Here is a 72,089-nt window from a genome sequence, read left to right as displayed (position 1 = left end):
GGGACCTATGTTAAAGATTAACAAACTTTGAGATGACCCTCTAAACAAACCATGTGGTAAATGTCTTATTTTTTAATCTTAAAATAACAATTATATCAGTAGAAATTCATGTAAAAAAATATCTCCCAAAATCTAGGGCAGAACAAATTAGACCCGGCCTCGTTAAAATCAAGAAAAGAGATACTATAAACTGTGACTTATAACTTTTATTTCACAAACATTATTTATCAAACATGTTTATAAATGCATTTATTTTGAAATATTGAATCAAACACACGGTGCAGGGGTCTCATTTACATTTCTACTACAGTTACTTCCGAGATCAAAAAAGAGATGCCGCGGACATTATTCTCCAGTATACCACGAACTGTAACGTGCAAGGGGGTCACTGCCTGGATCCCCGCGGGCCCGTACCCGAGATAGAATCGGATAGCCCTGATTGCTCCCAATATTTACAAGTGCAGACTTTAATCACCGCTCCTGCACATATATAGGTACTCAACGTTACGCAGGCAGGGATGACCGCACACCTACGCAACTGAACAGGTACCAACGTTAACGCAAGCAGGGATGACCGCACACTTGCGCCAACAACCCTAACGCAAGCAGGGAGTGCCGCACACTTGCGCTAGAAAGGCCAGAACATCAGCAGGGATAACCACACACTAGTGCTCCGCCGCAACCACCACCAATACAAGCAGGGATGACCGCACACTTGTATTAGTGCGATACAGAGCAGGGATGACCGCACACTCTGTATCGTAGGTTAGAAAACACGAAGATTAGATAGAGCAGGGATGTCCACACACTCAATCTAGCCGTACCTTTTCAAGTTTAACATCAAACAGTCGTTCGTCTTAACGCAATAGACACTGTCCCTATATATGTGCCGGCCTAAAATAATTCATAGTATCTAAAAACAGGAAATCAAAAATAAACAAACTAATCCAACCTTATCTAAAACTATTTAAGTAAAACACCTTATTTACATTATACTATTTATTATTGTATAAAAATAATCATCACAATATTTGGTAATTATTGGAAACCTTAATTAAAATAATCATGAATCAATAAATCAAAGGGGAATAACTCTAACCAAAAATACAGTAAAGAGATGCCCGCTTCAGAACGTCATCAGTAAATTATCAGATCAGAAATACCTATTTGTTTCGCACTGATCATGAAAGTACAACTTCAAACCGTAAAAAGTTTTAAAACCATGTCAATTTCACGTGTTAGTTCCAGTCAAAACGATGTATATTGCCTCAAATGTTTATTTTTAAGAGATCAATGCGGCTGTTCCTAGGACCTCCCTAGCACATTTTCACTGCGTGTGTTTACATTATATATAACGTGTAAGAGTAATAATCGTAATAAATTGCCCTTCAGATATTAGGAATATAACTCAAAGATATTAATTTTTATAAATAAGTGAAAAGTATTAAAAATCCCAACAAAAAAGTCTGTCGTCTGCATGTGATTTCTTTGATCGATACATATGTAAATAGTAGTAACATAACCGCTGGCGTTACACGAAACAGCCTTCAAAATGACCTAGATCGTCTCTCTATAGGAGAAACGATCTGTAAAAATACTGGGTTGTTAGTAAAATAGAAAAAAAAGTTCTTGTTTTCGTGAATGTTGCAGGATAACCTCCTCGGTCTCTAAATGTTGTTTAAAATATAAAAGCCTCGGCTAACTCCTAGGCTTTTATATTTCAAAATAAACATTTCCCAACCTCGGAGGTTATTCTGCAACATTCACGATAACTCGTACTTTATTTCTTAAATAGTTGACACTATAAATATCTATCGCAGTAGATTCAGATTGAGCCTTTTGCTCAAGTGAGCTAAAATTGAAAAAAAAATTATCTGTAATTGTTGATTATGTTCAATTTTTTAAAATGGTATCAGAACATTTTTAAAGGGTATGAATACATGTGCAATGAAAACTTTAGTTGGCCACCAAAATTGTAACGTCATGAAGAATAATACAAGTTGACGTCAGTCTAATTGTGATGAATACAGCTTTTACGTTTTACGGCATTCAAGTAGGCATATCTTTTAAGAATAGTTATTTTATTTAATTCACGGAAAATTCTGGTCATAAATAGACAAGTTGTTACAATATTGATTTTAATTGATAGATAAAAATTAGTGGTGTGTGAGAAAAAGATGTTTATGTTCCTATGTTATTTAACGTCAAGACAACTGCACTTAGTTTTTTTATGTAAACCATAGAGAAAACAAAACAGAAATAGCAATGAACACATTTCATTTATTGAAGTAAATGACGAAAAATAAAATATATATACATATAAACCATCAAGGGGGTCAGCATAGACTAGAAAACAACTGACTACTGTGTAAAGTCTTTGTCAGTATATTATACAATATATCAAAAATCAAGGCGATGAAAAGCCAAAGATCAAAAAGGAGTGAAAAATAACAAGATACACGCAATAACAAGATACATAGTATACCGACACATGAAAAAAGAAATAAAGTGAAAATTATAATAATTATGGCGAAAGAAAGGGAAGAATGGAGAGTTTTCCCAAAATATCTTTTTAAAGTAAAGCGTGGCGTTCTCTTCTAGTAAATAGATCAAGAACGGTCACGTGGTATCGAGGAGCCACGCTGATTGGTTTCAACATTATCGTGCCAAGATGGTATTAGATTTAGAATCTTGACTCAGAGATAGCACCAATTAATTTCATAATTGTCATATGCCGAAATAGGAGACCTAATAAATGTTAACAAAATTAATATCATATGTGGTAAAACAAGAAGAAAACACATGTCACATAAAAGGTATTAACATTAAACACAATAATAACTACTTTTTACAAAACACTGATATATTTATTCATATTTATTCTTTGCTTTTTTAATCATTTTAGCTTCCATTAACTTTTAAAGACACCCACTACAAAGGCTTTAAAATGAAACACTTTTCATTGTTATTGAATTCAAAATAACATTTTTGATTACTTTTCAAAACCACATAAACACATGAAAACAAATTTATAACACAGACACAGTTGAATCAATGTGAAACATATTAAAAAGCGCATGCTATTAAATTGGATTTATAAATAAATTAAACATATTTTCTCTCCTCAAAAAGACACAAGAACCATCTTCGTTCACAAACTGAATTTAAGAAATGATGTGCGCAGTCTTCAAATTTACATAGTTAGAAGTGATGCAACTGATATCGATCAGTGTAACAATGTCCATTATAATCAATTATTTTGCAAGGTAAACAGCCCAGAAAACAAGATTGAATACAGCATAGCAGAGAGGAAATACAATTCTGGACACTCTATCAACACGTCGAGCTCGGTCCATGAAATCTGTCTTCGCCTGCGGTTCTGCAATCTGCATGCTTTCCTCATCGTCCTATAATTATTCAAAAATCAATAAATCTTTAATGAACGAACCTGTTGTTGATGTGGTTTTTATATACTAAGTATGTGTTTTGACTTTAGTTGCTATGATATTTGTTTTTCCAAGTTTACTGTAAACGTATCTTTCAATCTACTCTGCATTTATTTCGACATTTTTTGAGCTAACTCAAGATAAGGCCATTGCTAAATGTTCTGCAAATATGAAATTATGCTATTACATTGAAGAATCCGTTTAAAATTTACTTGTTAAAATCAATATCTGCCCAATATCGTAAACGCCTAATTTACGTTAAGGGTATTATCATGTTGTGAGTTATCATTAGAATAAATTATTGGAATTAGAGTAAGGTACCTTAGCTTGTTTGCGATGTTTTCTTGTTTGTACGTTTACATAAGCGAATTCCAATAAAGCGGCAACCACAAACAAAAGTCCAGCAGCCAACCAGACATCAATGGCCTTTATGTAAGACAAAACCGGAAGAGAAGACCGTATGCCGGAACTCTGCGTTGTCATGGTGAGCACACAGATGACTCCTAGCGAAGCCCTCGCGGGTAAATAGTCTACGTGAATCCAAAACGAGATCCAGGAAAGGATGACAATCAGCATGCTTGGAATAAACACTTGTGCAATGTAGAATCCCAAATTTCTTTGAATAAAAAGTTTGGCTCTGAGACAGGAAAACTCTATTTCTGGAATTGAAACATAAAAATTTCTTGATTTCATTAATTTCATTAAATAAATGTGTTGACATACCGAAATGCCCTTTTTATTTTAAAACGGTAACATTGCCAATTAATCAGATATATTGATGCAGTAATTTTTAAAAAAGTACATCTAATGTTTTTGTTAATTGAAATTGTTCAGGTTTTATTTCTATCCAATCGGTTCAACAAACCCGAAAGAAATTAGAATGAATATGATTGTAAACTGGCAAAAATGACATCAACGACAACCATGAAGAGACTTTCTGAGCAATACTGAGTATGTATGATGGGCGGTCAACTTGTAATAGCTACAAGATAAATTATCCTCTACAGCTAGAAATCCTAATTAGTTGTGCTTTACCCAAATAGATAAGTTACGTGACTGGTTCTATATTGATTATGAACTTTGTAAATGTGTCATTGTAATTTTATCTAATATACAGTCATAAATGCTCTGTAGATCGGTTACTATTGATATGCTCTGCTGTGATATGAAAAGAACGAACATCTACATCTATTTTAAGCGTTTTGTTTAATCAAATTTTAACGAAGATTTGTCAAGTCAAATGGCAAACTTTTCAAATTGTTTTCTTTCTTATATATAGTCATATTAATATGTCAAATAACGACACTTACGGAAGCCCATTTAGGACCTATAAAAAAAATATATTTGAATTTGATATAACGAATTCTTGAATTTGTTAAAACGAATTTAAATCGTTATAACGAATTGTTGAATCCGTTATAACGAATTAAATTTGTTATAACAAATTTTAGGAATTCGTTTTAACGAATTTAATCTGTTATAACAAATCCGCTGAATTCGTTATTCCAAATTTAAATTTGAAATAACGAATTCTTGAATTCGTTATTTCAAAGTTTTAATTCGTAATTTCGTTTTTTTAAAATCGGTTATAACCTATTTCATCCAATTTGGGGTAACAAATTTCATGTTTTGGGGAACAAATTAACGGGCGGACTTCATTTGTTCCATATCGGCGTACGACGAAATTTGCCGATCAATTGATCGGCGTTAAACGGCGAAATGGTAAATGAAGTTAACTGGAGTAAAAACGAAAGTGGAGGAACATACATGTATTGTCAGAGCTTTTGCTGTAACCGTGGTAACAAATGTAACAATTCCAAAAGACACCTTACTTTTTCGGCTTTGCTAGAATTCCTACATAGATAGAAACAAAATATTTAAGAACTGCTATATATGTAGCAACGGATTTTCACCAAAAATACCATGAAGGATATACATATTTGTTTCGACTGGTTTCTGCGCAAAATCCCAAAAACTGTTTAGTCAATGTTATTAATCAATGATCATGCTGATTTATTAAATGGCACTTGCAGCCCAGCCAATGTCAAACTTAGGTCATAGAATTTATTTACCAGAATTTAATGCTAAACTGCACCGAAATCGATGCAAAAATAATGAAGTTACGCCTCTTCAAAGTGCCTATTTTTACCTGCTTTTAGAAATCTCATCAAGAGAAAATGAAATTAGGCGATAACGAGGCTTCAGTGACGTCACGAGGTCAACACGAGGGAAATTACCTTACAAAGCTATACAAAATACAAAATAAATTCGATTTTACAGCAAAAATGATTGATATAGGTCTGATGTTTTGACGTATCTAGTTATTCTAAGTATCGTAGATTTAGAAAGTTGTATCCGTAATTAGTTTGTTACGGATTTCTTTTTAAACGATTTTGAAATTTGCTATTCTAATCGTCTTTTACCGATGAATACGATATCTTTAAACGCTTGCATGGGCAGATTTGTGTTCATTATTCATATTTATTTTGGTCGGTGCATGTTCAAATCAAATAAAGCTTGAAGGGCTTTATGATAGATTTGATATGCACGCTCCTACCGAAATTATCACCTAATAATATTCAATGAATGATGCCTTTTTGCTTATATTTATATTATTTCCAATTTCTACACTTCAAAAAACACATTTTAAAGCCACTGGGTTTTTTTCATGCATAGCACATGTTATGTATTATTGCAGCAAATACCGTTTCTTGGTTATGCTGTAGGACACGCCCATTTTGTTTCGCTCATTTTTTTTAAATTATTGGGCTATAGGTTTCAAAATTGCTTTGTAATGCACGCTCCGACCAAAATTATCACCTAATAATATTCAAAGAATGATGCCTTTTTGCTTATATTTATATTATTTTCAATTTCTACACTTCAAAAAAACATTTTAAAACTACTAGTTTTTTTTTCATACATAGCACATGTTATGTATTATTGCAGCAGATACCGTTTCTCGGTTATGCTGTAGGACACGCCCATTTTGTTTCGCTCATTTTTTTCAAGGTCAGTATGACCTGACTTAATGATTATCGGTAATTTGAAAACTCCAATTTTAATATTTGTTAAGTGCCATAAAATGTCTGCTTATGCAGTTTGCCTTTGAAGTTTGCATTTGTCTTCATTTTTTGGCAATATCATTTATTTTTACTACAGTGTTCAGCTGTATCCACGAGATTGAAATATTAACCTATATCTGCTAGGTTCAACTGACCTAGATATATATTTTAGATTACTTGACTTGTATATTATCATTCGCAGTTGACCACACTATGCGAGCTTTAATTAACAACGATCATTTCCGTCGTTTTTTTTCAAAGCCAGTGCATGTTTATTCATGTACGTTTACTGCCTTTTACTAGTTAGTAATCAGTTGAGCACAGTGATTAGATTGTCCTTGTTTTTTACCTCTAGTGATAAAGGAATATATTTGTGAAAGTTCAATAACAACGAAATAAAGTACTCCTAGTAAAATCTTATTTCCTAAAGTTTATTTTATTTCATGTTTTGTGAAGATAAAATGGTTGATAGCGAATCATTTTTGTCATTGGGTTCGGTTAACAAAATCAGAGACAATAGCCAAGTCATTACAACATATCAACACGGTTTTGGACATTGTGTAATAATAACTATTTGGCAAATATAAAAAAAAAATGTAAAAAATAATAATCATATCTTATATTCAATACAAATAAAAAAATGTATCTTTAATGTAAGTCTTTCTTTAACGGAAAATTGAGCATTTAACCCCAAATTCTTAATTCCTTAATGTTTGGGAGTTCTAGAATGGGTTCACTCTGACCATAAAATTGTCCATGCGAAATAAAAAAAAGAAATGGTCATAGTTTTTTTTTATATATTTGCCAAATTCATCTTTCATAATATTCAGGGTAGTGTTACACTCTTGTCATTTTTGTTCACACTGCTGTCGAGAGGAAAGGCCGGTCAAGCCATGTATACCTCATAACACTTGCTGATATTACAAATATCCATGCCTTTATTATCCTGATTATATTCTACATGTAACTGACACATCCAAATCTGGGGTCTCTGTATTGGGTAAGCCTTTTTTCGGCATTATTTGCACTGCATTTCGATGATTTGTCTCCCAGCATCGACATTCACTATTAAACATGCTTTGTGACGTATTCAATAAATATTGACAAGTGTATAAAACAAGTATTCTAATAGCGGCAATTCAAACTGTTACAGAACAGCTGCTTTGAGAAAGGATAGCTCTTTAAGGTTTGTGTTTAAGTAAACCTACATGTTCTGAAAGTAAACAAAAATGACTTGTACTTTGATATGTTTTTTAGTCATCAGAGATATTTCAGCAAAAAAGGAAGCATTCTTATTGATGACACTTGAAAAGAGTGTAGTCAAATACCGTCACTGAGAATATTTCCCTACGTATAACATAGCGGCCCTGTCATTCTTCAGACAACTGATAATGTTATGCAAGGGGAACTGTTACTCATTGGTCTTGTCATCATTCGGGAAGAGCTTGTTAAGCCAAAGGAAGTTATAAAAATATGTCCTTTTTTGGGAAGTAAATGTTTAGCCAAAGGAAGTTATACAATTTTGTCATTCTTCGGGAAGTAAATGTTAAGCCTTATGTTTGCTGATTAAGTGCATGCAAAAACAAGTAACAAAAATTCAAATACTTTACTATATTTTTATTTTTTGTTATTCTACCGAGGGGCCATATGGTATAATATCCTTTGAACGCCCATATAAAGTTATTGTTGCTCAGGTGAACGATGTAGCCACATGGGCCCCTTGTTTAAGTGTTAACCAAAGGTACATACCATTCCTTTAATTTCTAATTACTATATGATATAAAAGTCGCGGTCTTTTGTTTGTTTGTTTTGTTTTTTGTTTTTTTTAGCACCTATCATCAGTTCGAAGTTCCTCCAAGAAGCTATCGAATCTCCTCCCAAACGTTTACCAATCCTGATGGAAAGTTGGTTCACGCATGCGCACATCCTGGTTATAATGCCTGGCTTTGTCATATAAAATATCATATTTTTATTTTTCAAATGTCCTTTACTGTGATAAAATTACAAAGCAATTTTGAAACCTATAGCCCAATAATTTAAAAAAAATGAGCGAAACAAAATGGGCGTGTCCTACAGCATAACCAAGAAACGGTATTTGCTGCAATAATACATAACATGTGCTATGCATGAAAAAAACCCAGTGGCTTTAAAATGTGTTTTTTGAAGTGTAGAAATTGGAAATAATATAAATATAAGCAAAAAGGCATCATTCTTTGAATATTATTAGGTGATAATTTCGGTAGGAGCGTGCATATCAAATCTATCATAAAGCCCTTCAAGCTTTATTTTATTGAACATGCACCGACCAAAATAAATATGAATAATGAACACAAATCTGCCCTTGCAAGCGTTTAAAGATATCGTATTCATCGGTAAAAGACGATTAGAATAGCAAATTTCAAAATCGTTTAAAAAGAAATCTGTAACAAAATAATTACGGATACAACTTTCTAAATCTACGATACTTAGAATAACTAGATTCGCCAAAACATCAGGCCTATATCAATCATTTTTGTGTAAAATCGAATTTATTTTGTATTTTGTATAGCTTTGTAAGGTAATTTCCCTCGTGTTGACCTCGTGACGTCACTGAAGCCTCGTTATCGCCTAATTTCATTTTCTCTTGATGAGATTTCTAAAAGCAGGTAAAAATAGGCACTTTGAAGAGGCGTAACTTCATTATTTTTGCATCGATTTCGGTGCAGTTTAGCATTAAATTCTGGTAAATAAATTCTATGACCTAAGTTTGACATTGGCTGGGCTGCAAGTGTCATTTAATAAATCAGCATGATCATTGATGAATAACATTGATTAAACAATTTTTGGAATTTTGCGCAGAAACCTGTCGAAACAAATCTGTATATCCTTCATGGTATTTTTGGTGAAAATGCGTTGCTACATATATAGCAGTTCTTAAATATTTTGTTTCTATCTATGTAGGAATTCTAGCAAAGCCGAAAAAGTAAGGTGTCTTTTGGTGTTACATCTGTTACCATGGTTACAGCAACAGCCGTGACAATATGTTCCTCCACTTTCGTTTTTTCTCCAGTTTACTTCATTTACCATTTCGCCGATTAACGCCGATCAATTGATCGGCGCATTTCGTCGTACGCCGATATGGAACAAATGAAGTCGGCCCCGTTTAATCTGTTCACCGAAACATGAAATTTGTTACCACTAATTGAATGAAAATATGTTATAACCGATTTTATAAAACCGAAATTACGAATTAAAACTTTGAAATAACGAATTCAAGAATTCGTTATTTCAAATTTAATTTGTTCAAACAGATTTTAAAATTTGAAATAACGAATTCAGCGAATTTGTTATAACAGATTAAATTCGTTATAACGAATTCCTAAAATTTGTTTTAACAAATTTGATTCGTTATAACGGATTCAAAAATTCGTTATAACGATTTAAATTCGTTTTAACAAATTTAAGAATTCAAAAATATTTTCGATAGGTCCTAAATGGGCTTCCGTAGAAACTCCTAACATTTTAATTTATTTTGCAACTATTTATTTTCCGGATGAATTAATTGATACAGAATGATTTGATAGCTTTTCGATAGATCAAATGCTTTGATTAAAGAGTACTGTACCCAAATACACATTATTATGCTTTTGACAAAAGTCAAGCGTAATCTAAATAACACGTCACAAATTAACTAAGAGGAGAACAGAAAACTTACTAAACGAGTCGAAGCTGAAACAGCCCTCGGTCTCCAGTGGTTTGTAGAAATAGAACTGCGGTAGGCTCTGTTCGTCGTTATCGTCAAGTCCAAAGATAACTGGTTCTTTGGAATTCCACTTCAAGGCAACGTTCTCCTTAGAGTAACCAACTGCAACTCAAAAATTGTTCATCATCATAGTGTTCTTTTTTTTTCATAAAAATAAACATGCCAGCATAACTCATTTAATAATAGTTTGAAATTATCATTACTTAAACTCGCGACCGTTGTGCAGTTTTATTCTTCAAGTAAAAACCACTTTCTCTGTACTTAACAATTATTTTAAAATAAATATTTTTAAATCATTCTTATAAATTATATTTAGGATTTTTTAATGATTACCCTCTCCTAAATTCAGAATTGTTTATTTCAACAAATAAATGATGGATACTGCCTGAACTTATTCAATCTCCTTCTTAAGAATAAAAACTGTCGACATGTTTTGTCTTAAATTTTCTCTGCTTCTTAACCGCTTTAAACGAAAAAACAGCCATCGAAGTCATGCAAGATTAAATAGGTTCATAAATCGTCGTTGCGGAAATGTTCTCTTTGTTAATTAGTAACTAACTTACTTATATAAAATATGAAAAGCACTGCGTAATTAAAGCTTGAGATTATTGAATTTCTGGTACTTTTTTTTGTTCGTTATTTTCACGCAAAAAATCCACATAGCTAATGGACGTATTGTGCCTAATGACTCAATCAGGGTTTGTTTCATATAATAAACCTACTTCCAAAAATGAAAAGAACAGCAATATTTTGTTTTCCCCGAAATCTTATTCAACAGCGTTTTGAAATGCTTAAACGTCATCTTTTGATCTGTAGGACCGTTGTTACAACAGTAAAAGTAGTGTTTTTCTTAAAATACTTCCCTAGAAATCACTGCATCAGAAATATCAATATTTATAACAAGAGTTATATTTACTAGTATAGTAAAAATTCTAAATTGAAAGTTCAATATAGAAATAATGCTACGATTAGTGTATCTACTATGCAATCATCTTCAAATAAAATAGTTTTTAAATTTTAAAAACCGTGACCACCGGATTTACTTTGGGACCAAAAGAGGGTTAGAAGTTTTACACGAAAACATTTAATTCTCACACTGTTATAATTTGTGGGTTAACTTTGCACGTATTCTAATATAGTGTAGATTTTGAACTGTGCAAACTTTGATCCCTGTTCACAACGGTGGCCCCCAAAATGTTCAGAGTTCATCATTGAAATATATAGGGAAATTGTTCGAAAATTCAATTTTACATTTGGGACATTACAATGCGATGCAAGCAACTTAATATTCTCATAAAGTCCTCATATTAAGATCAAATCAAAAGTGACCATGTTTTACTTTTTATAAGAATCATTGTCAAATATTTAGCTTAATACGATCCATAAATATACAAAAAAATCATTATGTGCCATACAATGTTTGTGGATAGCTCGGATCTGAACGTTGACTACGGATCACTACATTGACACAATATTATCTCATTTTATTCTAAGCAGTTTTTAAACTACTATTTAAACACGATCTGACGTCGTTGTTGCTTATTTTGCTTTCAACACTTACAACTTTCCATGAGAATTAAACAGGTCTGGTCGTCCATCGGAAAATATCGAAGATCCATCATACAAGACAGAGTTAATGATAATCTGTAAATAAGAATTACCAAAAAGTTTAATTGTTGTATTGTTTAATCTAAAATATTCTTTAGATAGACATATTATTGTTTGCATTTATGATTTTTCTGTAAAGCAATCTTGTTCATCAAAAGGTATGGATATTTCAAATCATTAAACAACATTCTCTTGTTTTGAAAAAGGTGGTCGGTATAACCAAACTTTCACACTAAATTATTAATGCAATTACATACAATAAGAATAGTTGTAACACCAACAGAAAAGAAAACTCTTGATCATTTTATTGAGTGTCTTATAAAGGGTGAAAGGTTTAGAACAATGCTTTGGCTTCAACGTGTCTCGCCTCGCCTGAAATGGCAGCAAAACAGACGAAATGTGAGAATCATCGTGCCTAGCACACACCACTTCAAAGAAACATTCAACGCTAGACCGACACTTGTTATGGAATCATACTTGATAGTAATAAACACTTTCTTACTTTAACTACCCTCAAAAATGTTGAATGCAATAATGTTTGTATGAAGTGTGAGGAGGCACATTTTTAGTAATGTTATTCATTTTAATTTAGACGCTGTGACCACCGGACTAATATTGGGGCCCCAAGACGGGTTATAAGTTTAACATAGAAATGTTTATTATGGAAAATGTTTAAAACTTTTCTTTTCGAGAACTACAAAGCTACAGTTTGTGAGATTACTGTGCAAGCATCGAAAGATAGTGTAGATTCGAAATTGTTAAAGCCAACGATAATCCACGGACCAATACTGGGGCCCCAGAAAGGGGTTCCAGAATTAAAACAGCATATACTACGAAATAGAATGTTGCAAGGAACTGTTGTTCAAGTTAGCGATGTGGCCTATGGGCCTTTTTGTTTTTCTAACAATTCTGTAGATGCATTCACTGTACAGCAAATGCTTGCAAAGTTATCTCACAAATTGAAGCATTGTACTTCTTAAGAAAAAGATTTTGAAGCATATTTTCTATATATTTTAAACTTTGAACCCCACCTCGTACCCCATTTCTGTTTGGGGGCAATCCATATTTCATTATATATACTAGCCCTTGGTTAAATATTGGCATTTCTAGTGCTATGGTTCTCGAGCAATTTTATCCCTACGTGTTTCTATGTTAAATTTGAACCCTGCCTGGGGTCCCCAGTTTTGGTCCGATGGTCACGATTTTTACAATTTTGAATTTTTACTATAAATTCAAGCTTTGGTGTAAATATTGGCATTTCTGGTTCAGTGGTTCTTGAGAGGAAGATTTTTAAAAACACACTTTATACTCACTGCTTCGAAATTATCTCCATCTTAAATTATTTTATTTTGAATCCCCTTACTATAAGGATGCTTTATACTAAGTTTGGTTTTAGAGAAGAAATAAAAAATGTGAAAAGATTACAGACAGACAACAGGTGAGCAGAAAAGCTCACTTGAACCTTCACTTCAGATGAGCTAATAACACTTATTAATTAACGGTAAAAATGGGAGTTGGAGTGATTATCCACTTGGTGTTGAATTCAGAAAGGATCATAGACAGAGGCATGTTCTACCTCATACTGTAGAGGACGGAACCGTCGTTGTTGATATGGAGAAGTTTGTTTGGGACTGTGACGGTGTGGAGGCTGCCGCTCTTCTCATTCTTGAAGAAGATGTCAGGGGCCCACACGTCACCAATACGCCTCTGGTCCAGTTCTAGGACACTGATGTTGCTGATATGAGAGAAGTTGAGCCGAGGGTCTCTCCATGTCTGTTGCAAAAACACGTTCATTGAGTATTCCTGTAACAGAATGGTGTAGATTGAAAAACCAGAAAGATGAATTGTGACGGTAATTGTGTTGGTGTTAATCCTTATTATTTCTTAAATAACATATATAGGGTGAATTATCTTTATGGGACTAAAAAAAATTGTTATAATAATAGATTTTACATGTGGTACAACTTTACACAATTGTGCCGTTTTAAAAGAAATCATTTTATTAACGTTTTAAATGGGCCAATCATAGCCTTAATCAACCTAACAACTCTAATTAAACTGCCATGCAGTTTATCAAGGTTTAAAATCAAATCCTGATCAAGTTCGACAAACCAAATATAATTTATTAGATCCCCAACAACTTTTTTTCCGAATGTCAAAAAGAGACAAACAAAAAACAAAAAACAAAACAAAATGAAAACGAAACAAAAACAAATTTACCAAAAAAAAAATCAAAAAACAAAAAAAACAAACCATAACATAAAAAACCAGCAAACCAAACAAAAACTCAGTTTTAATGTACTGATTTAAGTATGTTGCAAACGTTTAGTCTGATTGCTAGTACTATTATGATAAACATTTGATTGAATGCAATATTATATGCCTTCTTTTTATTTTTCAAATGCCTGAACAATGTAAAATACCCAATCAATCTTAGTACTTATTCAATAGATGCCAATATTTTTTTCGGGGGTTGTTGGGGTTGAATGAAATGCTTGAATTTTCGTGAACACGGCTGTTCTTCTTTAAAATTACGATTTTGAATCATTATTAGCGTTAATTAACACGAGTAACAGGACACAACTGTGCTATTGTAGTTGAGAATTTTGCAACGGTTGTTAAATATTAATGAAAATAACATATAAATAAAAATACTTGTATCTATCTAATGCTATATTTAAAAGGTAGAAATGACACGTTATTTGTCGTATTTTAATTAATAAATGCCACAACGCCGGCTTCAATGTTTGTTTATAATTAAGATAAAATAAAATCTTCCAAATAAAGACAACCAAAAAGGATCCTACAGTTATTGCTCAAAAAAGTATTTAACGTATTTTGGATATTAATTGCAATTTTGTGTTAGTATACAACCGAATTATTCACACTTTCATACCATGGATATGGCACTAATGGAGTCGATACTTGTTATTTCAAGCTGAACTTCAACTTCCGTAGCCACATCTACAAACAATATAATAACATCCTTGTTACATGATTGTGCACATCAACTAATTTAAAAAAAAAAACACTTCCCTATCGCAATATTGAAGGTTTTATTAAATGTTGACAAAGGGCCTCCTTTGACTAACACACACCAATAAATAAAGCTACCTTCTTCGTAGTCAGGTGCAATTCCAGGGTCATATGTTGAGCTGTTCAGTAGATAATTCAAAATATCCCTTCTGAAATGTACCACAGTAATATGATTTTTTTTTGTAAACAGCTTCATTATAAATATGGACCTCTAAACCTGCTTATCAAACAAATATTTAATATACTTTATCTTAAGAAATGTTGAATAAAATGCAGCAGTGAACTCAATCCTAAAGTTCTTCCTGACATGTGGCAATTCTAGGACAGGTCAAGGTTGGCCCAATTGTATTGTTAAATATGTACATGTAACACTTTTACTAACGTGTAGATTCTCAACTAAGAATAATATATGTTAAGAGAGCTATTATAAAGAATATCAGGAGTTGAACGATTTCAAATAAATAGTCAATGCACTTTAGTTACAATCAATCATCAATCAATTAGCAATTTTTATTTGATATCGTTCACCCAGGACATGAAATTGACAATTTTGAAAAGCCAGGATAAACAAAAGGAGAGTAACAATGTAAGCTACGTCAAAAAAATATTTGGCAGACAAAGCTTGTTGCGTGTATTGCTGCGACAAAATGGTTGACTTTGGTCATAAAAAAATATTTGTCCCACATAGTTAAGTTGATGTAAACTTACAGAATGCTAGTTTGTATTTTTAATTATGAAACCTTGAGTAACTAAATCAACATTGACTCTATGATAAAACAAAAATAAAATACGACTAGATACATCGATTTTATTAAGCACAGGGTGAGTGTCCTCCATGCAATGCAAGAACAAGAAGTTCGTCTATTGCTCGTACACGTTCATCATTTCACGTACGTAATAAATGAAACGTTTACATAATTTATAGAAAACGATTCTAGTCATGTTGTAAGGCGTAATTGTAATCCATTATTTTTATTCAGCTTTAAACGTGTAAAGAAAGGTTAATATCAAGACTTTATTATCATCATTATTAAAAAAAAAATAAAAATAGGGTTTTCTTATAAAATCGTTTTCAACTGAACTGACACACCAAAAAAATAACTCCCACATTTAAAGAGAGACATAACATTATCATTTTATTACTTTAGATTCATTGTTATTTATATCATGCATCAAGGAAAAAGACTTTATTTAAAACTGGAATCAAGTAATCATACCTCTGCTGCTGCTGGGACCTGACCAGGGGACCCAGCAAAAGAACAGTCCACAGACAGGTGAAGAGAGTGTTCATCCTTGTTGTAGCTGCTGGTCAGATCGATGTCATTAGGAGCCAGCGCCTAATGTTACAGGATTTTAAAGAGTTTAACAAATTGCTCCAATGGTACGGAGGACGCTGTCAGAGCTACAGCTACAGCGTGTGTTTTTATGTGTGAAGCAAACAAGGAAGCTTAATTAGAAAACAGCATTAATAATATTAATGAAAACCTTTTGCACGCACTTATAGACAACCTCTTAAGTTGTAATGATTGGTAAACCAACAAGTTAACCGACCCATTCTTCTGAAATATTCATTTTATTTCAAATGTTTAGAGTAATTATAATTGTATAGACTATTTGGTGTTGAATGTAAAAGCAGAAAACTTTGTTCTGAAGCTGACGGAGAGTTCAGAATAAAGCTTGTGAGATTACAATTTTAATACATTTAATGATCAAAGAAAGAACAGAAGAATACCGCTGTTGTCATTGTCTGATTATGGATGCCTTAGGCCATAACAATACGTTTGCAGTGTAGTTTCACAGTATACAGAAAATATGAAACATTGTCAATGGGCATATGTACAAATGAATTCTAAAACAATGAATATGAAAACCTGAAACCATTACCTGGATGCTACATATCAAATACAATTCATTTTTTGTTTTAACAAGAGGCTATAATGTAAAATATTGTATGTTCAATTAATCATATTGCAATTCAGAAATGTACGGAAATGTTTGTTGTTTTTTGTAGCATGAAATCACAACATGAATGGCAAGTGACACAAATCTATAAAAAACTATCGACGCACTTATAAAACCAGGTTTCGTGCATTCACTTTTTATAATAAAAGCTTTAATAAGATTGGTTTTCCCTGTACATTAATATGGTTTTCCTATATGTTGACAGTAATTTGTCCGTTTCTCAACTTGCTGATTGTTCATTTTTTTTTCGTAAGACTTTCGTCTCCTTGATCTCCTTGAGGTTCAACTCAAACTTAGAAATCACCAAGTCTAATTGTTGTTTATCAAGCAGTTTATTAACAAGCGTGATCGTATAGTTTTGTCAAAATTACAACATCAGTTAGAAGCAGCTCAACAATAAGAATATCTAATTCAAAATCTAAATGAAGATCTCTTATTTCTCATCCAAATAAACTTCTAAGCCCAAAAGTTACAGATCTATCAAAATCCAAAATCAAATAAAATTTCTATCTTACATCATTTTACAGGGGATTATATAACATATTACTTATGATTGACAGTTCTGACTAGTTCGAGCCATCTACGATGACCATGAGTGAACATTTAGATTTCAAATTTTATTGCTTAATAAAGCAACAAAACTGTCAAAACTGTCTATCAAAGAATATGGGTGCAGGTTTTAAGTCTTCGAGTTCCGAGTCTCTGAGTCCCCCACCTGGGTGTGATGTATCGCTTACGCATAATACGTTCATTAATACATGGCTTTAAGTTTACAAAGGTTAAATGGATGGAACAAACATTACATGGTTAACTTGCAGTATCAGGGCCTTAATTGCAGAGACAGGATCGCCAAATATGACAATTTGTTGATAACTTGTTTATTTATTTTCAATTTGGATGTTACTGTGCCCGAATTCCGTACCTGATTATTTAATGTCATTTAAGGCTAAGATTATTGGGATGCAGGCTTCGAGTCTCCGGCTAAGTATGACGCATCGCTTACGTATAATATTAAAAGGTCATATATAAAAGCATACATAACGTCATTGTTTAAAAGGTTACAAAGGTTATATAAAACATTCGATACATTATAAGTACGAAGAGGGTTGTTCGGAAATTATTCAGACAACTCGAATATTTTTTTTTTATAATTGACGAATTTTGGTGAAAATTGGCATAAACACTGAAGAAATGTCAACAAATAATAAAACAAAGTAATATTAAAAGATATAGGTGTTTAAAACACAGGAGCAATAAGAAGCGTTAAAATGACGTTGCGAAAAGTTTGCGGTTGCGCCGGGTCACTGGTCGAAGGCACGTTGGTCAGGTTACCAGGAGTGATTTATTCATGCCATGGACAAGAAACTTTTCACATTGATAATCTCGATCATGATTTACGTTTTGGTAAAATTTCAAGGGTTTATCTTTCTTACTAAAAGATTAAGAGAAAATGTCTCAATAATTTCCGAACAACCCTTGAATAGAGTACCAGAGCTATCGATGCAGACACATAATTGCCAAATATGACAACTTATTTATAAACTCCCAATTTTGATATTTGCGCATGCATTCTACACCTGGTTGCATAAAATCATATAGGAATGCTGCGCAGTGCTACAAGAGCCACAGAGTTCATAATACCCCCCTCCCCCCCCCAAACAAAATTTGGGGGGTATATAGGAATCACCTTCTTGCCCGTCTGTCCGTCCGTCCGTCTGTCCGTCTGTCTGTTCAATTCGTGTCCGGTCCATATCTTTCTTATGGAGAAACATTGGAAGTTCTCACTTCACACAAAGATTGCTTATGACGTAAGGGTGTGCCATGATCTTGACCCAATGTCATTTAGGCAAGGTCAAGGTCACTGGCAGAAAAAGTTCAAAATTCGTGTCCGGTCCATATCGTTTTGATGGAGAAACATTGGAAGTTCTTACTTCAAACAAAGATTGCTTGTTATCTAAGGGTGTGTCATGACCTTGACCCATGGACATTTGGGCAAAGTCAAGGTCACTGGCAGAAAAATACAAAACTTGTGTCCGGTCCATATCTTTCTTATGGAGAAACTTTGGAAGTTCTTACTTCACACAAAGATTGCTTATGACCTAATGGTGTGTCATGACCTTGAACCATGGTGTTTTGGGGAAAATCAAGGTCACTGGCAGAAAAAATTCAAAATTCGTGTCTGGTCCATATCTTTTTTGTGGAGAAACATTGGAAGTTCTAACTTCACACAAAGATTGTTAATGGGTGTGTCATGACCTTGACCCAAGGTCATTTGGAAAAGGCCAAGGCAGAAATGTGCAAAAATTCATGTTCTTAATTCACATCAAGATTGCTTATAACCTGAAGGTGTTTCATGACCTTGACCCAAGGTCAATTGAGGAAGTTCAAGGTCATTGTTTAAAAAAATCGGGCTCAGTATACTTATAATTCCAAATGTTTATATTAAATGGTTGCTAGACATGTGGAATTTTGTTTGATTCGAGTCATGTTTGTTTATATAAGGATGCAAATGTCCTCATGCATTAACAGATAAATTGAACTAAAATGGAATTTAAAGAATAGAAATTGTTTTGTGTACTCATATTAGCATTAACAGTTTTATTAAAAAAAATAGAGCAGTCGTTATTTAAAGAAAATGGACTGTGAAATAGATTCATCCAATATTTTCTATAATAGAAAAAATACATGAGTTATGATTTTCTTAGCGGGGGTATCAATTGTGAGCTTGCTCCCAGTACCTCTAGTTTTAATAGTTAGCATTACCACAATTCATCGCACAAAGTCTAAGTATACATAAGTATTATAGTGACCAATTTGTTATACCAACAATTCAACGTCATAACATGGCTATCTGGTTACACGTCTTTTGCCTTATGAATATTGATTGCTTTTGACTAAAATGACTGTCACTACCTCTTTATCAGACTTTATCAATTAGTTAATGGTGTAAGAGGGGAACGGTCATTTATACCAAATTCTAGATAGAAATATTTCCTTCTCTATCTCAAACTTTTTCTTCTTTTTTTGAATGTTAGGAAATAATTTCGACTAACATAAAATTAATTTTTGAACCCTGAACTGAAACACCTTTTAAAATGCATTTTTAGATATACTAAAATAAAGTTTTAGTACATTTTGCTTGATCTTTTTCCAAAATAAACCCAATATTATATCCTTTGCTTTTTTTTATTTGTGTGGTACATATCATTTAAACTGGTGCAGCACTTTACAATTAATATTTAAACATAAGTGTATGCTGATTATATAACGTAATCTTCATTTCGTCTAAAGGAAAGTTAAGTCATATCAATAACAATTCTCCGCAATTATGAAATGTTAAAGTAATGATCGTTACGTATGAGAACACTGTATCAATCCAATGTAAATAATGCGATGACAACTAGTACATGTATGGTGATGAATGAATTTTCAAATGTTTTTTCTTAATTTCTTAAAGGGAAACTCCATAGATTCAGCTGTTCGATAGCGATGATTCAATCCACTCCTGTTGACTTTGTAGAGCTATATCCTCATATGAGAATAAAATAGCTAAGTCGTTTTTAGTAAGGATTATATTGATAAACCCAAAAATAGCGAAAAAAAATCACGAAGTTTCTTTTAACTTGCTTACTTGCTGACTTCCTATAGATATATTTGTTGCAAATTCAGGCAAACGCGATTTAATTCCAGGAATTTCTACCCTCTACATAACAAAGAAACCATATAGTTTTCTATCAAGAAAATTAAAAAGTGTCTCAGATAAAACTGAAAGAAGTGTCTATAAGAGAAAATCAAACGATTCATGAGGGGAAAAACAAAGCACAATATACAAAATATACAGCGTATGTCAAAAGAGAAAGACAGCCTGACATAAGACGCACTATATAACTGAAGTCGAAACGTGGATTACCGGAAATGTTCAAACTCAGAGGAAAGAAATCAACAGAAAATAAAACGTGCTTTGAAAATTTAGAAGTATTTCTTGTTTTCTAAGGGTGGCAGTAGAAACAGAAATGTCATAAGGAAACGTCAAAACACATTCTAATCTATCCAAACAAGGAAGAGTTTCCCTGTAATAAAGACATATTGCTTGGCGTGTTTTTTAAGAAGCCTATGAAATAATAAAATAAAAAGTAATTCTTAAAAAGATACTTTGTGGGAGGAAAATCTAAATTGAATGTTTTTTGATAATTTCAAGCATTCACACAAATTAGTACATCTTACATATCTACCACGTATTTATCAGACACTGTAATTAGGAATTTCAACAATCGCCCCTTATACAGACACTTAAACAAGAGTTTCACCAATTGCTTGTGGATACAGTTACCATGGCAAAGAATTTCAACAATTGCTAGTGGATCAGACACTAAGACAAGGAATTTCTAAAATTGTTAGTTAATACAGACGCTATGACAAGGAATTTCAACAATTACTCCTTATCAGACACTATGACAAGGAATTTCAACAATTGCTAGTGGATCAAACATTAGACAAGGAATTTAAACAATTGCTAAAGTTACTATGGCAAGGAATTTAAACAACTGCTAGCGGATAAGACACTAAGACAAGGATTGATTTATACAGACACTATGACAAGGAATTTCAACAATTGCTAGTGGATCAAACATTAGACAAGGAATTTAAACAATTGCTACAGTTACCATGGCAAGGAATTTAAACAACTGCTAGTGGATAAGACACTAAGACAAGGATTGATTTATACAGACACTATGACAAGGAATTTCAACAATTGCTAGTGGATCAGACATTAGACAAGGAATTTAAACAATTGCCTTTATACAGACACTATTCTATACTATCTATACTACATAAAAATGATGCATAAAAATGTCCTTGGTGTTTGAAGGAAAGTTCGCGCTTTTGATTGTTCTTTAATACACTGTTTTATCACAAGAATCAGGGGATTACATGCATATTAACTTCGAAGAACAGGGTATCTTTTAATGAACTCGTTTTGTAAAAGATCGTTTTCTTTATTGGTAACTGGGAATCAGACTAGAGTCAATGTCTAAAATGCTGACGCGCGTTACTCAATTTGTATGCACACACCGCTGCCGTTATGAGACTATATCTTTCAAAAAATAATGATTTATGCTTACACTAATATGTAGTGGAACAGTTTCATGAACGACTTGTCTATTACTGTTTAAGACATTTTACGTACGAGTTAATATTCTTTGTTATGTAAACTGCACAGCGTGAACACGCTATTATGTACTCAAACAACTAAACTACAGTCCACCATAGAGTAAGTTAAATTAACATCAGATGTCACTTATCAGTTATTATCACCTTTTAACTTATACACATTTCAACTTTAATGATTTATTTACTATCAGAAAACATATATTGTGGTATACACGTAACTCCCGCCATTTTTGTAATCGTAACTGTGTCGTTTATACATTTAATGTTTGTACCCAGTTTGTGAAGTTCATTTTTTGTTTATTGTAGTATTTTACCTCTTCCGAGAGTCTGTGGAATAAACTATAAAACGCACAAAATAGTTATACATTCCAGTAAAATATCTATGATATACGATGAACACAGCCACAGGCGAGGGAAGGGATTACAAAGACACTGTTAATGCATTTTCAGAGCAATTACGCGAGGATAAGAAAGGTATAGAAGAACAAATGGTGGCATTCACTCAATTTCCATTGCATCCGTGAGAAGGAGGTTGGAGCAATCACTAGATCGCTACGAGGCCTTATCGGACAAGTTTATGCGTTCTTCAGTGACACAAGAACCAAAGAAAGTAAATATGAGCTAGCAGCCCATATAATGGTGAACAAAGCCATCAAGTAGATATGTTTGTTGTACAACTAGAACAGTACAGACAGACTGAAGAAGAGGAGAGATCCTGGACCAAGTAGTGTAGAAGCAGACCATTTAAGAGTAGAGATCAAGCAAAAAATATCATATTACCCTGATGAAGAAACTTCACACCTCAGTAAGGCAAAGACAAAGTTCGAAGCGGCTAGAACAAAGGCCAAATATGCAGAACTAGCAGCCAAAATAATAAAGGAGAAGTCCCAATTAGAAGATGACGAGGCCATTGCAGCAACAAAGATCGCCAGACAGAAAAAGGATTTGGATGTAAGTCTTAACCTGATAACACTACAACAGGAGGCCGAAAAGGCTGAAGTGGAACTCGAAGCCCTTGTAGAGAGTATGAGCATGACAAGACACAGTTCACTCCTTCTGAAAGAAGTAAAACACAAGAGGACCAAAGACTATGTATCTGAACAAAGTGGTGCCATGTCCGATATTTCTTCCATTCGTTCTCCAATCATTACCGAGAAATCCCAAGATGTACATCGAGCAAGGTATCAGGAAGATTTTCCAAACTATGACATATGCGACACTGCTGATAAACATACCTCACAGGACTACGATATGCCTATTAGATCTAAAAAAGAAATCCACAGCATAAGAGACTACGAAGCACCGAAAGAGAGTGAGATATCTACCGGTGATGTGAAAATCAAGGAAAAGACTGGCACACATAATCTTACTGACCACAATCAAAATACATTGCCTTGTGTAGGCACAGAGCTTACGAAGTTTCTTGTGAAAAAAGACCTTCTTTTATCTCCCTAATCTGCATTCAATGATCGCCCTGAAAACTATTTGATGTGGAAAGGCAGTTTATCTATTAAAATGAAAGACTTGAGTGTAACGCCCATGGAGGACCTAGATCTACTCATAAAGTTTCTTGGACTGGAGTCAAGGCAACACGCCAATAGAATTCGAGCACCATATCCTAGTGATCCAGCTAAAGGAGATGATAGAGTTTTGGGGCGACTAGATGAACGTTACGGCTCTCCAGAGCTTGTTGAATCTATTCTCAAAGAGAAAATATCAAAGTTTCCGAGATTGACGGCAAAGGATGCAAGGAAAATATATGAACTCTCTGATGTAGCGGCTGAAGTGGAGTCTGTCAAGGAAAACCAAAGTACAAAACCTTACTGGCATACCATGACTCGTCTTATGGAGTAAACGCATTTGTCTGCAAGCTTCCTGGATTTCGTCATTCAAAGTGGACAGATAGGGCACTGAAGTACAAAGTGGAACACAACGTCCTGTACCCACCGTTTACTGTATTCACCAAATTCTTAAAAGAAATGAGTGTACGTATGAATGCCCCAAGTTTCGCATTTGACAAAGGTTCCCCATCATTATTTGATAACAGAGAGAAAACCACGGCAGTAAGGGGCCAGATAATTACTAATAAAATAAAACTGACTCAATGCAAGCCTGCAAAGTGTCCCTTAAATGAAACAGATAAACACACACTCAGTATTTGCAGGACATTCAATGGTAAACCAATTACAGAACGAAAATCTTTTGTCAGACAGAATGGATTGTGTTTTCAATGTTGTAATGGAAAACACTCACCCCGAGAGTGTTAAAACATGTTTTGTGTAGCATATGTAACTCTAATAAACATTGCACTTAAATGCATGAAGAGAGAAATACTAAATTTGCTCATAGCGGGGAAGATGGAGCACTTCGGTCACTAAAACCAAAACGACGACTTTCTACAAGCAACTTATGTAAGGACCAGTTGTACCCAAGTATGTGGACACGGAAGATTCAGAGGCAAGTCTTGTGCCAAAACAGTTCTAGTGAACAAATATCCGGAACATAACCCAGAACGCAACCTGAAGGCTTATATTCTCATCAATGATCAAAGCAACCGATTAATAGCAAGGTCTGAGTTTTTCGATTACTTTGGGGAGAATACTCAAGAAATAGAGTATATGTTGTCATCATGTCCAGGACACATCTCAACCATTGGGAGACAGACATCGTGGTATGTTATTGAGTCCCTTGATGGAGGCACTAGTCTTCCATTACATACACTGATTGAATGTAACCGAATTCCCAATATGAGAGAAGAGATTCCTACACTACAAGTGGCCAGATATCATTAGCACCTCAAAGATATCGCAGATGAAATACCACCATACGATCCAGATGCCCCCATTTTGCTTCTTATAGGCAGAGACATGATAGCAGCACATCATGTATTGGACCAAAGGATTGGACGCAGCAACTCCCCCTATGCTAAAAAACTAAGCCTTGGTTGGGTCGTCATCGGAAACATGCTTAGGAGCTGCCCATGAACCCGAGATGGTCACCAACAAGGTTGACGTTTTAAGAAGTGGACGTCCTTCCATACTACAACTATGCCCGAATGATTTTGAACTCAAGACTAGCATCGTTTGGGAAGAGTCAGATCACGTCATTGGAAAGGATGTATTCTTACATACCAAAGATAATGACAAACTTGGTACATCAGTTTAGGATAGAGAATTCGTAAAGCTCATGAGTGGCAGCTTTCAGAAGAATTTACATGGAAACTGGAGCGCACCTTTACCGTTCAAGTCCAAGCGACCAGTTTTGCCAGACAACTATGAACAAGTACTACAACGAGCTAAAAAGTTGCAAACCAACTTGAGAATGAACCCAGATAAAGAAAAACAGCTCTGTGCATTTATGGAAAAAATATTTGAAAAGGGCCATGCAGAGCCAGCTCCTCCATTGAAAGCGCATGGGGAACGATGGTATTTACTCATATTTGGGGTATTTCACCCTAAGAAGAATAAGATTGGAGTTTGTGACTCATCAGCAAAGTTCCTTGGTGTTTCATTGAATGACGTATTGCCGACTGGACCTGACCTGACCAATATCACAAGTGAAATCACGTGCTACCGAAGTGATGTCATTCCTTTTCGCTGTTTGATGGTGATAGCAGACAGCAGATCGAGAGGTCGGTAATATTATATTTTACATTATATGCCGTTGGAGGCTTGAGTGAAATTTATGGTCTAAAGATTGTTGGATATCTTTAGAGAATATTTGAGTTAATGTGACTGTTGGATGTCGCAGATTTGAACTGGATTGTATTTGGAATATGGCAGAGCCAGGGGCCATTAAATGATATATGAGACATGCCGTGGAGCGGCGTTTTGTGTGAAATTGGAATATCTAAGCTGGGTTTTCATTCAAATGCATTTCATATATGATGAGAGAGGAATGTGGATATTGACTACAATGTAGGAAGCGTGAAATTTTATTTTATGCCTGTATATTATCTACTTCGTTTATCCGTATTTATCCGGACGGTAAAGTTCGAGTCGAGCATGAATGCTTACGTCATGATTGTTAGCTCACCTGAGCTGAAAGCTCAAGTGAGCTATTCTGATCACATTTTGTCTGTCGTCCGTCTGTCCGTAAACTTTTCACATTTTCAACATCTTCTCAAGAACTACTGGGCCAATTTCAACCAAACTTGGTACAAATCATCCTTAGGCAAAGGGGATTCAAAGTTGTGAAAATTAAGGGCCACACTCGTTTTCAAGGGGAGATAATTAGAAATTAATGAAAAATTTCGAGAAATTTTCAAAAATCTTCTTTCCAGAACCAGAAAGCCAGGAAAGCTGAAACTTGTGTGGAAGCATCCTCAGGTAGTGTAGATTCAAAGCTGTAAAATTCATGACCCCCGGGGGTAGGGTGGGGCCACAATGGGGGGTCGAAGTTTTACATAGGAATATATAGAGTAAATCTTTAAAAATCTTCTTCTCAGAAACTAATCAGCCAGGAAAGCTGAAACTCGTATGGAAGCATCCTTAGGTAGTGTAGATTCAAAGTTGTGAAACTCATGACCCCCAGGGGTAGGGCGGGGCACAATGGGGGGTCGAAGTTTTACATAGGAATATATAGAGTAAATCTTTAAAAATCTTCTTCTCAGAAAGTAATCAGCCAGGAAAGCTGAAACTTTTGTGGAAGCATCCTCAGGTAGTGTAGATTCAAAGTTGTGAAATTCATGACCCCTGGATGTAGGGTGGGGCCACAATGGGGGGTCGAAGTTTTACATAGGAATATATAGAGTAAATCTTTAAAAATCTTCTTCTCAGAAACTAATCAGCCAGGAAAGTTGAAACTTGTGTGGAAGCATCCTGAGGTAGCGTAGATTCAGAGTTGTGAAAATCATGACCCCCAGGGGTAGGGTGGGGCCACAATGGGGGGTCGAAGTTTAACATAGGAATATATAGAGTAAATCTTTGAAAATCTTCTTCTCAAAAACTAATCAGCCAGGAAAGCTGAAACTCGTGTGGAAGCATCCTCAGGTAGTGTAGATTCAAAGTTCTGAAAATCATGATCCCTGGGGGTAGGGTGGGGCACAATGGAGGGTCGAAGTTTTACATAGGAATATATCGAGTAAATCTTTAAAAATCTTCTTCTCAGAAACTAATCAGCCAGGAAAGCTGAAACTTGTGTGGAATCCCTGGGGGTAAGGTGAGGCCATATTGGGGGGTGTTAAAGTTTAACATAGAAATATTGAGTAAATCTTTGAAAATCTTCTTCTCAGAAACTAATCAGCCAGGAAAGCTGAAACTCGTGTGGAAGCATCCTCAGGTAGTGTAGATTCAAAGTTGTGAAAATCATGACCCCCAGGGGTAGGGTGGGGCCACATCTGGGGGGGGGAGCGGGGTGTTAAAGTTTTACAAAGGAATATTTATAGTAAATCTTTGAAAATCCTCTTCTCAAAAATTAATCAGCCAGGAAAGCTGAAACTTGTGTGGAAGTATCCTCAGGTAGTGTAGATTCAAAGTTGTGAAATTCATGACCCCCGGGAGTAGGGTGGGGCCACAATGGGGTGGTCGAAGTTTTACATAGGAATATATAGGGTAAATCTTTAAAAATCTTCTTCTCAGAAACTAATCAGCCAGGAAAGTTGAAACTTGTGTGGAAGCATCCTCAGGTAGTGCAGATTCAAAGTTGTGAAAATCATGATCCCTGGGGGTAGGATGGGGCACAATGGAGGGTCGAAGTTTTACATAGGAATATATAGAGTAAATCTTTAAAAATCTTCTTCTCAGAAACTAATCAGCCAGGAAAGCTGAAACTCGTGTGGAAGCTTCTTCAGGTAGTGTAGATTCAAAGTTGTGAAACTCATGACCCCCAGGGGTAGGGCGGGGCACAATGGGGGGTCGAAGTTTTACATAGGAATGTATAGAGTAAATCTTTGAAAATCTTCTTCTCAGAAACTAATCAGCCAGGAAAGCTGAAACTTTTGTGGAAGCATCCTCAGGTAGTGTAGATTCAAAGTTGTGAAATTCATGACCCCTGGATGTAGGGTGGGGCCACAATGGGGGGTCGAAGTTTTACATAGGAATATATAGAGTAAATCTTTAAAAATCTTCTTCTCAGAAAGTAATCAGCCAGGAAAGCTGAAACTTCTGTGGAAGCATCCTGAGGTAGCGTAGATTCAGAGTTGTGAAAATCATGACCCCCAGGGGTAGGGTGGGGCCACAATGGGGGGTCGAAGTTTTACATAGGAATATATAGAGTAAATCTTTGAAAATCTTCTTCTCAGAAACTAATCAGCCAGGAAAGTTGAAACTTGTGTGGAAGCATCCTGAGGTAGCGTAGATTAAGAGTTGTGAAAATCATGACCCCCAGGGGTAGGGTGGGGCCACAATGGGGGGTCGAAGTTTTACATAGGAATATATAGAGTAAATCTTTGAAAATCTTCTTCTCAAAAACTAATCAGCCAGGAAAGCTGAAACTCGTGTGGAAGCATCCTCAGGTAGTGTAGATTCAAAGTTCTGAAAATCATGATCCCTGGGGGTAGGGTGGGGCACAATGCAGGGGCGAAGTTTTACATAGGAATATATCGAGTAAATCTTTAAAAATCTTCTTCTCAGAAACTAATCAGCCAGGAAAGCTGAAACTTGTGTGGAATCCCTGGGGGTAAGGTGAGGCCATATTGGGGGGTGTTAAAGTTTGACATAGAAATATTGAGTAGATCTTTGAAAATCTTCTTCTCAGAAACTAATCAGCCAGGAAAGCTGAAACTCGTGTGGAAGCATCCTCAGGTAGTGTAGATTCAAAGTTGTGAAAATCATGACCCCCAGGGGTAGGGTGGGGCCACATCTGGGGGGGGGGGAGCGGGGTGTTAAAGTTTTACAAAGGAATATTTATAGTAAATCTTTGAAAATCCTCTTCTCAAAAACTAATCAGCCAGGAAAGCTGAAACTTGTGTGGAAGTATCCTCAGGTAGTTGTGAAATTCATGACCCCCGGGGGTAGGGTGGGGCCACAATGGGGTGGTCGAAGTTTTACATAGGAATATATAGGGTAAATCTTTAAAAATCTTCTTCTCAGAAACTAATCAGCCAGGAAAGTTGAAACTTATGTGGAAGCATCCTCAGGTAGTGCAGATTCAAAGTTGTGAAAATCATGATCCCTGGGGGTAGGGTGGGGCACAATGGAGGGTCGAAGTTTTACATAGGAATATATAGAGTAAATCTTTAAAAACCTTCTTCTCAGAAACTAATCAGCCAGGAAAGCTGAAACTCGTGTGGAAGCTTCCTCAGGTAGTGTAGATTCAAAGTTGTGAAACTCATGACCCCCAGGTGTAGGGCGGGGCACAATGGGGGGTCGAAGTTTTACATAGGAATGTATAGAGTAAACCTTTAAAAATCTTCTTCTCAGAAACTAATCAGCCAGGAAAGCTGAAACTTTTGTGGAAGCATCCTCAGGTAGTGTAGATTCAAAGTTGTGAAATTCATGACCCCTGGATGTAGGGTGGGGCCACAATGGGGGGTCGAAGTTTTACATAGGAATATATAGAGTAAATCTTTAAAAATCTTCTTCTCAGAAAGTAATCAGCCAGGAAAGCTGAAACTTCTGTGGAAGCATCCTGAGGTAGCGTAGATTCAAAGTTGTGAAAATCATGACCCCCAGGGGTAGGGTGGGGCCACAATGGGGGGTCGAAGTTTTACATAGGAATATATAGAGTAAATCTTTGAAAATCTTCTTCTCAGAAACTAATCAGCCAGGAAAGCTGAAACTCGTGTGGAAGCATCCTCAGGTAGTGTAGATTCAAAGCTGTGAAATTCATGACCCCCGGGGGTAGGGTGGGGCCACAAATGGGGGGTCGAATTTTTACATAGGAATATATAGAGTAAATCTTTGAAAATCTTCTTCTCAGAAACTAATCAGCCAGGAAAGCTGAAACTCGTGTGGAAGCATCCTCAGGTAGTGTAGATTCAAAGTTGTGAAACTCATGACCCCCAGGGGTAGGGCGGGGCACAATGGGGGGTCGAAGTTTTACATAGGAATATATAGAGTAAATCTTTAAAAATCTTCTTCTCAGAAAGTAATCAGCCAGGAAAGCTGAAACTTTTGTGGAAGCATCCTCAGGTAGTGTAGATTCAAAGTTGTGAAATTCATGACCCCTGGATGTAGGGTGGGGCCACAATGGGGGGTCGAAGTTTTACATAGGAATATATAGAGTAAATCTTTAAAAATCTTCTTCTCAGAAAGTAATCAGCCAGGAAAGCTGAAACTTGTGTGAAAGCATCCTGAGGTAGCGTAGATTCAGAGTTGTGAAAATCATGACCCCCTGGGGTAGGGTGGGGCCACAATGGGGGGTCGAAGTTTTACATAGGAATATATAGAGTAAATCTTTGAAAATCTTCTTCTCAGAAACTAATCAGCCAGGAAAGCTGAAACTCGTGTGGAAGCATCCTCAGGTAGTGTAGATTCAAAGTTGTGAAAATCATGACCCCCAGGGGTAGGGTGAGGCCACATTGGGGGGAGCGGGGTGTTAAAGTTTGACAAAGGAATATTTATAGTAAATCTTTGAAAATCCTCTTCTCAAAAACTAATCAGCTAGGAAAGCTGAAACTTGTGTGGAAGTATCCTCAGGTAGTGTAGATTCAAAGTTGTGAAATTCATGACCCCCGGGGGTAGGGTGGGGCCACAATGGGGTGGTCGAAGTTTTACAAAGCAATGTATATGGTAAATCTTTAAAAATCTTCTTCTCAGAAACTAATCAGCCAGGAAAGTTGAAACTTATGTGGAAGCATCCTCAGGTAGTGCAGATTCAAAGTTGTGAAAATCATGATCCCTGGGGGTAAGGTGAGGCCACATTGGGGGGTGTTAAAGTTTAACATAGAAATATAGAGTAAATCTTTTAAAATCTTCTTCTCAGAAACTAATCAGCCAGGAAAGCTGAAACTTGTGTGGAAGCATCCTCAGGTAGTGTAGATTCAAAGTTGTCAAAATCATGACCCCCAGGGGTAGGGTGGGGCCACATCTGGGGGGGGGGGGAGCGGGGTGTTGAAGTTTTACAAAGGAATATTTATAGTAAATCTTTGAAAATCCTCTTCTCAAAAACTAATCAGCCAGGAAAGCTGAAACTTGTGTGGAAATATCCTCAGGTAGTGTAGATTCAAAGTTGTGAAATTCATGACCCCCGGGGGTAGGGTGGGGCCACAATGGGGTGGTCGAAGTTTTACATAGGAATATATAGGGTAAATCTTTAAAAATCTTCTTCTCAGAAACTAATCAGCCAGGAAAGTTGAAACTTATGTGGAAGCATCCTCAGGTAGTGCAGATTCAAAGTTCTGAAAATCATGATCCCTGGGGGTAGGGTGGGGCACAATGGAGGGTCGAAGTTTTACATAGGAATATATCGAGTAAATCTTTAAAAATCTTCTTCTCAGAAACTAATCAGCCAGGAAAGCTGAAACTTGTGTGGAATTCCTGGGGGTAAGGTGAGGCCATATTGGGGGGTGTTAAAGTTTAACATAGAAATATTGAGTAAATCTTTGAAAATCTTCTTCTCAGAAACTAATCAGCCAGGAAAGCTGAAACTCGTGTGGAAGCATCCTCAGGTAGTGTAGATTCAAAGTTGTGAAAATCATGACCCCCAGGGGTAGGGTGGGGCCACATCTGGGGGGGGGGAGCGGGGTGTTAAAGTTTTACAAAGGAATATTTATAGTAAATCTTTGAAAATCCTCTTCTCAAAAACTAATCAGCTAGGAAAGCTGAAACTTGTGTGGAAGTATCCTCAGGTAGTGTAGATTCAAAGTTGTGAAATTCATGACCCCCGGGGGTAGGGTGGGGCCACAATGGGGTGGTCGAAGTTTTACAAAGCAATATATATGGTAAATCTTTAAAAATCTTCTTCTCAGAAACTAATCAGCCAGGAAAGTTGAAACTTATGTGGAAGCATCCTCAGGTAGTGCAGATTCAAAGTTGTGAAAATCATGATCCCTGGGGGTAAGGTGAGGCCACATTGGGGGGTGTTAAAGTTTAACATAGAAATATAGAGTAAATCTTTTAAAATCTTCTTCTCAGAAACTAATCAGCCAGGAAAGCTGAAACTTGTGTGGAAGCATCCTCAGGTAGTGTAGATTCAAAGTTGTCAAAATCATGACCCCCAGGGGTAGGGTGGGGCCACATCTGGGGGGGGGGAGCGGGGTGTTGAAGTTTTACAAAGGAATATTTATAGTAAATCTTTGAAAATCCTCTTCTCAAAAACTAATCAGCCAGGAAAGCTGAAACTTGTGTGGAAATATCCTCAGGTAGTGTAGATTCAAAGTTGTGAAATTCATGACCCCCGGGGGTAGGGTGGGGCCACAATGGGGTGGTCGAAGTTTTACATAGGAATATATAGGGTAAATCTTTAAAAATCTTCTTCTCAGAAACTAATCAGCCAGGAAAGTTGAAACTTATGTGGAAGCATCCTCAGGTAGTGCAGATTCAAAGTTCTGAAAATCATGATCCCTGGGGGTAGGGTGGGGCACAATGGAGGGTCGAAGTTTTACATAGGAATATATCGAGTAAATCTTTAAAAATCTTCTTCTCAGAAACTAATCAGCCAGGAAAGCTGAAACTTGTGTGGAATTCCTGGGGGTAAGGTGAGGCCATATTGGGGGGTGTTAAAGTTTAACATAGAAATATTGAGTAAATCTTTGAAAATCTTCTTCTCAGAAACTAATCAGCCAGGAAAGCTGAAACTCGTGTGGAAGCATCCTCAGGTAGTGTAGATTCAAAGTTGTGAAAATCATGACCCCCAGGGGTAGGGTGGGGCCACATCTGGGGGGGGGGGAGCGGGGTGTTAAAGTTTTACAAAGGAATATTTATAGTAAATCTTTGAAAATCCTCTTCTCAAAAACTAATCAGCCAGGAAAGCTGAAACTTGTGTGGAAGTATTCTCAGGTAGTGTAGATTCAAAGTTGTGAAATTCATGACCCCCGGGGGTAGGGTGGGGCCACAATGGGGTGGTCGAAGTTTTACATAGGAATATATAGGGTAAATCTTTAAAAATCTTCTTCTCAGAAACTAATCAGCCAGGAAAGTTGAAACTTATGTGGAAGCATCCTCAGGTAGTGCAGATTCAAAGTTGTGAAAATCATGATCCCTGGGGGTAGGGTGGGGCACAATGGAGGGTCGAAGTTTTACATAGGAATATATAGAGTAAATCTTTAGAAATCTTCTTCTCAGAAACTAATCAGCCAGGAAAGCTGAAACTTGTGTGGAAGCATCCTCAGGTAGTGTAGATTCAAAGTTGTGAAAATCATGATCCCTGGGGGTAAGGTGAGGCCACATTGGGGGGTGTTAAAGTTTAACATAGAAATATAGAGTAAATCTTTGAAAATCTTCTTCTCAGAAGCTAATCAGCCAGATCAGCTGAAACTTGTGTGGAAGCATCCTCAGGTAGTGCAGATTCAAAGTTGTGAAAATCATGATCCCTGGGGGTAGGGTGAGGCCACATTGGGGGGGGGGGTGTTAAAGTTTAACATAGAAATATAGAGTAAATCTTTGAAAATCTTCTTCTCAGAAACTAATCAGCCAGGAAAGCTGACACTTGTGTGGAAGCATCCTCAGGTAGTGTAGATTCAAAGTTGTGAAAATCAAGACCCCCAGGGGTAGGGTGGGGCCACAATGGGGTGGTTGAAGCATTACAAAGGAATATATAGAGTAAATCTTTAAATATCTTCTTCTCAGAAACTAATCAGCCAGGAAAGCTGAAACTCGTGTGGAAGTATCCTCAGGCAGTGTAGATTCAAAGTTGTGAAAATGATGATCCCTGGGGGTAGGGTGGGGCACAATGGAGGTTCGAAGTTTTACATAGGAATATATAGAGGTAATCTTTAAAATTCTTCTTCTCAGAAACTAATCAGCCAGGAAAGCTGAAACTTATGTGGAAACATCCTCAGGTAGTGCAGATTCAAAGTTGTGAAAATCAAGACCCCCAGGGGGTAGGGTGAGGCCACATTGTGGGGGTGTTAAAGTTTTACATAGAAATATAGAGTAAATCTTTGAAAATCTTCTTCTCAGAAACTAATCAGCCAGGAAAGCTGAAACTTATGTGGAAGCATCCTCAGGTAGTGCAGATTCAAAGTTGTGAAAATCATGATCCCTGGGGGTAGGGTGGGGCACAATGGAGGGTCGAAGTTGTACATAGGAATATATAGAGTAAATCTTTAAAAATCTTCTTCTCAGAAACTAATCAGCCAGGAAAGCTGAAACTTGTGTGGAAGCATCCTCAGGTAGTGTAGATTCAAAGTTGTGAAAATCATGACCCCCAGGGGTAGGGTGGGGCCACATTTTGGGGGGGGGTGTTAAAGTTTTACATAGAAATATAGAGTAAATCTTTGAAAATCTTCTTCTCAGAAACTAATTAGCCAGGAAAGCTGAAACTTGTGTGGAAGCATCCTCATGTAGTGTAGATTCAAAGTTGTGAAAATCATGACCCCCAGGGATAGGGTGGGGCCACAATGGGGTGGTCGAAGTTTTACATAGGAATATATAGGGTAAATCTTTAAAAATCTTCTTCTCAGAAACTAATCAGCCAGGAAAGCTGAAACTTATGTGGAAGCATCCTCAGGTAGTGCAGATTCAAAGTTGTGAAAATCATGATCCCTGGGGGTAGGGTGGGGCACAATGGAGGTTCGAAGTTTTACATAGGAATATATAGAGGTAATCTTTAAAATTCTTCTTCTCAGAAACTAATCAGCCAGGAAAGCTGAAACTTATGTGGAAACATCCTCAGGTAGTGCAGATTCAAAGTTGTGAAAATCAAGACCCCCAGGGGGTAGGGTGAGGCCACATTGTGGGGGTGTTAAAGTTTTACATAGAAATATAGAGTAAATCTTTGAAAATCTTCTTCTCAGAAACTAATCAGCCAGGAAAGCTGAAACTTATGTGGAAGCATCCTCAGGTAGTGCAGATTCAAAGTTGTGAAAATCATGATCCCTGGGGGTAAGGTGGGGCACAATGGAGGGTCGAAGTTGTACATAGGAATATATAGAGTAAATCTTTGAAAATCTTCTTCTCAGAAACTAATCAGCCAGGAAAGCTGAAACTTGTGTGGAAGCATCCTCAGGTAGTGTAGAATCAAAGTTGTGAAAATCATGATCCCCAGGGGTAGGGTGAGGCCACATTGGGGGGGGGGGGGTGTTAAAGTTTTACATAGAAATATAGAGTAAATCTTTGAAAATCTTCTTCTCAGAAACTAATTAGCCAGGAAAGCTGAAACTTGTGTGGAAGCATCCTCAGGTAGTGTACATTCAAAGTTGTGAAAATCATGACCCCCAGGGATAGGGTGGGGCCACAATGGGGTGGTCGAAGCTTTACATAGGAATATATAGAGTAAATCTTTAAAAATCTTCTTCTCAGAAACTAATCAGCCAGGAAAGCTGAAACTCGTGTGGAAGCATCCTCAGGCAGTGTACATTCAAAGTTGTGAAAATGATGATCCCTTGGGGTAGGGTGGGGCACAATGGAGGGTCGAAGTTTTACATAGGAATATATTGAGTAAATCTTTAAAATTCTTCTTCTCAGAAACTAAACAGCCAGGAAAGTTGAAACGTGTGTGGAAGCATCCTCAGGCAGTGTAGATTCAAAGTTGTGAAAATCATGACCCCTAGGGGTAGGGTGGGGCCACAATGGGTGGTCGAAGTTTTACATAGGAATATATAGAGTAAATCTTTGAAAATCTTCTTCTCAGAAACTAATCAGCCAGGAAAGCTGAAACTCGTGTGGAAGCATCCTCAGGCAGTGTAGATTCAAAGTTGTGAAATTCATGATCCCTGGGGGTAGGGTGAGGCCACAATGGGGGGTCGAAGTTGTACATAGGAATATATAGAGTAAATCTTTGAAAATCTTCTTCTCAGAAACTAAACAGCCAGGAAAGCTGAAACTTGTGTTGAAGTATCCTCAGGTAGTGTAGATTCAAAGTTGTGAAAATCATGATCCCTTAGGGTAGGGCGAGGCCACATTGGTGGGGGGGGGGGTGTTAAAGTTTTACAAAGGAATATATAGAGTAAATCTTTAAAAATCTTCTTCTCAGAAACTAATCAGCCAGATTATTCTTTATAATTGTTAAGACTTTGGCTCCAGGACAATTCTTCGGCCTCACAAGAAGGTTCAGAGTTTGATGTAGCTTAATATCCCATATATAAACAATTGTAAAGGATCTTTTTGAGGACTGCAATACTCAACATGTGATATGACTATAAAATCATCCTGTTAAAAAAGGTACTAATGATTATAAACATAAGAATATCCAGGGGGGAAAATGGATTTTATTTTTACAGGATCTTCATGTATTATTGTACATTGTCCAGATTGTTTGTATTATGACTTTATTAAGCTGATTTTATCATACCCATTGTTCCTCAGGTGAGCGATGTGGCCCATGGGCCTCTTGTTTATATTTGAGATGGTTCAGCCGGTAGTTTTAAAGAAGAGACATAGTCTGAAGGGGCTTACTATGTTACCTGTAATCAGAAAAGTAAAGGATGGGCGGTTAGAAAATGTTACGGAGTTGGCGAGGATAAGTGTCGGGAAGCGCACGGAGGCGCTGCAGTTGAAGGATATCGCCAAAGCAGTGATGGAGATGACGGGGGAACCCATGGATGAGTTGTTGGAGCTAGCAGGTAAACTGTGTACTTGAATAGATTAGCATGGGCGATATTTAGTCTTGAGCACTTAATCTGGTTTAATGATATTGATGTAATAGTGGTATTATCACTATTATGTGTCTAGTTGATATTGTTACGTGCAAAATATGTTTTGTAGGGAAAGATATTCGATATTATGATGCAGCAAAGTTACTGTTGCACTATTGTTTACTAGCAGCGAATGAAAGGGGACAGCCAAAAGGGCAGGTGTTGCAGGATGATGAAGCGGGTCCGAATACGTCTGGTGCACCTGCAGAGAGACAGAATCAGACTGAAGACAATACTGTGGAGGTACTGTGTCTAATATATTGTATGAGTGTGTGTGAAAAAAAAAATTGAGCAAATCCTGTTTATTTTAGAATGAGGCCACCCCAGTGATAAGGAGAAAGACGATTGATGACATGGAAAGGAGACTCCTGATGCTCGAGAAGTTGGAGAAGGAGGATGTTTCGAAGGTGAAGGAGAGGATTAAAGCTTTAGCTGCTCAGCAGGACCCTAGTGAACCTCTGATATTAATAACTCTTGATGAATTAGCTCGCTTAAGTAGAAAGTTGGGGGATAAAGATATGGAAGTATATGAAGAATTGTATAGGCAGTGTGGTCGTCTGCAAGGGAAAGTGAATATCGCGAATTTATGTCTTACAGTTCTAGGGGGGCAGGGAGCTGATCTGGTGTCAAAAGCAGTTAATAAATGTATTAAAGAAGGACAAAACTTGGGGTCTAAATGGAACAAGATCAATGTCCTAAAGGTTCAAATTCTCCATTAGCTGGACTGTACCCTATGTATTCAACGCCTCTTCTAGGTGCCCCTGGTTTTCAGCCGTATCCATTTCATCCATTTTCAAACTTTGGTACTTATTCAAGGCCGCGGGGTTACAGACCAATGGGAGGTATGGGAAGAAGGAATGCTAGTAGGTTAGCTTGTCATTTTTGTGATTCGACACAACATCTAGTTAAAGATTGTGAGTTGATGAAGGCTGCTAGGAGAAAGTGAGTTGAGAATACATATGTCTGGAAATTTGTGCATTTAATTGTAAGGATACAATTTTGTAACAGGTTTTGTTCATTCAAGGTTCATTTATGAACTTAATTTTGCTTAGATTGATTTATGCAGCTGGAAGAATTGTAAATGGCTGTAGTGAAAAATACACATATATTTTTTGATGAAGATGGTTATTATAGTTAAAGTGACATTAAATGTTTTGATGGAACTGGATTGTTTGTTTTATTATATATCATACATGCATAAGAATTCCTGATCAAGCAACCCGAGGACCCTGATGCCTTAGTGGACCAAGTCCACGTGGGTTGTTGAGTGAAGGAGTTCCACTATGATTGTCACCATATGACCTTTAAATGGATTATGATTTTAATTTGTAGGAGGATAATGGAGCGTCAGTGTTGATTAATGATAATCAGGTTACTGCTGAATTTGATAAGATGGTAGAATTTAATCCCATGAGAATAGTTCCTCGTCAGAAGGGAGAATGGGTGACAATCAGTGGTGGGACTCCTTCACTTGCAACCCACCCAGTTAGTGCAGAATCTGTAATTGAAGGTTCTGATTTTGATATGAACCAATTGCTGGTATATAGTCCAGATTCATTTATTGAAGGACAGTTGGGTAGAAATGTTTCGGCCTGGGAATATGTGTTAGAGAGGAGTGGAGTGAATGAAGATATTGAGGGTGAGAAAGTGGCTGTGAGGGAGTGGATGTGACAGAGTTTTTTACTCGTTTTAAAGGGAAATTTCGTGGAAAGTCATTTGATTCTGAGTTGCCCCCAAGTGCTGTATTCCCTGACTCTGCTTTATGTAAAAAGTATCATGCTTTTATTTGTGATGTTTTGTATGAAAAGATCAGGTCAGGTGCTATAAGAGTGCTCGGTAAAGTCGGTGAGTGTGAGATGCCCCATATTGTGATGCCGTTGACAATTGAACCAAGTAAACCAAGACTATGTCATGATGACAGATTTTTTAACCTCTGGGTGAAGGATCTTCCCTTTCAGCTGGAGACTATGAGTGATGTTCATAGGCTTGTAGGGTGTAATGCATTTCTGATAAAGACAGATGAAAATCTGGATACGATCATGTTAGGTTGTCCAATGATTCTCAGGGATACGTTGGGCTTATTTTTGGTGGTTATGTTATGGTGTATACGGTAATTCCTTTTGGGTTCAAGGAATCGCCTTTTATATACCAGACCATTGGGATGGTTGTTACGTCATACCTTCGGAGTCGGTCTATAAGTACTGTACAATATATTGATGATAGGTTGGCTATCGCTGTGGACCCATATGTAGAAGGTTGTAAGGTCGCATACATATTAGTAGAAGTGTTGACAAGGTTGGGTTACACTTTGGCCTTGGGGAAATGCTCGTTTGTTCCATTGACATGTGTCAAGTTTCTGGGTTTTTAGGTTGATTCCAAAAAACAAGCTTATATTTTACCCGAGTGCAAGAAGTTGAAATTTGCTGATTTGAGAGAAAGTATTCTTGATTCAAAAGAACTTACTGTGAAAACTCTTCAGCGATTTGCTGGTAAATGTATATCAATGGGCCTTGCAGTTCCTGGTTGTAGGCTGTTTAGTAGGGAGGTTAACTTGACAATTTCTAGAGCTGTAAAAAGTAGTAAGCATGTGTGTTTGACTGATGAGCTGAGGGAGGAATTAGAACATTGGCGTTTTCTAGATTCTTGGGAAGGTTGTGGTCAGTGGAGAAGTGAGTGTCATCAGCAGGTTATGTTGTCTTCAGATGCATCCTTGTATAAGTACGGGGCAGTGGTAGGGCAGGGTAGGAATAGGTATGAGATTAGTGATTTTTGGAAAGGGAATGATCAAAGACCTATTCATTTAAAGGAGGCGGATGCTGTTTATAAGGTGTTATTGGCTCTTGGAGAGAATTTAGCTAATTCTAGAGTACATGTGCTAACAGATACCATGGCTGTACTCAGTGTCTGGCAGAACCAGGGGGAAAGGACAGGGCGTTGAACTGTATTACAAAATGTATTTTTTCTTTGACTTTGAAGTTGAATTTTGAGTTAAAGGACTATGTGCGGTATGGTCAAATATCTGCCCCCGATTTCAACCAATTTTTAAATAGTATCGTATGAAAATGAAATCTTCACAAATCATTGTAAAGAGGATGCCTATAACTTTAATCTTGATTTTAGTCATCATTGCTCACTCGCTGTTTATCTATGACGTCACTTAAATGACCTAATTCCCGCAAATTTGCAAACAAATGAAAATATTCTGATTTTTGCTCTATATTTTGCATTCGGAAGTATAGAGCGCAGGTCTGCTCAAGTGCGATTTGAACATATGTTTTACTTCAGATAGTTATACATATTATACTAAAAAATGGTACTTGAGCAAGCCTGCGCTCGATGTTTCCCAGTCGAAAAACCATCGGAAAACACCCATATTTTGCTACAAAACATCAATTTATCAAAATAATGTAATATTCATGACGTCATTTCTACATTATGACCTCACTGGGGTGATAACCTTTTACACCTTTATTTCCAATATGATTTTAACTATCTTTCACCTTATTTTAAAGCTCTTTCTAAAACTTTGATTTTGGGGGGCAAAAATTGCATAAAACCGCACTTAGTCCTTTACAGTTTGTTCCTTCGAAGTTAAATGAGGCTGATGCACCTTCGAGACAGATTAGTTATGCTGACTCAATGTTGGATGGGAGGACTTGGAGTATAGTGGAAAAAGTATTTGGTCCCCACACTGTTGATTTAATGGCAAGTGATTCTAATTCAATGAAGGCCAAGGGGGGTGGGGTATTGCGTCATTTTACACCATGTCCAATGCCATTCACTGCAGGGGTTGATGTGTTCGCACAAAATATTCGAAAGGAGTTGAACCCCTATGTATTTCCTCCATTTGGTATGGTTTTTCCAGTTTTATCATTTTTGAAGGAACAAGAAATTCCTGTATGTACATACATTCTTCCATATAGACAATCAGTGCCTGTATGGCAGCCTCTCGTTGAGGAGCGTAAGATATCTAGTGTGGTGTTAGGCTGGCAGGGGGAAAAGGGGGTTTTTCGGGTCCCTACAAAGAAAGGATATGTTCTTGATAATAAGGGGCTGAAATGGGCATTTATTGCTTACAGGTTGACATTTTCAGAGAATAAACCTGTTTATTCTTTTTCAGGTAGGGAGTGTCGATGTTCAAGTCTTGGATGAGAGGTTAAAGGAGTTATATGCAAAGAGGTCTTCTTCACTGGATTCAAAGAGGCAGAATTGTTTGAAAAAGGAAATTACCGAATTTCTTGTGAGGATGTCTGGTCTAGAATTGACAAGTTGTACACCTGATGACATTAGGCGATTTTTGGTATGGAAGGATCAGTGCGGTAAAAGTCAAGTTCATAAGATAGACTGTCGTTTTTTAGGAAACAAGGGATTGTTTGACTGTAATGGTCCAGTACGTATTGCTTCTGGTACTGTCTCATTAATGATAAATAGATTAGTGAACATTTTTCAGGAGATGGGATGTGAAAGATCGTGGAACATGGCTCTTGGATTAGGGAATCCGGCTGCATCAAGTCAAAGAAAGATTATTTGAAAATTATACAAGAGGAGCAAGCGAGAGCCCATTTGGTACCAAAACAGGCTAAACCCATCTTTTTGACCAAGGTTAAGGCTATTGTTGGCTATATAGGGGGTCGATTAAGCATGAGTTCTGTGTCAGTTAGGGAGAGGTATATCTTATTGAGAGACCAGGCTTGGTTCAAATTGCAGTTTTTTGCTGGAGATAGGGCAGGAGATCTTGCAAATTTGGTGGCTCAAGAAATTAAGTGGCTTAGAGATTATTCAGGTTTTGTGTTTAATCACACTTTTGGAAATACTCTTCGAGGAGGTAAAAGGAGGAGTAATATGTTTGTTGTAAAGAGGTGTGATGATAAGGTTATTTGTCCTGTAGTAGGGTTACAAGATTTTGTTTCAGGATGTAAAGACTTGGGAGTTAATCTGTCTTGTGGCTATCAAGTTGTTAACGAGGATGCACGGGTTTTGGATCAGCCTGTTTCCTATTCAGTTGTTTATGATAGGTTGCGTGTGTATTTGCGGAACCTTGGTGTTGATGAAGGTGAGACTCCACACAGTTTCCGGGCAGGTTGTGCTGTTGCGTTGGCTATGTCAGGCTCAGTGAGTGAGGTAGGTCAGATAATGAGACATGTTGGTTGGTTTGGAAAAGGGAGTGCCGAGTATTATAGTAGACTTCCAGCCTTGGTAGAATCAGATTTTGTAGCTGGAAGATTGGCAACAAGTGTGAAAGATGCGGGAATGATGGAAGAGAAGTATCGAGAGTGCATGCAGTATGATAGTCTTGATTCGGCCTTTGTAGAGAGTGAGTGATGAGAAAGAGAGCTAAGTGTACATGATTTATGATTTTAATGATTAAAGTTTAAAGATATAAAGGGTTTGATGTGTTTTATATGTTAATTTAATGTGTTTTAAAATGTTAACTTTATATATTTGATAGTGAGTTTTGGGAAGAGGCACTAGATATTGAGATAAGATTTGAGATTTGGATACCTAGATAGAGACTTTTACACCCAATACTTTATAAAGGAACTGAGATTGAAATGTGATTCCACATGTGATATGGGAATATCACAAGTGAAATCACGTGCTACCGAAGTGACGTCATTCCTTTTCGCTTTTTGATGGGTGGATGTGTATACAGTAGGAGATGGAAGAACAATGCGGTAGGGTTGGGTTGTGAGATTTTCCACCCACCCACCCTTGGGGTTACATTCTCAACTTTGGTTCCTAGATACGAGACTTTTACGCCCAATACTTTATAAAGGAACTGAGGTTGAAATGTGATTCCACATGTGATATGGGAATATTCTGAATGGCGTACTCCTGAAGTTTAGAAAGGACAGAGTAGCAATAACAGCAGACATCGAGCAGATGTTTTTCAACTTCTATGTGCATGAAGAAGATAGAAACTTCCTACGATTCTTGTGGTTAAAAGACAACAACATTGACAATGAACTTGTTGAATTTAGAATGTGTGCCCATGTGTTCAGCAATTCGCCGTCTCCTGCAGTTGCCAGCTTTGGATTGCGGAAATCTGCTTGTGATCACCAATCTTTGAATTCTGCAATGAAGTGTGTAAATTGGTAAACAATTTTACGTTGAAACAATCCTTACCTGATGCAAAGTCAGCATTCGAACTTGTAAAGAAAACTCAAGCTGTCTTGAAAGTAAATGAAAACATACGACTACACAATATCAGTGCTTGATGGTGAAGGAATATTGCGAGTTGGCGGACGCCTGGGACGTGCCAATCTCCCTACAGGAGAGAAGACACCAGTGTTAGTGCCTGGAAAGCACCATATAGCTAAACTACTTGTCGTGTACCACCACGGATCTATTCATCATCAAGGGCAACATCTGACTGAAAGATCCATTCGACGTGCATGTTATTGGATTACAGGCGGAAAGCGTCTCATATCTTCCATCCTTCACAGCTGCGTACAATGCCGAAAACTCCAAGGTAGGGCAGAATAACAGAAAATGTCAGATCTCCCGGCAGAGCGCCTCACACCAAGCCCACCACTGAGTTATGTCGGAGTTGATGTATTCGGTCCATGGACCATTGTAACCAGGAAAACAACAGGAGGCATGTCTAGTGACACGCGGAGTGCATATTGATGTCATTGAAGAAATGAGTTCCTCCTCCTTTATAAATGCCCTACGGAGATTCATAGCTATCCGTGACCAAGTCATGGAGTTCCGGTCGGATAGGGGAACTAACTTTATAGGAGCGACTGACGACTTAAGGATTGACACAATCAATATTGAAGATGGACCTACCGACCGTTTCTTGTTTAACAGTGGAACTATATAGAAATTCAATGCTCCTCATTCGTCACACATGAGCGGTGCCTGGGAACGAATGATTGGAATCGCACGCCGTATACTTGACGCAATGTTCAGCAACCTTCCTGGCAAAGGTTTAACACATGAAGTTTTGTGCACTCTGATAGCAGAAGTTTGTGCAATAATGAACTCAAGACTCACCAACCGTCCTGTCCCCCGCAACAATACTCACCCGAAAGACAGGTCAGCGTGTGGAGTCTTTTCCACAATTTGGAGTTAAGAACATGATGAAGTCACAGTGGCGTCAGGTGCATAAAACGCACAAAATAGTGATACATCACATAATGCTTATACTGTAAAATCCTAATTAAACGCAAAGAATTAATATCTGCGTAAAATCGCAAGAAGCAGCCTTCGCGGATTTCAGAATCTCGCCATTATTTTTTCAGAATTGAGAACAATAAGAAATAAGGTAAAGAGTTCCACGTTCATAATTTTATGTTCTCGCGATTTGATACAAACCAGCGGGATCGGTTAATTAAGTACTTGCGCTATATAAGGAATTTACAGTATTTACATTTTTGAATTTCTTGCCTTGTCTGCAAATCTGATTTATACAATAAAGATCCTATTTTATACTTAAAGTAAGTTCATATAGATTAAAGAGCCAATATAACAGCCACAAGCGTGAACTTTGAATTTTGCTCGTGACGTTGCATTTATCAGCGTTCAACGTTTAAGATGTTGCACCAAAACACTTAACGAGGCCGGGTCTAATTTTTTCATTGATTTTTTTATGAAAATTTTTATATGAATTTCTACTTATATAATTATTTTCTTAAGATAAAAAAATAAGACATTTACCACACCGTTTGTTTAAGGGGTCATCTCAAAGTTTGTTAATTTTTAACAAAGGACCCTATGGGATTTTCCTTGAAATGTATCAATTTTGCACATTTTTTACAATTTTCTTAAACTTCTGCCCAAGGTATTTCTTTTTCTATTCTACATATTAAAGTTATTGCTAAAAGGCATCAAATGGTGAAATAAAAAAACCTTTTTACCTCCTTGTTTGTTCCAGGGGTCTTATCAAAGTTGTTTATTGTATGCCCAATTTACCAGTTTTTCAGATAATGGCTATTTTTTATTTGACAAGGACGAAAATGGTGATCTTTATAATATTATTAAAACATTCAGACATATTTTAGTAATAAATAAATATATAACATCACACATTAAAGGTCATTAATATAAAATACATGGTTACTGTCTTGAAATATATGATTTAAGCTATATTTAGGCGGGTTAAGAAAACGTGACAGAGGGCTAGGCTTGCTGAACCCTCTTCATGTTTTCGACCCGAGCCCAAATATAGCTAATACTTTGAGACATTAATGTTTATTCCACAATATAAAATCAAATTTACGCATCAAACGAGCTATTTTCAACAAATTTAGCTGAATATCTGCAGTTGAAACTATCACGCCATGGCGTCAACAAAGCAAAAAGATGACGTCACAAAACAAATGAAACGCTGCGCGAAAGCGTGCGTACTCGTTCTGTACTCGGCCTCGTTAAATTTGTAATATCGACCTTTCAATACCTTGTGTATGTTACAACTGCAGTAGCTTTCCACACACTTTACATGCCAAAAAATGTAGGGAATGTAAACATATTCAAATAAATGATTTGCAGATTTGATTTTGAATGAGGCTAAAATTTGAAATTGTAAATATATATAAAATTAAAGTTAGAATTTGATAAACAATCAGTTCTCTTTGGAAAATATAAAAATAGAGATATTTATAGATTTTTTAACTCGATAGTTCTTATTGTGAAGCAATATATTTTTTCTTGTAAATACAAAAGTAATTCAAATCCAAATATACATGGATTAAAAAATGTTATAATAGAAAGACTCGTGACTGAAAAATATTGATTATTTTCTGTTAGAAAACATAAATGTCCCAAACGATGTCTTTTTAAACCCGGAAAATTAAATGAAAATCGATTTGATTTGTTAAAACAGACTTTGATAACATTCTGTTAATTTGATACGTCAATTATAATTGATAGGACTTGCTGAAAATTTTCAGAGAAAAGGATTGCTTTGTCGTACATATATGTTTCGCTATGACGCAAATACGATTCCATTTGGAACAAGCTACGAAAGCAAATTTCTTGTGGCAATGGAGTGTGTTCATATTTCCATTGACTCATTCAACCTACATAACAGCAGGCGGCACAAAGCAGATCTCACCTGATCTGCCCCCCTTCCCGCCAATTCAAAAACACCCATGTGGCACCAATTACATATACCATAAATATCATGGGAGGTAAAAGTAGATTCTATTAATGGCATCATTCCAGTATGCTCGCATTTTACGCGTGAATATCAGATCCCTTTTTTAGACGCAAGATAGAACAGTGACCTCAATCAATGGCTTTTCTCTAATTTCAAACTTTTAGCTAGAAACGAATCCCGTTTGCGCAATTGTAAAGTCTCCTCTTATATAATGTTAATTTAATTCTATTGCAAAAACAAAATTCGTGTACGAAAAGTTTCATTGTTTGAAGCGACAATTTTTAAAAAAAATTATGGAACTTTAATCAAGTGTTGAAATTCTGCAATCAATTTAATTTTTGAAAAAAAAGTTTCAGGACATCCAAACAGAATTACTTGTGTATTTTCTTGAGCTCTGATGTACTTGGTGTTTCTCTCTCTCTCTCTCTCTCTCTCTCTCTCTCTCTCTCTCTCTCTCTCTCTCTCTCTCTCTCTCTCTCTCTTCTAACGGCCAATGCTAGACAACTTTATTCAATGTTATCCAAAAAAGGAGCGTACATTATTTCTTTTTTCGACAAAAGTTGAAATCGTATTGAGCTACTCGGTGATTGAACAAAAAAAGATAAATACACTGACAAGACAAGGGAAGATAAAAAGAGAGGATTGAGCTGACACAAGCGCCGCATCTGACAGATCTGGTATCTTTATTTATACAATTGTATCTTCTTATAGACATATACATTATTAAGTCACAGGCACCTGGCGTTGTAAATTGTTCTCATATAAAAAAAATAAATGCAGAATCTCCTGTATGTACTTTCTGTAAAAGAGATGAAGAGAGTATTGGACATTTATTCTATGAATGTACTATTGTAAAATAATTATGGTCTCCTGTTTATGACTGGATTTTGCGACAGTTTGATCTGTTAATAACATTTGATAAACAATCAGTTCTCTTTGGAAAATATAAAAATAGAGATATTTATAGATTTTTTAACTTGTTGGTTCTTATTGTGAAGCAATATATTTTTTCTTGTAAATACAAAAGTAATACAAATCCAAATATACATGGATTAAAAAATTTTGTAATAGAAAGGCTCTTGACTGAAAAATATATGCTAATGAAAAATTGTAGATATAAGGAGTATGAAAGCCATTGGCAAAATATATGTGATAAGCTATAGCACTGTACTATATATAGTTAAATTGTCTCTTTATGTGTCTCATCTCAATCTTGTTTTGAACTGTGATGTCCTTTTTTCGTGTTTTATCCTTTTTTCCTCCCTTAAGTTTTCCCTGTAGAACAGGGATCTATCACATGATTATGGTTTAAGTTTTATATTCATATATGAACAATGCCCCAAACCTTTTCCTTGCTCTCTCCCCTTCATTTACTCTCTCTCTCTCTCTCTCTCTCTCTCAAAATTTACTTTCACTACATAAGAACTGTATAATATAGAATAATCATATACTTAGAAGCTTTTCAAGATAATTATATAAATACATGTACAAGATAAGTCATGTATGTATGTATATATGTTGCGAAAGTGAAAAACTCAATAAAAAAAAATAAAAAATAAAAATAAATGCCCTATATCTAATAATACACAAGGTACCCATCGCTGCCATCTTGCATGTATTTCAAACTGTCACATCAGGTGAAAATTTCGGTTAAAATTCATCTACAAAAATTATTTTGCGATCCTCTCCGTCTTCCGATCGGCTTTTCAAAACTTTAGCTTACCACTAATCCAACTAAAACGGTGCATTACACCTCAATTCCTCAATCTACTGCTTTAGATATACGACAAAACGCTAACGGGTAGACGGAAGTTGAGGTGATTGCGTCATACTTGTGGTAATAGCGCTGATAGAAATATTTAAAAGGCGTCTACTTTGAATTCGAACAACATACAAGTTAAAATCAAGAAAAGAGATACTATAAACTGTGACTTATAACTTTTATTTCACAAACCTTATATATTAAACATGTTTAATAATGCATTTATTTTGAAATATTGAATCAAACACACGGTGCAGGGGAATCTCATTTACATTTCTACATTATTTTCCAATATACCACGAACGTCATCAGTAAATTAGATCATCATCAGTATCAGATCAGAAATACCTATTTGACTCGCACTGATTATGACAGTACAACTTTAAGCGGTAAAAAGTTTTAAAACCATGTCAATTTCACGCGTTAGTTCCAGTCAAAACAATGTATATTGCCTTAAATGTTTATTTTTAAGAAATCAATGCGGCTGTTCCTAGGACCTCCCTAGCACATTTTCACTGCGTGTTTTTACATAATATAATTATATATAACGTGTAGTAGTAATAATCGTATTAAATTGCCCTTTAAATATTAGGAATATAGCTCAAAGATATTATATTTTGTAAATAAGTGAAGAGTAATAAAAATCTCAAGAAAAAATTCTGTCTTCTGCATGTGATTTCTTTGATCGATACATATGTAAATAGTAGTAGCATAACCGCTGGGGTTAGACGGAACAGCCGTCAAAATGACTTAGATCGTCTCTCTATAGCAGAAACGATCTGTAGAAATACTGGGCTGTTACATGTAGTAGAATAGAAATAATTTTCTTGTTTTCGTGAATGTTGCAGCTCGGTCTCGAAATGTTGTTTAAAATATAAAAGCCTCAGCTAACTCCTCGGCTTTTATATTTCAAAACAACATTTCCCAACTTCGGAGGTTATTCTGCAACATTCACTATTACTCGTACTTTATTTCTTAAATAGTTGACACTTTAAATATCTATCGCAGTACAATCAGATTGAGCCTTTAGGACAAGTGAGCTAAAATTGATTTCTTTAAATTTGTAAGTGTTAATTATGTTCCATTTTATAAATGGTATCAGAACAATTTTAAAGGGTATGAATACATGTGCAACGAAAACTTCAGTTGGCCACCAAAACTGTAACGTCATGAAGAATTATACAAGTTGACGTCAGTCTAATTGTGATGAATACAGCTTTTACGTTTTACGGCATTCAAGTAGGCATATCTTTTAAGAATAGTTATTTTATTTAATTCACGGAAAATTCTGGTCATAAATAGACAAGTTGTTACAATATTGATTTTAATTGATACATGTAGGTAAACATTAGTGGTGTGTGAGAAAAAGATGTTTATGTTCCTATGTTATTTAACGCCAAGACAACTGCACTTAGTTTTTTTAATGTTAAGCATAGAGAAAACAAAACAGATATAGCAATGAACACATTTCATTTATTAAAGTAAATGACAAAAAAAATATATATATATATAAACCATCAAGGGGGTCAGCATAGACTAGAAAACAACTGACTACTGTGTAGAGTCTTTGTCAGTATATTATGCAATATATCAAAAATCAAGGCGATGAAAAGACAAAGATCAAAAAGGAGTGAAAAATAACAAGATACACGCAATAACAAGATACATAGTATACCGACACATCAAAAAAGAAATAAAGTGATAATTATAATAATTATGGCGGAAGAAAGGGATGAATGGAGAGTTTTCCCAAAATATCTTTTTAAAGTAAAGCGTGGCGTTCTCTTCTAGTAAATAGATCAAGAACGGTCACGTGGTATCGAGGAGCCACGCTGATTGGTTTTAACATTATCGTGCCAAGATGGTAGTAGATTTAGAATCTTGACCCAGAGATAGCACCAATTAATTTCATAATTGTCATATGCCGAAATAGGAGACCTGAAAATGTTTATTAAATTTATATCATATGTGGTAAAACAAGAAGAAAACACATGTCACATAAAAGGTATTAACATTAAACACAATAATAACTCCTTTTTACAAAACACTGTTATATTTTTTTTTATTTATTCTTTGCTTTTTTAATCATTGTAGCTTCCATTAACTTTTAAAGACACCCAATATAAAGGCTTTAAAATAAAACACTTTTCATTGTTATTGAATTCAAAATAACATTTTTGATTACTTTTCAAAACCACATAAACACATGAAAACATATTTATAACACAAACACAGTTGAATCAATGTGAAACATATTAAAAAGAACATGCTATTAAATTGGATTTATAAAGTAATTAAACATATATTTTATCTCCTCAAAAAGACACAAAAACCATCCTCGTTCAAAAACTGAATTTAAGAAATGATGTGCGCAGTCTTCAGATTTACATTGTAAGAAGTGATGCGACTGATATCGATCAGTGAAATAATGTCCATTATCATCAATTATTTCGTAAGGTAAACAGCCCAGAAAACAAGATTGAATACAGCATAGCAGAGAGGAAATACAATTCTGGACACTCTATCAACACGTCGAGCTCGGTCCATGAAATCTGTCTTCGCCTGCGGTTCTGCAATCTGCATGCTTTCCTCATCTTTCTCATTGTTCTATAATTATTAAACAATCAATAAATCTTTAATGAAAGAACCTGTTGTTGATGGGGGTTTTTTAAAAATGTGTTTTGACTTTATCTGGATTTTAAATTCTTAAAACTCGCTTTCTTCGCTATGATTTTCGTTTTTCAAAGTTTACTGTAAACGTATCTTTCATTTCACTCTGCATTTATTTCGACATTTTTTGAGCTAACGCAAGATAAGGCCATTGCTAAATGTTCTGCAAAAACTATTTCACTCATATTTATTTATGCTAATACATTCAAGAATTCGTTTATAATTTACTTGTTGAGAAATCAATATATATGTTACGGGTGTTATCATGTTGTAAGTTATCATTAGAATAATTTATTGGAATTAGAGTAAGATACCTTAGCTTGTTTGCGATGTTTTATTGTTTGTACCATTATATAAGCGAATTCCAATAAAGCGGCAAACACAAACAAAAGTCCAGCAGCCAACCAGACATCAATGGCCTTTATGTAAGACAAAACCGGAAGAGAAGACCGTATGCCGGAACTTTGCGTTGTCATGGTGAGCACACAGATGACTCCTAGCGAAACCCTCGCGGGTAAATAATCTACGTGAATCCAAAAGGAGATCCAGGAAAGGATGACAATCAGCATGCTTGGAATAAACACTTGTGACATGTAGAATCCCAAATTTCTTTGAAGAAACAGTTTGGCTTTGAGACAGGATCTCTCTATATCTGGAATTGAAACACAAACAGTTCTTGATTCATGTAATGATAAAAGAGCAAGGTATTCTCCTTTTCCTAGGATTAAATACAAAGGTGTAAGATCTAAAACATTGAAGACTCAAGACCAACCAACCTCACTTTCTTGAAAAGTTTTGAAACTTTTTCAGATTCAGATCTGTGTATTCTAGGAAATGAATATGTGATAAACAATCTGAGGGTATTAAACAGACCTATACAAGAAACAGGGAACAAAATTAAAGATAGGAAGAGAGCATTTAAGTAGAACAATTCAGGTATGATTAGAAGAGTTGAATAATTACATGGTCAAAGCGAGTTTCATTAATGTGTTGACATACCGAAATGCCCTGTTTATTTTAAAACGGAAACATTGCCAACTAATCAGATATATTTAATCATTGATGCATTTGATATAAAATAATTTTAAAAAAGGTACATCTAATGTTTTTGTTAATTGAAAGTGTTCCGGTTTTTTTTCTATCTAATCGGTTCAACAAACCCGAAAGAAGTTAGAAAGAATGTGAAAGGGACTTTCTGAGTAATACTGAGTATGTGTGATGGGCGGTCAACTTGTATTAGCTACAAGATAAATTATCCTCTACAGCTAGAAAACTTAATTAGGTGTGCTTTACCCAAATAGATAAGTTACGTGACTGGTTCTATATTAATTATGAACTTTGTAAATGTGTCATTGTAATTTTAGCTAATATACAGTCCTAAATGCTCTGTAGATCGGTTACTATTGATATGCTCTGGTGTGATATGAAAAAAACCGATAATCTACATCTATATTAAGCGTTTTGTTTCATCAAATTTTAACGAAGATTTGTCAAGTTAAATGGCAAACTTTTCAAATTGTTTCCTTTCTAATATATAGTCGTATAATTCTATGTCAAAAAAACGAAAATCCTCAAATTTTAATTTATTTTGCAAGTATTTATTTTCCGGATGAAGTAATTGATACAGAATGATTTGATAGCTTGTTGATAGATCAAAAGCTTTGATTGAAGAGTACTGTACCCAAATACACACTGAGGGTCGTGTCATTCCGTATTATGCTTTTGACAAAAGTCAAGCGTAATCTAAATAACACGTCACAAATTAACTAAGAGGAGAACAGAAAACTTACTAAATGAGTTGACGCTAAAACAGCCCTCGGTCTCTATAGGTTTGTAGAAATAGAACTGCGGTAGGCTCTGTTCGTCGTTATCGTCAAGTCCAAAGATAACCGGTTCTTTGGAATTCCACCTCAAGGCAACATTCTCCTTAGAGTAACCAACTGCAACTCAAAAATTGTACATCACCATTTTGTTCATTTTTTTCATAAATATAAACATGTCAGCATAACTCATTTAATAATAATTTTGAAATTATCATTATTTAAAGATTGTACATATAGCTCGCGATCGTTAATTTTTTCTAAAACAGCCATAAAAGTCATGCAAGATTAAACAGGTTCATAATTCTTCGTTAAGGAAACGTTTTCTTTGCTAATTAGTAACTACCTTATTTACAAAATATGAAAAGCATTTTTTTGTACATTTTCACGAAAGCAAATCCACTAAGCTTATGAACTTAGTGTGCCAATTGACACAGTCAGAATTTGTTTCGTTTAATAAACCTACTGTGTTCTGAAAAATCCCAAAAATGAAAAGAACAACAATCTTTTGTTTTCCCCGCAATCTTGTTCAACAGTGTTTTGAAATGCTTAAATGTCATCTTTTGATCTGTAAGGCCGTTGTCACAACAGTAAAAGTAGTGTGTTGCTTAAAAATACTTTTTCTATAAACCAAATAGCCAATATTTATAACAAAGCTTATATAAATAGTAAAGATTTTAAATTGGTAAAAATCTGACATCCAGACCAATTTCTAGCCATCAAAAGAGATTATAAGTTTAATATAGAAATATAGCTACGATAAGTGATTCTACTATGCAATAATCTTCAAATAATATAAATTTTTATTGGTAAAAGTCGTGACGATCGGACCAAGTTGTTTGAAAATACAATGTTACATTACGGATATTACAATACGAGATCGATGTAAGAACTTAATATCCTCATATCGTCCTCATATTAAGATCAAAGTGACCATGTTTTATTTTTTATAAGTAATCATTGTCAAATATTTAAGCTTTATATGATCCTAAATATACAATATAATCAATATGTGTCATACAATGTTTGTGGATAGCTCGGATCTGAACGATAATGTTTCGCTACACTGAACAATTTTATCTTTTTTCATTCTGAGCAGGTATTAAACTACTATTAAAACACGATCTTACACGTTGTTGTTTTGTTGCTTTCAACACTTACAACTTTCCATGAGAATAGAACAGGTCTGGTCGTCCATTGGAAAATATCGAAGATCCATCATACAAGACAGAGTTAATGATAATCTGTAAATAAGAATTATTAAAAAGTTTAATTGTTGTATAGTTTAATCTAAAATATACCTCAGATTAAATATTATTGTTTGCATTTATGGTTTTTCTGTAAAGCAGTCTTGTTGTTCAAGAGGTATGGATATTTCAAATTATTAAACAACATTCTCTTGTTTTGAAAAAGTTGGTCTGTAAAACCAACTTTAACACTAAATTATTAATGCAATCATACTGGACTTCAAATCTATGAGAAAAGTTGTAACAACTACAGAAAATAAAACTATTGATCATATTCTTAAAGAAAGTTATCAAAAAGCTTCTGTTTCAATCATTAAACTTTATGAGGTATTTGATAGCGTGTCCTGATAATGGGTGAAAGTTTTAGAACAATGCTTTGGTTTTAATCTGTCTCACCTCGCCTGAACTGCAATTGATGTTTTAAAGTTTCTGTACAGTGAATGTATTTACAGAATTGTTAGAAATTAAACACACAATTATTAACGGTTAAAATGGAAGTGGGGTGATTATTCACTTGGTGTTCAATTCAAGAAGGTCAAAGACAAAGGCATGTCCGACCTCATACTGTAGAGGACGGAACCGTCGTTGTGGATATGGAGAAGTTTGTTTGGGACTGTGACATTGTGGAACCTGGCGCTCTTTTCGTTCTTAAAAAATGTGTCTGGGGCCCACACATCACCAATACGTCTCTGGTTTATTTCTAGGACACTGATGTTGCTGATATGAGAGAAGTTGAGTCGAGGGTCTCTCCATTTCTGTTGCAAAAACACGTTCAGCGAGTAATCCTGTAACAAAATGGTGTAGGTTGATGAACCAGACGGATGAATTGTGACGTTCAGTGTGCCGATTTAAATCCTTATTATTTCCTTTATAACATTTAAAGGGTGTATTATCTTTATGCAACTCTTAAAATTGTTATAATACAGATATTACATGTGATGTGCAGACGAATACAACTTTACACGATTATGCCGTTTTATATAAAAGAAATCATTTTATATAAGTTTTAAATGGAGCAATCATAATCAACCTAACAACTTTAAGTAAACTGTAATGGAGTTTATCAAGGTTTGAAATCAAATGCTGATTAAGTTTGACATATGAAATATAAGTTATTAGATCTCCAACAACTTTTTTTCAAATGTCAAAAAAGAGACAAAAAACAAAACAAACAAACAGACAAACAAAAAATTAAAAACAAAAAATCAAAAAAAAAACAAAAAAAATAAATAAAAAAAACAACCAAAAAAAAAAACAACATTGAAAAAAAAAACGAAAAAAAATATAAAAGAACAGCAAACAAAAACAAAACCTAGTTTAAATATATTGATTTAAGTACATGTATATTGCATACGTTTAGTCTGATTGCTATAACTATTATTTTAAACAGTTAACTAAGTACAATATTATATGTCTTCTCTTTATTTTTCAATTGGCTGAATAATGTAATATACCCAATCAATCTACTTATTGAATGGTTGACAATTTATGTTAGGGTTATAGGAAATGCTTGAATTATCGTGAACACGGCTGTTCTTTTTACAATTACGATTTGGATCATTATAACCATTAATTAACACAAATAACAGGACACCACTGTGCTATTGTAGTTTAGAATTTTGCAGCGATTGTTTAATATTCATTAAGTATCATACATGTATATATCAAAATATATATTTAATGCTGTATTATCATGATAGGAGATGACACGTCAGTCGTCGTACATGAATTTATTATTGCCACAACACCTGCTTTGGTGTTATTTATAATTAAATAATATCAAATCTTCTAAATAAAGACACACAAGTGCATCTTACACTTACTCTTAAAAAACGTATTGAGCGTATTTTGGATAAAAGTTGCACTGTTGTGCTTGTATACAACCGAATTATTCACACTTTCATACCATTGATATGGCACTAATGGAGTCGATACTCTTAATATCAAGCTGAACATCAACTTCCGTTGCCACATCTACAAACAACATAATAACATCATTGTTACATGATTGTCAATATCAAGTAATTTAAATAAAAAACACTTCTGTATCGCAATTTTAGGTTTTATCAAATGTTGTCAAAGAGCTTCCTTTGACTAACACACACCATAGTATGTATGTACCTTTTTCGTAGTCAGGTGCAATTCGAGAGTCATACTTCGAGCTGTTCAGTAGATAATTCAAAATATCCCTTCTGAAATGCACAACAATAATATGCAATATTTTTGTAAACAGCTTCATTATTGATATGGGCCTCTCAACCTGATTATCAAACAGATATTTAATCTATTTTATCTTAAACGATGTTGAATAAAATACAACAGTGAAGGCACTCCTTAAGTTCTTCACGACGTATGGCAATTCTAAGACAGGTTAAGGTTGACCCAATTGTATTGTTTTATCTGTATATGTAACAGTTTTACTAAAGTGTAGATTCTCAACTAAGAATGATGTATGATAAGACGGCTATGATAAAGTTAAGAGTCAGTTTGTTGAAATTGGGTTTGGGGGCACCATATATATGTAATTTTTTGTCAATATCACAATTCAATTTGTCACAAAAAATTAAAGATCAGGAGTCTAACGAATTCTAATTAATAGTCAATACGTACACTTTAGTTACAATATTAACGATCAATTAGCAATTCTAAATTATGTTCGTCATCCGGGACATGAAATTGATAATTTCGGAAAGCTAGGGTTAAAAAAAGAGAAAATAAGATAAGCTACGTCCAAAAAATTTTTGGCAAACAAAGCTTGTCGCGTGTATAGCAACGACAAAGAGTTTACCTTGGTCTGGAAAAAGAGATTTGTCAAGCATAATTAATCCCCAAGAATTAAGCTAGTCCATATATGTATGTAAACTTGCAGAATGCTAGGTTGTTTTCTTGCTTATGAAACCTTGACAATACAAGATATATTAAGCAGAAAGTACTACAGGAAGCTCGTCTGATGCTCGTATTAGTTCATCATTTTACGTACGTAATGAATGATACGTTTACAAAATTATAGAAAAAGATTCTTGTCATGTTGTAAGGCGTAATTGTAATCCATTATTTTTATTCAGCTATAAACGTGTTAAGAAAGGTTGATATAAAGACTTTGTTATCATCATTATTAAAATAATAAAAATAGGGTTTTCTTATAAAATCGTTTTCAACTGAACTCACACACCAAAAAACTCCCACATTTAAGAGAGACATAACATTATCATTTTATTACTTTAGATTCATTGTTATTTATTTCATGCATCAAGGAAAAAGACTTTATTTCAAACTGGAATCAAGTAATCATACCTTTGCATCTGCTGGGACCTGACCAGGCGACCAAGCAAAAGAACAGTCCACAGACTGGTAAAGAGAGTATTCATCCTTGTTGTAGCTGCTGGTCAGATCGATGTCATTAGGAGTCAGCCCCTAATGTTACAGGATTTTAAAGAGTTTAACAAATTGCTCCAATGGTACGGAGGACGCTGTCAGAGCTACAGCTACAGCGTGTGTTTTTATGTGTGAAGCAAACAAGGAAGCTTGAAAGGGGAGAAATGAACTTAGAATCTTTAGAAAACACATTATTGATAATTATGAACCATGATAACAATTTTAAAACATTTAATGATCAAAGAAATAAAAGAAGGATCCCGCTGTTGTCATTGTCTGTTTATGGATGCCTATGGTCATAACAAAACGTTTGCAGTGTATTCTCATAGTATACAGAAAATATGAAACATACACCATGTCGATGTACAATTGAATTTTAAAACAATGAATATGAAAACCTGATACCATTACCTGAATGCTACATAACAAATACAATTCATTTTTTGTTTGAACAAGAGGCTATAATGTATAAAATTGTATATTCAAATAATTATATTGCAATTCTGAAATGTACGGAAATGTTTGTTGTTTCTTTGTAACATGAAATCAGATCATGAATGACAGGTGACACAAATCTATAGAAAACTATCAACGCATTAAAAAAAACCAGGTTTCGTGCATTCAATTGTTTTAATAAAAGCTTTAATAAAATTGGTTTTCCCTGTACAGTGATACGGTTTTCCTATATGTTGGCAGTAATTTGTCCGTTTTTCAACTTGTTGATTATTTATTTTTTCCGATCGTCTGTAAGCCTTTCGTCATCTTGTACTCCTTGAGGCTCAACTAAAACTTAGGAATCACCAAGTCCAATTTTTGTTAATCAAGCAGTGATCGTATAGTTTTGTCAGAATTTCAACATCAGTTAGAAGCAGCCCAACAATAAGAATCTCTAATTCAAAATCCCTACTTTCACATCCAAATAAAAATTTTAATAAAATATTAAGCCCAAAATTACAGATCTATCAAAATCCAAAATCAAATAAAATTTCTATCTAGCATCATTTTAAAGGGGATTATATAACATTTTACTTATGATTGACAGTTCTGACTAGTCCGGCCCATCTACGATGACCATGAGTGAACATTTAGAGCTCAAATTTTATTTCTAAAAAATCAACATAGCTGTCAAAACTGTCTATCAAATGTATGGATGCAGTTTTTAACCGGGTTTTCCAACGGAAAAATCCGGTTATTGAAATGGTGAAAATGGCGGGCGGGCGGCGACTGACAAAAGAGTACCCTCATTGTACGGATTACTCCTTCTACAGTTTTCAAGATATAGGAAGTTGTTCTTTTGCAGATCAATTGTACATATATCAGAAGTGGGCATATTGCTAGGATTTTATTTCCGATGATTTCTATAAAAAATACCAGCTTTTGAACTTAATCATTTTTTGGCAAAATATTGCATATAGGGTACTCCATTTCACTGGATACAGTAGATAGTGTTGATCAATTCAGGGTTGACATGGATTATGGATACAGTTCACATAAAAGAAAACCCGGTTTGCTGTCACATTGACATCTTCGCTAGTCAAGGGTTTTCGGTCCACTTTGCTCCCAATAAACCCTTGGCGGATTTCATTACGAAACCTCGGTGATGTGGTTGCGCTATCTAGCGAGCAACTTGAGTTGCGCCCCTTGCATATTTACATTTTAATCGAATTAAACAACAGGTTATATAAACACTACGGCATTAATACAACTTGAAATCATATTGACTACCGAAGATCGGAACATAATTAACGATGCTATTAAATACGAATTAAGTTTTAACCTAGGGAAAGCACGGATTGTTTTATTCATAATGTCTCATAAGGACCTGCACCGGGAGTGAAAAAGTCGCCGATATATATCTGAAAACGTTCATGCCATAAAACCAGGTATCGTTGTCGTGAATATTGCGGACCAAACAAATTAAATAAAACAGAGCTCATCGAACCTTTAAAAGCAATAACCATACGCAGGGACGTATATACTAACGGGATAGGCAACTTCTACATTCACCATGTTTATCTCCCATGCTATCACGCGAGCTTAGACAAGTTTGTAGAACTATGTTCAATCCCAGTAAAATATATAAGGCTTTAAACGGATCTGGTTAGACTATCGTTGGGGAGGCACTGTATTCCAGAACTTGTGTCTCAACTTGTTAAAAGTACCGAATGTTTTACCAAAGATCACACATGTGTTTTCTTTTTGAAGTTTATATTTACAAGCACTGTGATTGGGTCAGCTACTCGCAACTGCAGCCAATCATAAAACGGAGCTTGTCACCGAGTTTTCGTAATGAAATCCGCCAAGGGTTTATGGGGAGCAAAGTGGACCGAAAACCCTTGGCTAGCGAAGATGTCACATTGACAGCTTTTCATTTGTTGAGTCTTCCGAGTCCCGAGTCTCTGAATCCCCACCTGGGTATGATGTATCGCTTACGCATAATACATTCATTTATACATGGCTTTAAGGTTAAAAAGGTTAAATAGATGAAACAAGCATCACATGGATAACTTGCAATATCAGGGCCTTCATTGCAGACACAGGATCGCCAAATATGACAATTTGTTGATAACTTGTTTATATATTTTCAGTTTGGATTTTACTTGCCCGACTTCCGTACCTGATTAATTAAAGCCATTTAAGACTAAGATTATTAGGCTGCAGGCATCGAGTCTCCCGCCTGAGTATGACGCATCGCTTACGTATAATATCAAAAGGTCATAAACAAAAGCATACATGAGTTCATTGTTTAAAAGGTTACAAAAGTTATATAAACCAAGCGATGCATTATTAGTATAGAGTACTAGAGCTCTCGATGCAGACACATAATTTATTTACATAATTCACATAACTTATTTATAAACTCCCAATTTGGATATTTGTGCCCGCATTCTACGTCTGGTTACATAAAGTCATCTAGGAATGCTGCACCGTGCTACAAGAGTCACAGAGGTCTTTCTGTTAGTTATCATTACCACGATTCATTGCACAATGTCTAAGTATACGTAATGATCATAGTGACCAATTTGTTATACCAACAATTCAAAGTTATAGCATATCATTTGCCTTTTTTGATTTGTGTGGTACATATCATTTAAACTGGCGCATCACTTTATATTTAATATTGAAACATACGTAGGTGTATGCTGATAATATAAAGTAATCTTCATTTCGTCTAAAGTAAGGTTAAGTCATAATCAATAATAATTCTCCGCAATTATAAGTTATTAAAGTTATAATCATTAAGTAAGAGAACGCTGCATCAACCCAATGTAAATCATGCGATGACAACTAGTACATGTATGGTGATTAATGAAATTTTAAATGTCTTTCTTTTAAAGTTTAAAGGGAGACTCCATAGATTCAGCTGTTCGATAGAGATGATTCGGTCCACTCCTGTTGACTTTGTAGACCTCTATCCTCATGATTATAAAATAGCTAAGAATTTTCTAGTAAGAATTATATTGATAAACCCCAAAATAGCGGAAAAAATACACAAAGTTTCTTTTATCTTGCTAACTTGCTGAATTCCTTTAGATCTAATTGTTGCGAATTCAAACGAACGCGATTTAATTCCAGGAATTTCTACCCCATAACAAATAAGCCATATAGTTTTCTATACAGTGTCTCGGATTAAACTGAAAGAAGTGTCTATAAAAGAAAATCAAACGGTTCGTGAGGAGAAAAACAAAGCAAAGTATAAAATAATACGGCATATGTTAGCCTGATATAAGACGCACTATATAACGGAAGTCAAACATGGATTACCGGAAGTAATCAGACACAGAGTAAAGAAATCCACAGAAATTGTAACGTGCTTTCAAAAATGAGAAGTAGTTCTTGTTTTCTTAGGGTGGCTGTAGAAAGAGAAATATCAAAAAGTAGAAGTACATTCCAAAGTGGTCTTGTAATAAAGAAATATTGCTTGGTGTGTTTCTGAAGAAACCTACGAAAACTCTCGTAATGATATTTTGTTTTTTATACCATGATTGAACTTTATTTATTTTACGATTGATAAACCAGTTCTACAACTTATATTAATATCTCATGTTGGCACGGATGTAAGCGCGAGGGAGTCATTAGTGTGGGAAGAAGCCGGAGTACCCGGAGATAACCTCGTGTCCAAGCGGGCGACCGCCATACCTTATCACATACAACCACTGTCGATCACGGGGATCAGACTCGGGTCGCAGCGGTGAAAAGCAAGTGCGTTATCAACTACGCTATTTGGACACTTGGATACCATGATAAAAAAAAATAATTCTTAACCAAATACGTTGTGAGAGGAAAGTCCATAATAAATGCATGAATAGTTTCAATTATTCACAAAAATCATTACAACTTCCATATCTACCACAATATAGTCTAATACTTGTAGCGGTGTGTATACAAAATGATTAACCTAAAGCGCGTTAGCCGCTGCAGTGTTAAGATTTTTCAAAAAAGTAATGATTTAATGCTTATATTTACATGTTTTTACTTCTTACCTTCATAATGGTCGGATTATCTCCCCCAAAAAGGTTTAGTTCTTGATTTCCCTACTCATAAGGATGGTTTGTGTCATTCATTTTGGTCTAGTTGTTCTTGAGAAAAAGTAAAAAAAAAAAATGTGAGAAGCTTACGGACAAACGGGCGGACAGGCGGACAGCTGCTCAGATAAGCCGACGAACTTTTGGTTCAGGTGAGCTCAAAAGAAAAAAAACCCACATTTTTTAAACAACTTTCCAAAAACTGATCTAAAGGGCTCACTAAAATTTCAATGCACTTGTTCATTGCATAACAACTAAAAAAAATCCACACTAGTTTTCAATACATGCAATTCTGTTTTTGCTGAATCCAAGGATACAATCATGATTATCCTGTACTCAAAACGATACAAAAAATATTTCTATTGTTTCTGATTTTTTGAAAGGCGCTTTAATATGTACAAAAGTACAGATGTCATTTATATAAGGAATTCTACCCGTATCAAACAATTTTACTAATAGTAACAACAATTATTGTTTCATTTTACTTAGTTCTTAAATTGTTATACGTGTTTTAAGATGTTTCTTTCCGCAAAAAAAACCCCATTAAACCTTCATTATAAACTAATCGAGAGAATGAAAATTAACAGAACGAAACTTTTTTTCCTTTACCATGGAAGGAACGCGTAGTGCAGCTAGCAGGCTGATTTAATTGACAGGTGTAGCACGTGGACTCAGACTAAACTGCATGTTGGATTCAATCACAATGTACCCTATTATTATATGAATATTAATTTATGAATATTTAAAATTGGTATAGTTCAAATGAAAGAAGGTAAAATTACGCCTTAAACTCTCTCTCTCTCTCTCTTTCTCTCTCTCTCTCTCTCTCTCTCTCTCTCTCTCTCTCTCTCTCTCTCTCATATGATGATCATAAACAGAGAATATTTGCATCGACGACACTCTGTAAGAAAAATACTGACAACATGAAAATTCAAATTTGATCCCTGATTTTCTAAAAATATGTCAAATAAACAACCCAAGCACTGACAGGAAATCGTTCTCCGCTTGACTGCCCATAATACACAGGCCCGAGACAAGTCCGTGTATAACATCACATGGTGATCGATGATCCCCGATCAACCAGTACTTTACCATAACGCTATTATGAACAAATTAGTTAAGTCTTTCACTGTTTGTATGTCCACTTCTTTTTAATGAATTAAACACAGTCATCATATTTGAGATCAAAGTACTGGACATTGTACTACCTGTTATCTAAAGTAAAGCAGTAATTTTAATTTAGTAGTATAAATGCCTAGCGGGTATTTATATGTTGTTACATGTTATTTGAATAGCTGGAGAAAAGAAGACAATATGTACATATCTATAGTCTGTTTAATAATTAACCAGCAATTCGGTAGAAACTTCTTATCTTGTGAACATTATTTATTTTTTATTCAATATTATTTCAATAAATCAATTTTTCTATAAACGTAAACTACTATCTTTATTTATGTAATTATTTAAAGTTTTCAAGTATCTTTTTATTTTACTGCTTAACATTTTTTGAATACAGACTATAGACAGGTAAATTTTAAGGTATCACATTTGGCTGGATGCGAGAATACGAGGTGGGGATGACCTCCGTTTTTGCCGTGGGTAGACCTAACAATTACATAATCTTGCGTAATATCCGTAAGCGCTTAGCACATTAAATCAACTACTTAATGATTTCGGTGTTGTAATTAGGAAAGATGGGTCGGATAAATCATGAACTTAAACTGCGCATAGTTAAGATGCACATCTCTCTCATCTTCACTCGAAGTTCCTGGTCAGACCCGGAATCAAGGACAACGGCTCTGTCAACTTCTTTGGCACGGTGTAATGAAGAATAATGACCCCCGTAGAATAATGACCGGGGGTCATTTTTCGACGTAGAATAATAATTTAAGTGTCATTTTCATAAAAATGAGTACACTCCACATGAAGAAGAGTGACCCCTGTAGAATAATGACCCCCTTGTAGATTAAAGTTTTTCAGTATATTTTTTTATTATTTGTGAAATAGTCTTTACAATATTGTAATATTTACTGCTGCAGTTTACAGAAAGTAACAGGACTTATAATTCATATTCAAATAAACTTAAAGTGAAAGAAGGGGTTTATCTTAGAAAATAAAAATCCTTCCGTTATAACAAGACATTGACGTATATGTATTGCATCGGGGTATGGTTGTCATCTTAAAGGAGCATGGTCACGATTTTAGTCAATTTTTTTTAATTTTAATGTTCACAATGCTTCAGTAAGGCATTTTTTAATAGTCAACCACAATTTGAGTGTCACCAGTTGTATTGTATTGTTTATTAGTCAACAGCTGTACAGCTCATAGACATATACAATTAATATACACATGTTATAATACATATACTGGTCACTTGAAAAAGGCAAGCTTATACATGAAGTTTTCTGATTACAAAAGCATTCTTAATATATTTACCTAAATTGCACAAATCCTTTACATTTTGTGTTGACAATAATAGAATTAATTTAAAGACAGAGGGTTTAATATAATAAAACTTCTTAAGGAATTTTTCTCTTAAGTTACAGTAATAGGGACATTTCAATATAAAATGATATTCATCTTCTATATCTAAAGTACATAGAGGACATAAACGTCTTTGTAATGGAACATTGTTATATCTGCCAGTTTCGATGGTAAGACAATGGGATGATAATCTTAATTTACATATAAGTTTCTTATATTGTAAAGGAATTCTTTTTGTTAGATATGACTGCAAGGTACAATGATCAACTAAATATCTATAGATTGTACATTTGGAAGAGGCATTTATGTCAGCTAGTAAAGACTGTTTAAAATTATCAAAAATACGTTGCTTGGCGATCGTTAAAATAATTTCTGGCTTTTCAAAAAATTGGTTTTCCCATAAGTTCATTAGCCCAATACTTGTTAACATATTCTTGATCTCTGCAGCCCAGTTTTTACATTTGTTTTTACCTAAAGTTTCATTATACATATTAACATAACATGAAGTCAAAATGCAATTTCTTGATGATAAAAGTTTCATCCAATATCTTAAAATACGTATTTTTCTGATACATTGCAGAGGCATTCTGCCCAATTCACATTAGATGTGCCCCTTTTAACATTAAGTATGTTTTTACAATAATTAAGATGAATTTTTTCTATATCTGGGGCAGAATGAAAGCCCCAGACTTCACAACCGTAGTAAGCAATGCTTCCTACATAAGTGTCAAAAAGGGACAAAAGCGTAGTAAAATTAAGACTCATATTACAACATTTCCTTTTCAGTGCAAAAAGCGCCTTCATACATTGTAATGACAATTGTTTCTGCGTAACATGAAATTTGCCATTGTAATTCAACAAAAGTCCTAGATAACAAAAACAGTTCACTACTTCAATTTGTTCACACTTATAAAACCACACATCTTCTGTTCGCAAAATTCCCCCATTTCTAAAAACCATTATTTTTGTTTTGTTTACATTAACCGTTAACGACCATTTCTCTGTATAATTTTCTAAAGTATTCAACATTGACTGTAAGTCAGCAGCAGACTGAGCAAAAATAACCATGTCGTCTGCGTACATCAGTAAAAATAAGGATAGCTCTTGTAATTCAATTGGAGTATTTCCATTGCTTAAAAATTCCTTTCCGCAATCATTGACATAAAGGGAAAAAAGGAGAGTGTCATTCGTTGAGTTATAAACAAGTTACAGAACTTGCAATTCTTTGCTATGTAAACAAAGCTTTTGTTTACATTTTGAATGTTGAAATAAAAATTCAAATTTTAGACCTAATGAATGCGTTGAACGTAAGGAACTGTTCATTTATGGTTAAAATGAATAAGAAGATAGACAAATCAGCTTGAAAAAGATTTTTTACTGGTATTTTTACCCTATTTAAACAACAACAGCGCACGAGCCTTGTTTACATGACAAAGAATTGTGAGCCCTGTATCTTGCTTATAACTTTACAACTGACCCTCAAATAACATTTGATCAGTAGAAATGCTTTCCTTAAGCATTGTAAATAATGAAAACATAACTCGACCTTAGGGCGAAGATGAAAAGTTGCAAAGGCGATAGTGCGAAGGCAAAGGAGCAAAAGTGCGAAGATGCGACGACGAAGCGCGAAGATGTGATGCCTAAATTGCGAAGGCGAAGGAGCGATACTACTATCCCTCCTTCCCAACTTCGCACTCTGGCTTTCGCATCTTCGTACTTTCGCCTTTGCTTTTTTTGATTGCATTCAGCAAGTCTCGGTCGATTACATAGAATTTAATGCAGGTGTAATGAAGAATAATGAACCCCGGTCATTATTCTACGGGGGTCATTATTCTTCATTACACCGGCAGTGAGCAAGATTATATCTTTCCTTCATTTGAGTAGACGGGATTAAATGGTGTCATAAGGAAATCTTTCAAGGGATACCCAGAGTCCCCCAGCAGCCAGCCACCTTCTGGTAGGGTTAGCCATGATTTCCGGAGTGCTGGAGTTTGACATTACGTATGCATCATGCGTACTGCCTGGGAATCGGCAATTGATGTTAAGAAATCTGAAAAATGAGTACAGCATCGTTTGATCGTATAAAATTGAGAAATGCATTGTTCTTCATTTTAAAATGAATTACATTTGTAAATGGACTGCATTGTACAAATACGTTTAAAGTGTCTGGACAAACCTCATCTCTGCGTCCACTACCCCTTGTATATTCAGGGCATGGAAGTTCTTCCTTGATACATAGATGGGCTCCTCATCGCCACCCATTCCTTTGATAGGGATAAGCGTCCCGTCTATGGCTCCTACTACGTTAGGGAAGCGGGCTATGCAGTGAAATCGTTGTTTTATTTTCTTCAGAGACATTATTGACGACGGGAATGTAATGTTCTGCAAATGCTCACAAAGGGCATGGCACACCTTTGGTATACATATAGAGACGGGCGATTTTGAAACCCCATGGGTGTCCCCAACTTCGGAAAAGAAATCGGCTTTTGCAATGAAAAGGAATCATATAGGACACCCTTTTAAAAACAATTCACATTTGTTATGCACGTTTGAAGTTAAAGCTTTTTTCTTTAAAATCAGGTATACATGTAGCCAACATATATGCCAGAAATACGTACTAAATCTTTATCAGATCAGTTTTAAATTGAGATTACTCCTATATCTAATTTGATTAAAAAGCAACAGACTTTAGACGAGTATTGATTATCTATCCCCATTTTGTTACTGGCAAGATGTTTATTGCACATGTACATCTAATACCATTACACTGAACTGTTTCCCTTAAATATGCGTGTAGCATATTAGAATTTTGTGTCTATCACTTTAAAAATATGTTTTTGTTTTCATGCATCTTTAATAATGAAAAATAGGTTGATAATAAAAAGTTATATAAACATATTAAATTAAACGACTATTTAAAGTGTCTCTGTTAAATTTTTTTTTTACAATTTTGTTGAATGAATTATTTCCCCGCCAAACCTGGTTATACGTATTGAAGGTTTATGTTACTTCGAAACTTATTAATATGGTAAGTCATTTGTTACCTGTAATTTGTAAATATACTTGCAAATAATTGTATTTGAATGCCAAATTTTGATAATAAATTAAGTAGGTTCAGTAAAGATCACTTTTTAAATTGAATTCAAGTTATGTGTGTACAAGTATTAAAGTGTATAAAAAAGTGAATGCTCTAGCTATCAACAAGAAAACAGCTTGATTTTATTTTCTCCTTAATTGTAAGCAACATAAAGGCACTTTTCCCCTTTGAATTGATTTCATGGGGATACCAAAAGTGATACATTTACAGTCCCCTGCCGAAAACGGGCGCCCCCTCTAACTTCAAATCATGGATCCGCCTCCCTGACTTCTGCCGGAAATTTGATTCCTGACATAATGATTTTTTTTTGTTTAGAAATTCCCGTTGCCATAGGATGTGAAATAGATGCTTTCATTTTCAATGTTTACTAAAAAGTACCTGCAGCTGCGTAGGGATGGCATGGGACCTGTTTGTATAGGGTCGTATTTGTTCGTCCACCCCGTCAATCATGTCAAGAATTACCCTTCGATGAAAGCGATATCTTGAAATGAGCTCCGAGTCATTAAAAAAGTCCAGTGGTTGGGTTCTATCTCGAAAAACACGCTGCTGACTCAGAGAGCGCTGCATAAATAAATATGTCGCCATTTTTATTACGCTACGTACGTTCCTACGTCTGCTGCACGTCACCCGTAGATTTTGACGTAAATCTACGCCCAATCGTAAGATACGACCTTTAGTAAAACGCAAAATCAGCCTAAGTTACGTCTACGTCTACGTTTCGAGTTACGACCTTTAGTAAAACTGGCTCCAGGAACGTATATACTAACGGGAAAGGCAACTTCTACATTCGCGATGTTTACTTCCCATGCTATCACGCGAGCCTTGACAAGTTTGTAGAACTATGGTCAATCCCAGTAAAATATATAGGTTTTTAAAGCGATCTGGTTAGAACATCGTTAGGGAGGCACTGTACTCGAAAACTTGTGTCTCTACTTGTTAAAAGCACCGAATGTTTACCAGAGACCACACATGTGTTTTCTTTTAATGTTTATATTTACAAGCACTGCGATTGGATCAGCTACTCGCAGCTGCAGCCAATCGTAAAACGGAGCTTGTCACCGAGTTTTCGTACTGAAATCCGCCAAGGGTTTATTGGGAGCAAAGTGGACCGAAAACCCTTGGCTAGCGAAGATGCATTAACAGTTTTTGCAACGAAATCACTGCCACTTTTAACATCACGTTTGAAAATTCGCTGTTTATGGTCGCCATGTTAATAATAAAATACGAGACATTCCGAATGCGATTTCCAACAAAATGGCAGGCAAATTCAAACGTGTTTTTGAACAAAATGCCTGGGTACGACTCATTAAATGGATATTTTGTGGATTAAACTACATATGCATGTTTATAAAGGTTTGTGATGTATAAAATGTGTTTTTCTCATGCAGATTATTTTTAACAGACTTAAAATCGACGCGAAGCTGATCCGCTTCGCGGCTGCTACATTGCAAGTATATGGGACGAATTCTTACTGTGACGTGAGCGTAACCTGGTCACTGTAAGATTATTCTTTCTACACATATATAAAGTAAATAAGATTGCTTAAGATTTTCCGTTCCGTTTTCCGTTCCGCATTTTAGCAGCACCCTGGAATGCTGCTGAAAATAAGGCTGACCCATGTATACACCAAGTTACACGTATTGGGTAAAGAGTGAATCATCTTGGAAAATTCTCGATGCAAAGTGGAGTTCCTTGTTCCTTTTCTAAACCAATCGATTTACGCAAACCTCCATGGAAATTTATGTTTTCCATACCCCGATATGAATCAGTAGAGATGCACATGCTGTTTGCGGTGCTAAACGTCAAAATCTGTCCCTTTGTAATCAAAATAAGGCTATAAATGGCTAACAACACGAACAACTGATAGTGTCAAATTTTCGGGACAAGCTCTGCTTCCTTCAGGACATTAATAAAAATATTACATGAGTAAAATCAAAGAAAACAAAATCTAGCACTACAACTAACACTACTAAAATTAAAGTACTGAGAGTACTGAAAGACTGGGTCTTGAAAGATTGAATTTGTAATTGTCCTGAATTTATTCGAATATGCTTCCAAAATTTATGAGTTTGAATTAGTTGTTACAATCTATGTTAATTCGGCTTTTTTGCTATTGTCTGATAGTTTGTCTAAATTTTACTCAATCCTGGCCTTCATAATTGTAGAAAATTGACACAACGGTATATTATGTAAAACAAGCATTCTGAGAGTATTGCATAAGCAATACACGTCCCCTACCGGTTTGTAGAAATTTGTGAAAACAATGCACTGTTATGCAGAATATCATTTCTTAACGTCAATTGTACCCCGAATCAACAGACTAACCCGATAACAATCCCGATTGTAAAAATAAAAAAAAAACTGTCGATTTAATTTACAACACAATGCTTGACACTATTTTACAGAATTTATTTGTTTGTTAGAAACAATAAAAGGAATGGTCCAAGTAATGCATGATATTATTACTGACTACATACTTTCCTCCTTTATTCAATACACACCGAACCAGAACATTAAAAAATTGGAATATAAAAAATTAATTTTCTCGAAAATACGTCAATCAGACACTACAAAAGTGTAAACTTGATCTGTAGTTTGACCTTTTGAAGCTGTTCAGCAAATTTCACATTATTCCTCAAACGCATGAAGAAAAAAAGTGTGGAAAACTGAAGTAGGACAGACAGACAGACAGACGGACGGACGCAGAGGAAAGCTATAGAGACATATATAACAGATATTGTCACCCCCGCCATTAGCGTGTAAATGTTACGGGACCAACCTTACTTTGAGAACTACAAGTGCAACAGCAATTTTGTATAAGTCATTAAATTTTTTTCAACTTATTGACTTTTCACAAAGTAGTGGTACTGCATTACTTTACTCATGTAATGGTAATGTAATGCATTACTTCAAGAAAATCAAGTAATGGTAATGGTAATTTAATGCCCTAATTCATTAGGTAATGGTAATGCAATGCATTATTTTACAATGTAATTCACCCCAAGCCTGATTCCAACCAAGCCGGAAAACATGAACATTAACATTTAACTTGGTTCTTCAATCGATAATATTGTATTTTGGAAGACTTATACATCATGTGATATATACAATCGATATTGCAAGTTTGATCACTAAAGTCTTAATGTGATTTTAAGGAGTTTATTAAATAATAAAGTTTCACCTTTGAAATCTTTAAAATAAAAAATAATTTTGATAAATTTATCATATGTTGAAGTTAACATTGAAGTCTAAGGGAAAATGCATTTTAAAAATATTTCTATAGTACAAGTAATTTTTTCACATATCTCTTGGTAAAAAGTTGCAAAAGCTTTCTCCGTCGTCGAATATGCTAAAATAGTTTATAGTTTACCATACTTATTTTCAGAAAATGATTTTTGAAATTTTCCTAAAGGGCGGACAACTTTTTAAATCAAAGTACTGAAGTACTGAAAGCCGGGCTCTTTTGGTGTGTCTTTATGCATACTGTGTAGTAAAGACTGAAAATATCCGTCCGTCTCTCTCTCTCTCTCTCTCTCTCTCTCTCTCTCTCTCTCTCTCTCTCTCATGCTTTTAATGTCGGCAAAGCATCAGAGAGCGACCAAATTTTGTAAGTGGCTATAAACAAAAAATATGTCTGTCTAGTAGAAGTAAAAAAGTTCAACAGTTGCTGCCTTGAATTTTGCAACAAGCATTATATATTCAATCCCCGTTTCTTCATCGCGCAGCAAAGTAGTTCATGGAAATTCATGCGCATTGTATGTGTCCAAAATGCATAGTAATGTTTTAAAAACACGTTATTAATAAGAAAACTAAAAAAGATAGACAATTCATTAGAAATTAAAAAAAAAAGAAACAAAATGCCAACACTTTTGACAAAACGTTGCTCTTTGTGCAACTATTTGGTATAGCGGAAGCTTTACCTTGACACTGTTTGGTTTTTTGTTTATTTGTGCTATTTATAGTAACATTGGCGATTTGCCTATAGCCAGGACTCTGCTTTCAGCAGAGCCCGGCTAAAAAGTTTAAAGTGCAAAAAGGTCATTTAATTCACTACATACATACACCCAAGTTTTGCTTATGTCAGCCTCATAACATCGTCGGATACCCACGGGTGATCGCGTCTTTTACACAAATAAAGTGGTCGAAAATTTAGGTTTTTGTGATTTTGGAACAATTCACCATTTGCGAGAAAACTTACAGGCTTTGGATCAGAATGATTCCCAGATGGAAGCTATGAAAAATGAAGTCCTTTTCGTGCTAAAACATACTACAAATCCGGTTGGTTCAAGAAACATTTAGAAAAAAAAACATTGCTGGAAGTTTTGTAGTGTTGAAAATATGGATGCAGATTTAAATCCTGTTCATTGCTTTTTTTTTAATGTCTTTATTGTTAAGAGATACATGCAATGCTTATCAGATGGGTGATGGTGAAAGAATTGTACGCACTGCTTATATGGAATGGCTGTATGCTTCTGCAGTAAAACACTCAAAATATAAAATTTAGCTTTGGCGAATGATTACATACATAATTGCCATACTAGATACCAAAGAAAGCTTTGAGTATTAATGGAACATGACCGTTAACTTGAAAGGTGGAATTAAAAACAATATCCCGAATGATAATTGTGTAGAGATACAGGTACACAATATTAAATCTCAGTTAAACACACAAGGTGCAAACAAATCCTGTCAATCTGCAAGGCTAATTTGTATGACAACACAAGTAGTAGATGGAATAAAAGATCAGTTAATGAAAAGTACTAAAACTGTAAAATCAAGGAGTACAAGACCAACAGTTGACAAAACAGGTGATATTGTTAGAATTGTGAAAGTACTGCGTCAAAAAGGACAGGTGAAAGATTTAAAATGGGAAAAATTTTCAAATTTTAAGGAGCCATTGTATTCTATTAATAGTGAAGACTTGCACAACTGGATTAAAGCTCAAAAGAATGTTGAAAGTTTTCTTATGTAATTACAATATATAGATACATCTATGAGCATAATGAATTATGCTTTACCTCATATTATAGCCTTTTAGGTCTCATTTTTTATGTATTGACCAAGTATTTACACTTATCATATGCATTTTAGAGTGTCGGTAGCCAAATAGTATGACTGCTTCCTTAATATATCCTAAATTAAGCCCTTGTTTTGACATGCATACTTTGAATCTACCTCAGATTGTGTATATTATAATTATATGATTAAAATTTGTACAACCTAAGGATGTTTTTTCTCATTTTACTGCAGTATCAATAACAGGACATATAGTGATGAAATGCTGTCTAATGCAACAC

General features: G+C 35.3%; 3 protein-coding genes and 1 long non-coding RNA gene across 4 annotated transcripts; 2 read left to right on the top strand and 2 right to left on the bottom strand.

Annotated features, from left to right (window-relative positions):
* Nucleotides 1-2,267: 2,267 nt before the first annotated feature.
* On the bottom strand, nt 2,268-16,331 carry LOC105345459 (glycine receptor subunit alphaZ1). The gene is made up of 8 exons (XM_066081283.1): nt 16,115-16,331; nt 14,976-15,046; nt 14,758-14,825; nt 13,438-13,664; nt 11,815-11,897; nt 10,206-10,355; nt 3,768-4,105; nt 2,268-3,407 (listed from the first exon to the last, which is right to left on the bottom strand). Exons 1-8 carry the CDS (start codon nt 16,186-16,188, stop codon nt 3,255-3,257), a joined length of 1,164 nt encoding a protein of 387 aa, XP_065937355.1. The 5' UTR covers nt 16,189-16,331; the 3' UTR covers nt 2,268-3,254.
* A 9,196-nt stretch (nt 16,332-25,527) lies between these two features.
* LOC136275012 (uncharacterized) lies at nt 25,528-37,846 on the top strand. The gene is made up of 3 exons (XR_010713614.1): nt 25,528-25,666; nt 36,420-36,636; nt 36,779-37,846. It is a non-coding gene; the product is annotated as an uncharacterized lncRNA (long non-coding RNA).
* A 3,385-nt stretch (nt 37,847-41,231) lies between these two features.
* On the top strand, nt 41,232-42,033 carry LOC136275011 (uncharacterized). The gene has a single exon (XM_066083249.1). It carries the CDS (start codon nt 41,350-41,352, stop codon nt 42,028-42,030), a length of 681 nt encoding a protein of 226 aa, XP_065939321.1. The 5' UTR covers nt 41,232-41,349; the 3' UTR covers nt 42,031-42,033.
* Nucleotides 42,034-50,010: 7,977 nt separating this feature from the next.
* Nucleotides 50,011-56,815, bottom strand: LOC117683115 (glycine receptor subunit alpha-2-like). Its single transcript, XM_034451948.2, has 8 exons — nt 56,605-56,815; nt 55,432-55,502; nt 55,217-55,284; nt 53,869-54,095; nt 53,225-53,307; nt 52,034-52,183; nt 50,558-50,895; nt 50,011-50,180 (listed from the first exon to the last, which is right to left on the bottom strand). The coding sequence occupies exons 1-8, from the start codon at nt 56,676-56,678 to the stop codon at nt 50,019-50,021; spliced, it is 1,173 nt and encodes a 390-aa protein (XP_034307839.2). The 5' UTR covers nt 56,679-56,815; the 3' UTR covers nt 50,011-50,018.
* Between the last annotated feature and the right edge of the window lie 15,274 nt (nt 56,816-72,089).

Source organism: Magallana gigas, chromosome 4 (genome assembly GCF_963853765.1).
Source record: "Magallana gigas chromosome 4, xbMagGiga1.1, whole genome shotgun sequence".
In the NCBI taxonomy this organism is placed as follows: Eukaryota; Metazoa; Mollusca; class Bivalvia; order Ostreida; family Ostreidae; genus Magallana; species Magallana gigas.
This window is presented reverse-complemented; position numbering and strand designations above follow the sequence as displayed.

Excerpts from the sequence above, each read along its gene's own strand:
- LOC105345459 (XM_066081283.1), bottom strand. The coding sequence starts at position 16,188 with ATGAACACTCTCTTCACCTGTCTGTGGACTGTTCTTTTGCTGGGTCCC. Across the intron at positions 13,665-14,757 it reads CCATTAGTGCCATATCCATG|GAATACTCAATGAACGTGTT; the intron begins GTATGAAAGTGT and ends ATTCTGTTACAG. Across the intron at positions 3,408-3,767 it reads AACATCGCAAACAAGCTAAG|GACGATGAGGAAAGCATGCA; the intron begins GTACCTTACTCT and ends GAATAATTATAG.
- LOC136275011 (XM_066083249.1), top strand. The coding sequence starts at position 41,350 with ATGAGTTCTGTGTCAGTTAGGGAGAGGTATATCTTATTGAGAGACCAG.
- LOC117683115 (XM_034451948.2), bottom strand. The coding sequence starts at position 56,678 with ATGAATACTCTCTTTACCAGTCTGTGGACTGTTCTTTTGCTTGGTCGC. Across the intron at positions 55,503-56,604 it reads AGGTCCCAGCAGATGCAAAG|AAGGGATATTTTGAATTATC; the intron begins GTATGATTACTT and ends TGTGCATTTCAG. Across the intron at positions 53,308-53,868 it reads TCCGTCCTCTACAGTATGAG|ATTATCATTAACTCTGTCTT; the intron begins GTCGGACATGCC and ends TCTTATTTACAG.